Below are 72,089 nucleotides of genomic sequence, written 5' to 3'. Positions count from 1 at the left end.
TTTGCTCACTTCACACATTCTGATTCTTTGGCTCCCACTTCTGTCTGACCAGCCTCTGTTAACCATCTGCTGCCGTGGAATAAATACTGATTTCTGTCTTTACCTGATGAAAGCTTAAAGCTGCAGGTACTTTAGTATTTCACACGTGCTCTCTTTCGCAGGTACCCTTCTTCAACATCCCAAATGATCAGTCATTTCTGATATAGGTAATAAATGTGTCAACGCTCTTTTTAAAGTGTTACATTTTCATTGCACTCACTATGGTCAGAAGTAATACCTCAATATCTGATATTGAAATTGCTGATTTCGAAAGCCTCCATTCCTCTATCCACACATATGGGGGAATGAAGATAATTGCTGCACGTATGCTGATCTTGTCCTTAGAGCTTTTCACACATCAGGAACAAGGCCACTTTTTCCTTATTAGTGCAGAAAGCACCTGTCCACACATTGTGATTTTTAAAGAGTGTGAAAAGATCTTGTTGCTTCTCCAACAATCTCTTCCCATGCCTGTAATTCCTCTAACTGAGCAAAGCCTTTTGTAAGAGAATGAATAAATGGCTGATATGAGATCATTTCCTAAGAAAAGGATTTAAAATTTGAGAAGAACTAGAAAACACAAAGACACTCAGCAACGTGAACCTGAAGAAGAGGGGGGATATAAATGAGATGTTTCATAGAAAGGAAATCTTAATTCGAAAGAAGAAATTTGAGAACAGTAAGAAAATGATATGCTCTTCCATTTGTTATGGCTTTTTTTTTTTTTTTTTTTTTTTTTTACTTACCCAGTGTTGTTTTATGCCTCAACACCCTGGACACTGACTCCACTGCCAAAAGCACTCCTTAAATATAATTTAAATAAAATATCAAAGGAATTATACCCAATGATTGATTTATTGATAGAGTGCTCCTCTTTGGCTATACTTGGAATTTTTTTTTACTTGAGTTGACCTAAAGCATATTTTAGTATTCTTCCAATGCCTAGGATACGTGAACTGTTTCAGAATATGTACATAGGCACTTATAAGGGACAACTGAATAGCATTATTCCAAATGTCCTCAAATTAAAATGATTTATCAAGTTCCATGTTAAATTTCTCATTACATTAAGCTTTTATTTAGCAAAAATGTGTATCAAATCATCAGGTTACTACAAAAATCCACTTAAAATAATTTAGTTTTATGTGATAAAATAAATATAAATCTGTGATTAACGTGTGTATTTACCCAACATTAATTAACTGAAAGTTAATAGATTGTTCTTACTAAACATCAATTGATACAAATAAACATTCCGAATTATATCAATAGCATTGTCAGTTATAAGTTTAGAGAAAGACATAGTAAAATCAATCTCAGGGGAAGCTGGTGAGTCATAAAGGTAGAATAAATTGTTAGAAAGATGGTAAATGAGTTTAGCACCAAATGACTAGAGTACTGAGAGATCTACTTTACCAAATGGACAACAAAATAAACAGTAGAAGTCTGATGAGAGCTAAGGTAAATTTAGAAGACATACTATTTGAAACAAAAAGAGTATTATATCCAGACAGAAAATATAACATTTTAATAATAAATAAGTTATATGTATTTATTGTCTCTTGACAGTAGACAATTTGCCAAATCGTTTACAGGGTTCTAGAGCCAGAACTCTGAGTTGCACTTGAAAATTTTCCTACGCAGGATCATATTTAGGAGCAATCTTAGAGTATTAAAACTGAAATTTTACTGTCCCCTAAAAGGTATATTATATATTCCTTTTACATATACGTATATGTATCTGGCAATATCAGTGACTATTTTTATATTTCAATGATTGTTTCAACTGCCAAATGTGCAAACACACTTTAAACATTATCTAAGGCAATACTTTGCTTTGTACCTCATCAGGATAAAGTAGTAACTTTTAAAAAATCTTTGTAACTATTAAAAAAGTAACATATTAAGTAGAGGCTCAAGTGAGTTACTTTTTAATCAATCCTTCTTGATTTATATGTCTTATTAATCTAGTTCAACTCAAATAACCACTTATTGAGGATAGGATCAATGAGAAACACTATGCAAGGTAAAGTGTTCTTGTATTTATTTTGAAACATGAAGGGCAAGAAAATTGTAAATGTTGACAGTAAAAACTGAATGGAGCTGAGAGTTTGAGAACGACTAATGTAGACACGTTTAGTTCACTGTCCCTTGAGGTCTCCCTGCATTCTGTTCACACCTTTAAAATTAGCCTGGAAATAAACCATCCCTAAATTATCCTAATGTGTTTGTCATCTCTTTCCACTTGGGACTAATACAATTACCCAAACAGAAACGTGTTTAGGTGGCTGTTCTTCAGTGCCTTAAGCATTCTCTATTTCAGTGCCACAATACCATGCCATTTAAAAAAATAAGTCTCCTTAGGTCAAAGAGCCCCCAGTCAGATCAGAAATCTTCCTCATATAGAGAAGAAAAATATAGCATGTATTTAGGAATAAGAATAATAACATATCATACATTATTGTAATAAATTACATATTGCAAAAATGATATTTCAGTAAAGTATCCAAGTAAATGTATAGCAGGTTATACCAGGGCTTTAAAAACTATCAGTGCTTGTTAGTTTGGATATAATTTTACTAAAAGTAAATGAAATAAATTGCATAAGCTCATATCTTGAAGATAGAACAGTCAAAAATGATGAAAATTTACTAATCTGGCTTCATTTTAATAAAATTGAAAATATCAATGACATATACATTGCTACATAATACATTTTTAGTGAGCATTGTACTTTGATGTTGATTTATTTTCACTGTGGAAAAACAAAAAATGTACTTTGTTTCTGAAAGAATCTTTACTTAAATATGTATAGTCAAAAAAAACCTGAATTACTTTATAGATGACATATTTTAAAATAATGAAGATAATTGGCTATATAATGGAAGAAGTTCAACAAGAACTCTATTTTCCTATTAGTTTTGTTCTTCTATGTGATGTAACTCTTCTTATGATAGTGCCATTTCTAAATGCTATCTAATTGAATATGCTGACATTTATGAAAAATGCTTATGTTAGTTTTTACTTGCAATGAACTTTCTTTGCATTAGAGTTTAATGAAAGACAGCAGATTAGTTGGACAAGTGACTAGTGTTAAAATGTAACTCTAATAAACATATTTATTGTCTTTTAAATGGACTGTTGCCAGAAATAGTGTACAAATGTGCCTATCTTTATGAATACTCTTAACAGCTTTTACAAGTACTTCTGTAGTTTACTGAGCTACCTCACTTTACAAGAGAATAGAGTGATCTTTTTTTTTTTTCTCCCTACAATTTGCAGAGACAACCTGTTTATCTTGGCATCTGACTCACTCCTTCCACTACCCAGATCTTGCATTTTCAATGTAATCTTCTACCCCACCACCTAAAAATAAGAGAGACATTTATTCAACATATAATATGATTTTCACCTTTCCATCTTTACTTGTCTTCTTTCTTCTGTCTGAAATACATTTTGCTGACTTCTTTGATACTCAAAGTAAAATCTTCCTTCAAGCACCAATTCAATATTACTTCCACTAAGTATACCTTCTGATCATCTCAGTCGAGTAATTTTTTTCTATTATCTGTTTGTATAGTTCTTTTGTTGTAATATTTACATGCACTGATCTTTTATTTATTTGTACACTTAATAAGTGTGTACCTGACTTAATCTTTACACTGAAGACGTGAAGGAGATCAGAAAGATGAAACGAATTCCATGTACTCAAATGAGAATGGGTAGAGGATTAAGATGAAGGTGTAAATTGGGATAAGTGTTGGCACTCAAGTGTGAAGCTGAAGCACATAACTTCAATTCAGTAAACAAATTTGTCTTTATTTTGAACTATCACAGTATTTTTAAACTAAAGATTAGGAAAGGAGACCATTTCATATGGTGGACCATTTTGTACTACACATGTTGCTCTCCATAATAGTTGGCCCATAGTTGTCATTCAAAACCAGGATGCTAGATTTAACATATGGAAAAACATTGTTTACAAAGCAATTCACTGGAAAGGGCTACTGAATCAATTATTTAAAAATTTAATGAATCTGAATATTTATTACTGAACAATTTAATTGCTATATTTCTCCAACAATAAGAACACATTTCTAAATAAACCAAAACTGAGTTTGAGATTCCTATATGAATATTCTCTCATTCCTTCTATCAGAATCTATTGTAATCACCCCTTCTTTTCACTAGAATAAAATGTTTTCAGGCTATTCATCAAAAATACCACAGCATCACATTAATTACACTTGGCAAACATAAAACATAAGTCACTTATAAGTATTAATTTTTTTCCCAAACATCACTATGAACTAGTATAATATTGTGCAGGTTTTACAGATTGTATTGAAGATCTATTTTTCAAACACTCAATATGTGCATCTGGATCACTGCACCCAATATTGCATCACAAATATTGAAGCACAACTCAGTAGCTATGTTCCAGATATATCCCACCGACATTTTCTATAATGCAAAAAGGGTGACATCTGCTTCCCTTCTTATCCATTTTCATAAGAACATCCCACTTCTCTTTTTTTATATAAACCATCAATACATATTCTAAAATAAGATACAGCCTTCAGATGTAAACTCAAGAGTTCACAGACTGAAAGATCTGCTTCCACACCTGTATGTTTTTGGCAGAAAAATGCTTCATTTGGATAGAGAAAAAAATAGAGTGGGAGCCAGGAACAGTCATATAATGTGCTTTGGCAGCTTTTCTACGCCACCGTATTTTTATTTTTCATCTCTATGGATAATTCACAGAGAAAAAATCTCCTAATGTGTTACTGAAATATGTATTATATTGACAGCCAAAATGAAAACTCACTGTTTTCTTAAATATTTAAAAAGATGAAACTAAGATGTTATGGCATGTTAAAGTATGAAGAAAGAAACATATATTGCAAATTAATATTAAAATATTTTTCACATGCTCTTCAGCTGTAATAAGTACCAGATCTCACAAACATAAACTGTAATGACTAACAAGTTGTGCTGAATAGATTTCAGAGAGAGAGCGAAAGAAAAAAGTATGATTGTATGTATTTCAGGAGATTTCAAACTCTCCTTGATGTTTATTTGTTATTTCCACCTCATTTTTTATATAGTGTTTCAACTAATATTTGTGTTATGTAACCCAGATGTTAAAAAAGGTATTAAAATATGTTGCTTCTACTTTCCTCCCTCTCTCTCTCTCTTCCCTTCCTCCTTCTTCCTTTCCTTTATTTATTTGAGCATTTCATGAGTATTTCCTATATACTATACCCATGCTAAGTGAAGGGTTTCAAGGCAGAATACGACTTATAATTAAGTGTAGGAAATTGACACTATTAAAGTAGATTTTTTAAAAGATGTATTCAAGTAGAAGTAAGATGATTATACTCATCCAGCTTAATGGATTAACACTCATGCTATCCTGGCCACTGTAGCCTCCATATTAAATAGTGTTCCAGGTTCACTAGTGGCATGTCTTTTTTTTTAATCTAAGGATAGATGGATTTGGTCATAATTTCATAGTCTTTTTCTTTCACAATATGTTTCCTTTTTCTTATTTGTTTGTTTTTCCTTTTGTTTTTTTGGAGACAGAGTCTCACCCTGTTGCCATGGCTGGAATGCAGGGGTGCAGTCTAGGCTCACTGCAACCTCCGCCTCCCAGGCTCAAGTGATTCTCCTGCCTCAGCCTCCAGACTAGCTGGAACTACAGTCACATGCCACCAAACCAGGTTAATTTTTAAATTCTCTACCAGACATAGAGACGGGGTTTCATCATGTTGCACAGGCTGATCTCCAACCCCTGAGCTCAGGTAATCTGCCCACCTCAGCCTCCCAAAGTGCTGAGATGAGCCTTCTGTCTGAGCCACAGTGTCTGGCCACAGAATGTTTATTTTAACCTTTTTTTGTTTTACATAATATATGAAAATTATGCATTTTTTTCTAATCACCTAATGTAGGGTACACCTGCCAAAGTCATGCATTTTTGTCAAGATTTTGAGAACGTCCATCTCCATCACAAACTTCTCCAGTGATTTCTGGCAGTCTGTAGCTCACCAGAAACCAAGAGCAAACAAATTATTGAGTTGATTGGTTGGAAATTCCAGAAACAATATTCCATAATTACACTCATTTGCTTTATATGACTAATTGCTGCCAATTCCCCTCTTTCTTTAGATAATCCTTCCCCGTAAGCCACCGCACCTAGCACTTTTCATGTATATGGTTTGAGCTATCATATTGATGGAAAAAACTAATAAAGATATTTCCAATGGGAAGAAAGTTTCAAAAGCATTGGGATTTGAAGGATTGGATACATTGCACCCTCGTTTTATTTTGTTTTGCTTTGCTTTGCTGTGTTTTTATTATTTTTATTATACATTAAGTTTGGGTGTACATTTGCAGAATGTGCAGTTTTGTTACATAGGTATAAAGGTGCCAGGCTGGTTTGCTGCACCCATCAACCCACCATTTACATTAGGTATTTCTCCTAATGCTACCCCTCCCCTAGCCCCCCACCCCCCGACAGGCCCCGGTGTGTGATGTTCCCCTCCCTATGTCCATGTGTTCTCATTGTTCAACTCCCACTTATGAGTGAGAACACGTGGTGTTTGGTTTTCTGTTCTTTTGATAGTTTGCTGAGATTGCTGGTTTCCAGCTTCACCCATGTCCCTGCAAAGGACATGAACTCATCCTTTTTTATGGCTGTATAGTATTCCATGGTGTATATGTGCCACATTTTCTTTATCCAGTCTATCATTGATGGTCATTTGGGTTGATTCCAAATCTTTGCTATTGTGAACAGCATAGAACAACCCTTCTTAATTTTCTTTTCTCTCTCTTTCTTTCTTTCCTTCTTTCTTTCTTTCTTTCTTTCTTTCTTTCTTTCTTTCTTTCTTTCCTTCCTTCCTTCCTTCCTTCCTTCCCTCCCTCCCTCCCTCCTTCCTCCCTTCCTTCCTTCTTTCTCTCTCTCTCTTTCTTTCTTTCTTTCTTTTTCTTTCTTTCTGACAAAGCCTCACACTGTCACCCAGGCTGGAATGCAGTAGTGCAATCTTGGCTCACTGCAACCTCAGCCTCCCAAGTTCAAGCGATTCATTTTTGTATTTTTGGTAGAGGTAAGGTTTCATCATGTTGGCCAGGCTGGTCTCTAACTCCTGACCTCAAATGATCTACCCACCTTAGCCTCCCAGTGTGCTCAGATTACAGGTGTGAGCCACCGTGCCCAGCCCGCATCCTTCTTAAATTCTGCACCAAATAAAAAAACAATGGCATCAACTGAAGAAAAAAGAAAAGTCACCTTCATTCCTGATAGAGCTACTGGAGAACATACATACTTCAATGTGAGAGGCTCCACGTGGAAGCCCATAGGAGTAGAACTTGACCAGTTCTTCAGAGGAAGTGTTGGACTCTTCAGAAAAGATGCATCTATCCAGATGTCCAACTCACACTAATTCAACTGTTAAGTGAAAGTGGATATAAATAGGGATTTTTTTTTCTATAATGGTGAAATTTTCTCTACCCACTTGAGAAATCCAAGCCAATGGCTAGCATTTGTAAATGAATTAACACACTTCACCTCAAATCAGAAGAGTAAGACAGGTTGGCAAAAGACCAAAGGAAATCCCCTCTAATGAAAACCAGAAAAATTGAAAAACATTACCCTACCAAAACCCCCAGAAGAAACAACACACATTTCTTCCAGAAAGCACCCTAGATTCAATACCATGTCTTTTATGGTACTATGTTGGTTACCCCCATAAACTCAATGAACTCTTCTGAACTTCTTGCAGCTGACTTGTTTTCCATCTTCATTTTATTATCACAAGAGACCTGGAGGCCATGATTACAGAGGAAATAATTCAAATATTAAATACCGATTATAGTATATAGTAATGCACAGTATCATACATGTTATATGTCAAATGTGAAGAGAAGGAGAAGTTTTCCACTAGGTAGTAGAACTTACTTTTTGACTGGCTACATAGCAGCAATTGAGACAATATGAACGCATAATGAATAAGTAATATTAAGAAAAATAGAGGGTTTTTTAAAAATCTTTTTAAATGGTGAGGACAGTTTACAAATTAGTGTACTTCAAAGCCAGTATTTTCCCCAAAGCACAGGGCTTTCCCCCACAACTAGATCAATGTTAACCCTATCTTTGACAGAAAGAAGGAGAGAATCACATATACAACAGCTTTATTATTCCCATGATTATGCAGTTGCAAAAAGACTATTAATAGGAGTAACATCAGCTATTGCAGCATGTATTGCTAATTAAAATAGAGATAGCCTTGTATTATAATGATTAAACAAAGATAGGAGTCAGAACCACAAAACCCTCCAAAATATAAAGCTCTCGATATTAATAATTCAGATTTATAAAAGATAATAAAAATCTGAATTTATATTATAAATTAAATAATATATTTTTATATTTATATTATAAAAGATAAAGATAATGGAATATTTTTCCAAATGATTAAGAACCAGAGAAACTAAGATTCTGAACTTCATTGAGCCCTTCATTGTTAACATTTATTAATAAAATATTGATGGTAAAATAAGAACCATGCTTGTATAAAACATATATAATGAACTCTAAATATCAAGGCTGACATTTTGGCATATATTCAAACATAGATACATAGGGTTCTTTTGTTTGTTTTTTTTCCCCAGTTTATACTGAAGGCCTAGTAAACATACAAAGAGTAGAATTGAATCTAGGCAGGCGAATTTGACCATTCAGGGAAGCCTCTTCTTATAGGTTGCATTGTGTTCTCAAAATTTATATGTTGAAGCTTTAACCCCCACTACTTCAGAATGTGACTGTTTTGGAGATACGGCTTCCAAAGAGATAAAAATTAAATTAAAATGAGCCCCCTGAGTGCTCTACTCCATTCTAACTGGTGTCTTATAAGAAGATATTGGGATACATGAAGAGACAGCAGATAAGCTCTTGCAGAAAAGAAAGACCATGTGAGGACACAAGGAAATATCAGTCCTCCACAAGCCAAGGAGAGAGGGCTCAGAAGAAACAAAACCTGCCAACACCTTACTTTTGGACTTCCAGCCTCCAAAACTATGAGAAAAAAATTTCTGCTTTAAACTACCCTGTCTGTGGTATTTTGTTATGGTAGCCATAGCAAACGAATACACTATACTTTATTCTTTAGAAACTACACATTGTTTAAAACTGCCTGAAAAGCTGATTTCATGTTATTAAGAGCTTGGTTTCAAAATTACTAGATGTATAAAGGTTGTCATAAGCAAACAGAAATCACATAGGTGCTAAGGATATTTATCACAAAGAACAGCCTTCCTAGTTACAAATTGTAATGCTTTATAATTCGTTTCTCATTTAAAAATTATAATCTCTAAATTTAGAGTAGCTGACATGCCTTTGTTACCAGTAGAGGGTTTCCAGGTTCCTGGCATCTTGAACAAAGAATTGGACAAAATGCACAAAACAAACCAAGGAAAGCAAAAGCAGGTATTTATTGAAAAACAAAGTACACTCCACAGTGTGGGAACAGGCCCAAGCATGGGGGCTTAAGAGCCCTGGTTACAAACAAATTTTCTGGGGTTTCAATACTCTAGAGGTTTCCCATTGGTTACTTACTGTATGCTCTATGTAAATGAGGAGAATGAAGTGAAGTTATGGAGTCATTTACTAGGAATGCGCCCTATGTAAATGGAGAGGATGTTACTTGGCTTGTGTGGTCTATGTAAATGGAGAGGATGAATGTGAAATTACAAAGTGTAAATGGTGTAAATGGAGAGGATAAAATGAAGTTACAAAGCCATTCACATTCTTGTCATTGCTAAAGTGCTTTCATTTTATTTAGTTCTAGGAAGTCAGCGTGGGTGGGCCTTATGTTCCCTGCCTCCAGGACTATTTCCTCTCTCATCTTGATCATGGGTATCCATAGGTGAAATAGTAACCAAATTTAGGTTTGTCATGGAATTGATGAACTAATTTGAAAGATTTTGTAAAAATTTTGTTCTCACTTAATGACCAATGTGAATAGAACCTCATATTTCTTATTAAAGCAATAATTTTTATTGAGAGGCATCAAAAACTTAATTGATGAACTGATATTTGAAATTACTCCATGAAGTAGGTATTAACCTATTTTTTCTGTGGCTCTGTTTTAATATATGCATTGTATTAGTCTGTTCTCACATTGCTAAAAAGAAAACCTGAGATTGAGTAATTTATAAAGAAAAGAGGTTTAATTGGCTCACAGTTCCACAGGCTGTAAAGGAAGCATGATGCTGACATCTGCTTGGCTTCTGGGGAGGCCTCAGGAAACTTACAATCATGCTGGAAGGCAAAAGGGGAGCAGCACCTCACAAGGCCAGAGAAGGAGCAAGAGAGAGATGGGGTAGTTGTTACCCACTTTTAAACAACCAGATCTCAGGAGAACTCACTCACTATCACAATGACTGTACCAAGTGGGATGATGTTAAACAATTTATGAGAAACCACCGTGATAAATTAATCACCTCCCACCAGGCCCCACCTCCAACATAGAGGATTACAATTCCACATGAGATCTGGGTGGGGACACAGATCCACAGTATGTCATGCATTTAATATTGTAGTATGATATTCACATACTGAACCTTAATATGTTTTCACTGCAGATTCTATGTATTGTATTTGTCAGTGTTTACAATTCACTTAACGTTTTCTTTGGCTACTTAAATTTTCTTAACACAAACCTAACACTATCATCAAGAAGAACCCAGTAACTTCAAGTCTTCTCTCTATTCATTAGAAGATTGAGTATGGTATATTTTCCACTGTAGTCTAAGTTATCATTGTGGAGTCTCATTACTGTGTTACATTCCTATTTATTAAATATACCTAAATTGTGAAAGTGTATGCAATTGAACATAAATTGGCACACACGTACACAAATTTATAATTATTTAAGCTGAAATACAAGTTAAAATTAATTTTTGGATAATATAGAATATTAGAAAGAGAAAAAAATTAACTTCAGGTTCTCACCACAAAGACAATATTATATTGGAATCTTTGTTTAGATCAAGAGTATTTTATTTTACATGATCATACTGCATTGACAATTTTATAAATTGTTTTTTCATCAGGTTTTCCTTATTGGTGTTGTTTTTTCATATACTGTATTTGAGTTAAGTTGAAATTGATATATTTAAGTGCTCACATTAAAAATGAAATCTTTGGCTACAGTTATCGCAAAGATAGTGAACTGAGGAATGTTGAAAAGATATTGGGAGAGGCAACCACATAGACTATAACCCATTCATAGATATACATTTATTCTTTTTCAACAAGGTTTTTGAGCAGTTAAAACTATTAAGCAATGATGTTAATTTCATGATTAAAGAGGAGACATGGGAGGGGGTGTGTAGGGCACATACTATTTTATTGGGATTGAGTCCATTTCTCTTTATTCCCTTTGGAGAACTGTTCACATTCAGCTGGTGAATAGTGGCCTCTGTTTACTGATACCCTCAACCTGCTCTGTCGAAAGAGTCAGAGTTGCTTGAATAAGCAACCAATGTCTTCACTGTAGTTCGAGAAAATTCTCAACATATTCTCAGGAGAGGCAGTGAGAGCGATGTGTGGTTCTCAAATGTTCAATAACATAGAGGGCTTTTTATATTACTTATGACCCCAGGTGTCACAGGCACATCTTACCTTCTGTTGGTTCAAGGTCACTTTGTTTATATCAGGGAATTTATACGCATAGTCTATAAGAATATGTTTTGTTGTTGTTTTTATTTCATTTTTTTTGAGACAGAGTCTCGCTCTGTCACCAGGCTGGAGTGCAGTTGCAGGATCTCAGCTCACTGCAACCTCCACCTCCTGGGTTCAAGTGACTCTCCTGCCTCACCATCCCAAGTAGCTGGGACTACAGGCGCATGCCACCATCTCCAGCTAATTTTTGTATTTTTAGTAGAGACAGGGTTTCACCATGTTGTCCAGGATGATCTCAATCTCCTGACCTCATGATCCAGCCGTCTCGGCCTCCCAAAGTGCTGGGATTTCAGGCATGAGCCACCACACCCGGCCAGAATATGTTTTTTTTTTTTTAAAGAATATTTTTAAACAGTTTGTCAATTGTTCACAAATTATGTTTTATTCAGTTACAACATTGAGGCAGTTTATATCCTGAGCAGGTAACAGGTACTTATTTTTGAGTGAGCTAAACTAACAATGGGGCGATTAGCTTTTCTTACAAACTGACTTTTTTTCCTACTCAATGAATCACAGTAAACAATTCAGGGTAAGATCCTTTAAAATATTTATAACTTACCTATACTGCAGCTGTATTATTAAATAACATCTTTGATCATATGCATACATATATATGTCATTGTGATATATGTATACTTATGAACAGGTATTTAAACACACACACATACTTCATCTTTGTCTATAAAAAGAAAAATAATTTCAGATATTTTAACAAAAAGATATTGAATACAGGGAATTATGTTCTTCCAGAACCCTTAGCAGCACAGGAGGGATAAAAGACATGGAGTCACTTGTGGCCCTGGTGAAGTCAGGAGCATAAGAATCTCATTAGGTAGATACCACGTTTCTGTTGCATGAGCACCAAAGCAGAGTGACAAAATCACAACTATAAACTGCTTTACATCCCAATTGTGAGGTCTTCTCTTTGCTCTATCTGCTACTGCCATAGAAGGATAATACCTCTTCTTCCTTTCTACTTTCAAACTTTCACCCTTATTACTCTCAACTGGTGTATTCTAAACCATAATTCTCCTGGCAAAGGATTCTTGGAAATGTAGGTGCCAGTGTTCTAAAAGAGTTTAAAAGGCTGTCTGTTTGGCCTGTGTTCTGTACATTTTGAATGTACTATGTAACTCAGCTGCAGGTGGTGGCTCACGTCTGTAATTACTTGAGGACAAGAGTTTGAGACCAGCCTAGTCAACATGGTGTAATGCTATCTCTACTAAAAATACAAAAAATTAGCCGGGAGTGGTGGTGTAGTAGTCCCAGCTACTCTAGAGGCTGAGGCATGAGAATTGCTTAAGCCCAGGAGGCAGATGTTGCAGTGAACCAAGATTGCACCACTGCATTCCAGCCTGGGCAACAAAGCAAGACTCTGTCTCAATAAATAAATAAACTGTGTGATATGGTTTGGCTGTGTCCCCTCCCAAATCTCATCTTGAATTGTAACTCCTACAATACCCATGTGTTGTGGGAGGAACCTGGTGAGAGGTAATTTAATCATGGGGGGCAGATCTTTCCCATGCTGTGCTTGTGACAGTGAATAAGTCTCATGAGATCTGATGGTTTTAAAAACGGGAGTTTCCCTGCACAAGCTCTCTCTCTTTGCCCGCCACCATCCACGTAAGATGTAACTCGCTCCTCCTTGCCTTCCACCATGATTGTGTGGCCTCCCCAGCCATGTAGAATTGTATGTTCATTAAACCTATTGCTTTTGTAAATTGCCCAGTCTCAGGTATGTCTTTTTCAGCAGCGTAAAAACAGACTAATACACTATGCAACCCAATATTCAAATAAATAATACAGATATCTACAACAGTAGCAATTTTTATTGTTATTTTCCTGTAAAACATGAACTTGATTTTGGCAGAGATGAGAGAAGAAATGTTGAAGATGCAGCAACTAGAAGCAGTCAGAGAAGGGCATAGTCAAATTTATATATAAAGTTTGGACATGTGTGGAAAGACTAGAGATATCAACCCCACCTGCCTTCTTTTGCTGTTTTGTTTTGTTTTATTACAATAGCTTTAGGGGTACAAATGGTTGTTGTTTACATGGATGAATTATATACTAAAACCAAATTTTAAAATATAGCCAGCTCATTACGTGAATTAAGTTTTATAACAGAATATAGAGAATGAGATATAGGCATATTGAATAAATGAGAAACTGAAATTAACCATGTCTCTAAAACCACCTAGCTCCTAAAATTCATTTTACAAAATCTATCATTAATATGTCCTATCCTGGAAAATAAAGATAGTAATAAAAAGACTTTAATAGATACTTTTTATATCTCAAAAACCCTAATCTTTCCCTGTGGTGGATATATTTCCTATAATCTTAACTAAAATATTTTCATGAGGTCTGAGTGGAAAACTAATCTCTACAATGAGTTTTCTTGCTCTGGTTATAAGAAACTATTTAAAGGAAAAACCAGTAAGTTGTTCATTCTTCTTTTTTGTTTTTTTGTTTTTTTTTTGAGACAGAGTCTCACTCTTTCACCCATGCTGGAGTGCAGTGGCAAGGTCTTGGCTCACTGCAGCCCCTGCCTCCTGGGTGCTAGTGATTGTCCCTCCTCAACCTCCGGGTTAGCTGGGACCACAGGCATGTACCACCACACCTGCCTGATTACATTTTGTGTTTTTAGTAGAGACAGGGTTTTGCCATGTTGCCCAAGCTGGTCTCAGGCTCCTAAGTCCAAGCAATCCACCCTCCTCAACCTCCCAATGTGCTGGGATTGTAGATGTGAGCCACCGCACCCAGCCTGTTCCCTTTTATTTAAACTTAAAAATATGTACTAAATAATTATTATTTGTTCAACACTATTTTATATAGTAGAAGTTTAAATCCAAAAGGATGCTTCAAGGAGACTGGATTGTAATTATTGTCTATATGTTTGTCAAGTAGAAGCTAAAAAGAGGGGTTAATTAAAGAATTAAGGCACTGTTTCAGTCTTAAAATTTGGATGATTCAAATTTCTGTTAGGATCACACTATTCCTTTCTTTAGAAGCCCAGGAAATGATTGATCTTCCAGTTTTCTCCCCAAAACCCCTGAAACAAAAATAGTCTTTTTTTCTAAAATCATCTTGGGAAGCAGTGTAGAGAGAAGAGTCAAATTAGCCCTATTGAGGGAATGATGGAGAGGCTCACCTCTGCCATTAAGCTAAGAAGGAGGGGTCAAAGCTGTGTTCCAAGGCCAGATCTGAAACATCTGCCTTCTCCTGTAGCAGAGTGCAGGACATTTGACATGAACAACTAGCAACAAAAATGTCATAGAAAGAATGACTCCCAAACAGATAAGAAGATTCCATACCAGAAATATTTCTGTGTGGACAAACACAACAGATGTCCCCTATACAGACATGCAGCAACCAGTTATAAGAGAGAAGCATGTTATTAAATTGTTTTAAGGGTTTATTACCAAGGCTTAAGTCTTGTCCAAGTCCTTCATGTTGTGCAAAACAACCAGAAATTTTTAAGGACAGGATTCACATGATCTGATTTGTGTTTTAAAAATAAAACTTTAGAGCTAAGTGTAAAATAAAATGGAGTTGAGGAAAAGGGACCATTTAGTAGGTTGATCCAGTATTTTTGATAGTAGGTGATGGTGACTTGGAGTACAGTAGCAGCAAAAAAAAAAAAAAAAAAAAAGGGAGAGAACTGAACAAGTTTAACGGGAATTTAGTGGGCAGAAATGATAGAACTTGGAGGACAAACAAGATAAAGGAAAAACTAATTCATTCAGGCTGGGCACAGTGGCTCACGCCTGTAATCCCAGCGCTTTGAGTGGCTGGGGCGGGCGGATCACATGGTCAGGAGATCGTGACCATCTTTGCTAACATGGTGAAACCCCGTCTCTACTAAAAATACAAAAAATTAGCCAGGCGTGGTGGCACACGCCTGTAGTCCCAGCTACTCAGGAGTCTGAGGCAGAAGAATCGCTTGAACCCGGGAGGCGGAGGTTGCAGTGAGCCGAGATCACGTCACTGCACTCCAGCCTGGGCGACAGAATGAGACTCTGTCTCAAAAAAAAAAAAAAAAAAAAAAAAACCGAATTCATTCAATTAATACATATTTATTGAATTATTGCAATATTACTGGGCTTGGTGCTGCAACAGTGAATACAACAAAAACCCCTGGAATCATAGATTATGTATTCTATGGAAAGGTTATTCTCATTCTTCAGCTACTGGTCCTTGGATTCAATCTAACATTAATCATAAACTTATATTTCAAGACAACTGACAAATCTCTCACAAGCTTGATTCATCATCAGTGAAAGTTTCTAGTCCCCCGAATATTTAAAAAAAAAAGAGAGAGAGAGATGCAGCTCCTGAAGAAAAATGTCCCAAGTTGTTTTTGTTTGTTTGTTTGTTTGTTTGTTTTTACATGGAGATAGTAGATCAAAGGACACCTACTGAGAACAGAGTTCTAGTCAGTCAAACTGAATGGCTGCTTCAGAACCGTCAAATCTTCCAGGACAAGAATCTTTGCTATCCTTGCCCAGAAAGACCACTGTGATTCTTTCTTCCTGTACCCTAGTCTAAATGGAAGCTTTTATTGCTGTTCTTCTGCGCCATTGTGTTTTGAATGTGTGAAAGTTTGTAAAATTTATCATTTCTCCACAGATTACTGGACTGTGATGAGCTCCATCTGGACTTGAATGAAAGGAATGCTAATCATCCTGGATGTGGATCTGGGCAAGACAGTGTGTTGTCTTCCTCTGGGAACAGGATGAGTGAGGTTTCCAATTGTGTATAGATAGTTGCATTATGTTAGAGGAGAACATATTTTAAATGTTATGTGTAGGAAGAAAGGCTTTGGGCATCCATAGGAATGGTGGAATATAGCTAATATATTATGCTTTTACCAAAAGAGAGTTCCTACTCCTACTAATAGACACTCTTTTTTTTTTTCTTTAGAAATTATCTCTTGCCTATTCTCTGTACATGTGTTTGTGTGGGATTGATGCCAACTCCAGGTTCCAGGCATGAGAAAATGATCTGAACCTGGCCAGTAAGAGCACGTTCTTCCCAGCCACACTGACTGTTTCATGCATAGTCATCAAAAGGAAAGCATAGATAAAAGAGGGAAACGGAAGATTCTTGATTACATTGTTTGAACTCACAGAAATAGTAATGCTAAATCATCTCTAACACTAGCATTTTCAATAAGTATAAGGGCTATGTCTGTCTTGATTACTATATTATTCACATGTAATAAGAAAGTACCTAGAAGATAACAGGAAGATAACTATTTGTTTAATTGAATTAAATCAAATTCAATTTAATATTTTAAGATTTTCCTGGACTGTAAAATATAATTTTGATGAACGGAGAAAAGAGCAAATTGTATCACACAATGAAATGTGTGCTAAATAGCCCTGAATTAATTGGTTTGCCTTTCACTGGACATTTCACCTTAAATCTTACAATTTCTTATCATTTTTATGGTCTCAGCTCGAATTTTGAGCCAAAGTACAAGAGGAAAGGCCTGTATCACACAAGTCCACTAATTTCCTCACAGTATTCAGAAGACTTTATTTTCACCATATTAGAGTTTTTTTCTACATCTTAAGTATATTCTTTTATTCGATATATAGTTTATTAGAGAGATACGCTCCATTGTTCTCTCTTTGTTTATAGGCAAAAACTTGGTGAGTAGCTATTTCACAAAGGGAGAACAGGAAAATTAGAAGTTGGGGGTAGGAAGAGAAGGAGTTAAGTTTTGAATATATTGGAATGAGGCATCATGGGATATCTGGGTGGAGGTATCTCTCACATACAGTCTGCAGTTTAAAAGAAAGCTTTGTGTTGGAAATCACATTTCAGAGTTATCATGTTGTAGATGTTAAGTAGTTGTACACAGATCAGTACAAAAGCCCATTCAAGGTGAACATCTAGACTAAGAAATGGAAAATGCAACTGGGACAAAAGAATATTTAAGGGTTACAGGCCAGGCGCAGTGGCTCACACCTGTTATCCCAGCACTTTGGGGGCCCGCGACAGGCAGATCACGAAGTCAAGAAATCAAGACCATCCTGGCCAACATGGTGAAACCCTGTCTCTACTAAGAATACAAAAATTAGCTGGGCGTGGTGGTGTGCACTTGTAGTCCCAGTTACTTGAGAGGTTAAGGCAGAAGGATTGCTTGAACATGGGAGGCGGAGGTTTCAGTAAGCTGAGATCATGCCACTGCACTCCAGCCTGGTGACAGAGTGACACTCCGTTTAAAAAATAAATAAATAAATAAAAAGAATATTTAAGGGGTACAAAGAAGAGCACACAGAAAGGTAAACATAACAGCGACAGGACAGAAAATATTTCATGAAGCACAATTAATGTGAACTGAACACAAGTTGAGTAAAATTCATTAACTCTTGTGTTCAATGAACATTTATTAAACCACTACTATGTGTCAGGTACTTTTCTCAATGTTGATGAAACAGGACTGTATGAAACTGGGCGGAAAAAGTCTCTCTTCTCCTAGACCTTATAGTTGCTCAGTCCTCTGCCTGCTATGCACTGGCATTACAGAGGAGCATAGACAAGGATCCCATCAATGGAGCAAGAAGTGTTGTCCCATTTATGCAAAGAATATCCATCCCTAATTCGGGATATTGTAAGACTTTCCAGGAAGAACATGCTATCACCACATTGACCAGAGTCAAGAGGAAAGATTGATTGAAAATGCCCATTGGATTGAGTGCAGTAATCTTGGAGGCCTCCCTGACATAAGGTAAAAAACTTGCAGAGGGGGTGGTGTGACTGTACTGGGTACCCATGGTAAGGGGATCCCAGGAAAAATCATACTTGTTACCACACCAACTGACCTCAAATATTGGAGGTAGTTGGAGGTGGCATCATGTTCAGAGCAGTCACAGGTAACAGCTGACAAATGGACCCAAACAGAGCTGAAGCACAAAATTTGGCCCTGAATGTAACTTTTCTTCCATATGAGTAACAGTAGCCCAAGACCAGCATTTCAACACCGGTCTAGTTATTCAGTCTCATGCTATAATGGGAAAGGAACATAATGTTGGCCAGCAAAGTCAGTCTGGTCACCAGACTGTTCTGAAACCAGGAGCCTGAGACAGCCACCTGAGGGAGTTTCAGAGCATCTCAGGACATCTGGTAAATGCCACACAGGGAGTTAGTGGTTGCAAAGCTCTCCAAAAGAAAAAAAAGAAAAAATAGGAACCATAACTTGTAAGATTCACAGTGGAAGTTCAGGACATACCGTTGTGATAGTACTGCCAGTGCCAACAAGATTTAAACCTTCAAGGAAGACATTTTTGGTCCCTGAGCAGTGAGCATATGGAGCTCTGACAAGATGGCACTGCTGGCCCTGGCTGGTCTCAGCCACTGAAAGGTGACTTACAAAAATTGAGAATAGCCATCCAAAACACAGGGTACCCAGAGATACTATCCTGGGACAAAGGCCCTGCTTTCAGGGTCCTAGTGTCATACCGCACCACATTGCCCAAATATACTGCTAGCCCTCAAATCCTTGTCTCAGGGTTAGCATCTAAAACAGGGTCATTTAAAATTAAGAAAGTCAATATTTAAATAACCAACATAAATGATTGCTTATCCTGACTGAATTTGGTGCAAATCTCAGTTCCAGCACATGATCTGAAGAAACAGATAAATGATTTAATTTTAAAAGCCTCAATTTCCTTCTCAAGAAAATGAGAGCAATTCCTCATAGACTATTCTAAGGACTTAAAGAGATCCCTTGTGCTAAGTTCCTCATACTGTTCCTGGAGCAAAAGCGTACTTATTAAAAAGCAAGTTTCAGTAATTAACATATTATTCACTGCAAATTTTCATGGTAAAACAAAGTGGATCTTGTCTATCCTTCAATTCTTTCATCAGAATGAGGGAAATATCTCCACATGAAAATATTAGTGAAACATCTTCACATGAAAATATTAAGATTTATTCATAGGAATGAATCTCTGTGTAGGAAACCAAATAACTTAGATGCTAAGAAGACTATATTTTAGATAAAATTGTCAACCCTCCATCAAATAAATAAATCAAAACCCTAGATGCTTGAAAAAATTTGATTATTTACTAACACACTTTTGTAGTTAAAATAAACTGACATATATTCATGCATATCAGTGCTATTTAAAAAAAAAGTGAGCTCAAATATATCCTGGTGAATCAATACCTATTAACCTACCTGTAAAGGACACCTTTTAGCCAAATTTCTTTCATGATTTGAAACTCCCACTGGTGCCAAAAGAACACCTGTGTTTTCATATCATCTTTTCCAGATGTGGAGCAGAGGAGAGAAAGGAGCTTGAGACTTAAAGTTGTCTGAGGTCAAAGATCAAAATATTGAATCAGAATTTTTATTACAATTAATCCACTAAAGGGATGACATAAATAAAAATGCTTATCACACCAGCAGTCATAATTTTTGTGATATGGTTTATCCACTTACCTTGTTTTTATTTTTCTCCATTGTTCTTACCACTACTTGGCAAAACTTATTGCTGTTTATTGTCTGCCTTTCATGCTAGAATATAAGTTCCATCATATCAGATTCTTGCTCTATTTTATTCACTGCTGTATCCTCAGCATGTAGAATAATATCTGGCATATAGTAGGTGCTTAATAAAAAGTTTTTGGGTGAGTTAATTGGAAAAAGGCACACTCCAATAGCAGATATTTGAAAAGAAATCTTGAAAGAGGCAGGACTCAAGCTTAAGTTTACAGGAAGAATGTGATCTCACTAGGCAAACATAAAAGGTTGTTTAAAGCAGAAAAATTTTGCAACATAATAAGAAGTTTGGCTTAATTTTGTATTTGCACTTTGGTGATTTTTTTTCACTCCACTTTGCCTCCAATTTTCCCACATTAACTTGTCATTTAGTATTTACTTAGGGTTGTCTCACCTGTTTATTGCAGCATAACAGAATTCCACTGAGAATGGCTGACACTGATTGAGTAAATACTCTTTGGTCTTCTTGTTTTGTCTGTAGCATTAGGTATGGCTCACTGGTGGTATGAATGGAGAAGTTGAAAACAACTGCATAATATATGAATCCAACAAACTGCACCTGAAGTATCAGAACAACATTTCAAACGTGTTTATTAAAGTATTAGCACAAAGACTAAAACTCAAAACATAAATTGAATCTGCATTATTATGGACTTACGATACTTATGCAGCTAAACAGAGTCAGCATTACATTAAAAATATGCAGAATGCTTATGGTGATTTCACAGCATCTATCTTAACAGTTGTAATAGCTTCCTGCCTAAGTTCTCTACTTCAAATTTTCCCTACTTCACTCAGATATACACATTGTTAGAAGATTATTTTTTCTGAAGCAAAGCTGATGTTTGATTACTCCTTTCACACATTTGTTCAACAAATATATAGTCCAATTTTAATATGCAAGACAATGCACTAGATACTGGGATACACATAGATATGGCCCTTGTCCTTACAGATTCCAGAAATTTAGTGATTCTCTATTATCTAAACCAGCATTTTGCATTGATGTTTATATGAACTAGAGTAAATATAACCAATGTCAAGCAATGTGGAAAAATTTGGATGCAGTAAATAAGTTTTAAATGTACAATATACCTCTGGATTTTCAAAGGTAAATATAGTATTTAGTATATTCTGAATTTTTGATTCAATTATTTGTGTATATGTGTGCTTATGTGGAGAAGCTTTGGCTAGGGCAAAAAAAAGTCACATTCTGCAGAAATGCTTCTTAATTTTGTATATCATGTAATTTCATAAATGTTCTTCTATATATGTATTTGCACAAAGAAATTTCAATAAACACTTGTTGAAGGGTAAAATACCTTACTGTCCCGTGAAAAATAGTGAAAAATTAGACCTTAGATTTTTAAAGATGGTATTGTGGAGATCGTGATGGAATAATTGCAAAACGCCTTACAAGAAATAATAAAGCACATTCTATTTATCATTCTAGGATTCATTATTGACAAGTTTACCCTTAACCACCAGTATGTGAAACCTACAATATGAATAACAACAAAAACATTTTGAAAATTCTAAGAAAATATGTATTCCTTAGTGTACCAAAGAAAAGACATCTTGTTCATTTACTTCTATACAAGTAGTATTCAGTACTAATGCATGAATATCAATGTATTAAAAAGTACCTGCACTTTTTCTGTCCACAGCAGAGAAAATAATTCAAAGATTAGAGTCTAATTTTGAAATTAAAATGTGGATAAAGAATAGACAATGATGGGCTGGGGGTGGTGGCTCACGCCTGTAACCCAGCACTTTGGGAGGCCGAGGTGGGTGGATCACGAGGTCAGGAGATCGAGACCATCCTGGCTAACACGGTGAAACTTCGTCTCTACTCAAAATACAAAAAAATTAGCCGGGCGTTGTGGCGGGCATCTGTAGTCCCAGATAATCAGGAGGCTGAGGCGGGAGAATGGCGTGAACCCGGGAGGCGGAGGTTTCAGTGAGCCGAGATCGCGCCACTGCACTCCAGGCTGGGCGACAGCACGGGACTCCATCTCAAAAATAAGAAAAAAAAAAAAAAAAGAAAGAAAAAGAATAGACAATGATGGTATAGTGAAATTATTTATTATTTCACTTTCAAGGTAAGATCATTAGAGAAAGGCAATTTGCTATATGTAGGAATTGTGTTTCATTAACAACCTGGAGCAGTGAGGGCTGAAATCACATTCTTAAATACATTAACAAAATTTTTATTGTTTCTTCCAGAGACAGAGTGTTGTGTTTAGTTGTTAGTAGTATTCAGCTTAAGGGCAAATTGCAATGAAAATTTTGTTGAGGTGAACTGAGATCTCAGCTATTTACCATGGCCAAAACTAAATTGATTACACACCTTGAACACTGCCTATACTAAAATAAGTGTTGTTTAACATAAAACAAATGAGAGAAAATAATATATGTTACAACATAAAATCAAACTTTTGATGAGTTAAAAATTACATAACATTTAAATGTGTCTTTAACAATGTTCCTTATTAAGAAAACATTCAAGGCCAATGCTTTACCTCTATAATCCCAGCACTTTGGGAGGCCAAGGCAGGATGTTCACTTGAGGCCAGGAGTCTGAGGCCACGTGGGAAAAACTGCGAGGCCTCATCTCTACAAAAAATGTTTAAAGTTAACAGGATGTAGTGGCACATGCCTGTAGTCCCAGTTACTCAGAAGATTCAGACAAGAAGATGGCTTGAGACCAAGAGGTGGAGGCTGCCGTGAGCCACGATTGTGCCACAATACTCCATTCTGGGAAACAGCATGAGACTCAGACTCTAAAAAAAAAGAAAGAGAGAGAAAAAAAGAAAAAATTCAGTGTGAGACCAAGATAAATTCAATAATTTAAAAAACCTCCTAAATCTACCAGAATTCAAGAAGAAATTATCCTTACTAACTTGAGAAATGTAGATTGTGGAATTTCTCATTTATTATATTGGAAACCTTTTATATCTGAGCAAAAAGTAGCATCTTTAAAAACTGCTATTCAACAAACACATTCATTTAGAAATAAAGTCAAAGATTCATAGAAAGTTAAGACTGATACTACTTGCTTATTAAAGGATTGTTTTCACATATTCAATTTATATCTGTAATGACAAAATCATAAAAAGTTAAAGAACTAATTTTACTAGTTTACATCTAGAAGTGGAATAAAATAATAATAGCAATGATCATTAAAATAATGATAATGATTATAATGATGATGATGATATGATGACAAAAACACGTGACAGAATGACAGTATTTAATATTTGCTTGAAATGGAAAATTGCCCTTTAGCTTTTACTATTGGAAAAAAAGATATACACTGAAATAGCTTTATGAGCATCATAATACCACTTATAATAGGAAGCATAAAAATTAGTACATACAATTTGCAGACTTAACATGTCTTGGTTCAAGTGAATCTCTTACTGGGGGTCCTGGTTACTCCAAAAAGGGAGCTCTTTTCCATCCAGTGTCACAAAGCCAATATGCAAAACACAAAGTGAGTGTCAAGCAGTGCAAATTTTATTCAATGGTCATAGAATGGGAGAAGTGGGAGTGTAGCTCACAAATCAACTTCTCGGCTCTTGAGAAGAGGGAATTTACAAATATAGGGTATATTTATAATGATGGGGCTAGGCATTAAGAGGCAGGGGAGAAATATTCATGTTTTTCTTGAAAAGAGAGAGATTTTCTTAGAATTAAGGAACCACCTCTTTTCTGTCCTTTTGGGTCTCTTCTAGTCATTGTCATGGTAATTTTCAACTGTCATTGTCATTATCATGGAAAGTGAAATGAAGCTAGAGGTTCTTCAGAGGTCAAGATGCCACTGTGGATTCTGCCAACTTCAGTTGATTTAGTCCTAGGAAGAAACTTAACAGTCTCAGACATGCTAATTATCAGAATGAAGCAGAGTTAAAGCTGAGTAGAAATTTGGCTGTCCCTTAGACACTGCCTTGGGCAACATAGGCAGGGTAGGCGTCCAGCTAAGTCACTTAGGCATTATATGGATCCAGTTAAATCATGTAGGCATTGTATTGAGCAACAAAAGTGGGGTAGGGGTTCAGCTAAGCCATGAAAGCACTACCACGGGTAACAAGCCCACAAGCCCGGCCTCAGCATTCCCATCAATATCATAACACAATGTAATTGCACACAGATATAAAGAGAAAGATATACATTTATACATACATTTGAATTAAAGATAACTATTTAAAGACCTTTGCAAGTGCTTCATACTAGGATAGGTCCTTGAAAATTTTTCTTTAGGCCGGGCGCAGTGGCTCACGCCTGTAATCCCAGCAGTTAGGGAGGCCAAGGTGGGCGGATCATGACGTCAGGAGTTTGAGACCAGCCTGACCAACATGGAGAAACCCCTCTCTACCAAAAAATGCAAAAGTTAGCCAGATGTGGCATCAGGTGCCTGTAATTCCAGCTACTCAGGCTGAGGAGGGAGAATCGTTTGAACCCAGGAGGCGGAGGGTTCAGTGAGCCAAGATCATGCCACTGCACTGCAGCCTGGGCGACAGAGTGCTGTCTCAAAAAAAAAAAAAAAAAAAAAAAAAAGAGAGAGAGAGAGAGAAAATATTTCTTTAAGCTTAAGCTTTCTATGTATTAATGTCTTCATTGGATCATGATGATACTTAATATGTACAGAACTTGAAAAATAACACAAACTAATATGCTGAAAATGCCTGGAAGAATTGCTGATATACAAATTTTTTCCCTTCTTTCCTTCTTTTCTCTTGGTTTAATTTTTTTATCTTGTTCTCTTACTACACATAATGTTTTTTAAAAAAGCATGGTTAATATGGATATTTGTCTGATATCATCCATATTGTTTTCTGAGATTTTTCATAGAATTGGTTTCTCTTCCTGTTATTTGGCATTTGCCTCTGTTATTTCAATGTCTTATAAAAGTCTGTACAAAAATAACCTTTTAAAAATCCTTTCCTTAAAAAAAAAATGGGTAAGCTAATTAGCCTGCTATGTTGATTGTTTAAAAACGAAAATGTATACAATGTTATTATAAGGCAATCTCAAAAAGTATCTTGCCTATGACTGAAGTTCTAGAACATGGTAATTCTGTCATCAGTATGCACAGTGACATGGCATGTGCAAATGGCAGATGTAATACAATCAGATTTTGTGAGGAAAATAAATACTTCTTATGGGCTGGGCACAGTGGCTTATGCCTGTAATCCCAGCACTTTGGGAAACAGGAGGATCACTGGAGACCAGCACAAGGCCAGCCTGCATGACATAGTGAGACCCACTCTCTACAGAAAAAAAAAAAAAATTACCTCGGCATGGTGGTGCATGCCTATATTTTCAGCTACTTGGGAGGCTGAGGTGGGAGGATCACTTGAGCACTGGAGTTAGAGGTTGTAGAAAGCCACGATCACAACACACCACTTTATCCCAGGTGACAGACTGAGACCCAGTCTCAATAAATAAATAAATTAATTAATTAATTAAATGTATATCTATATATGTATATATATACACACACAAATACATACATATTTTCTTATTATACATAACTTCATAATTTCTTATGCCACAATGTGATTCATAAAATTCAATTAACAAATTATTTATTGAGTATCTACCGTGTACAAATCACTGTTCTAGGTCCTTGGAATTGAAATCCACTTATTTGATTTGATATATCAATTCAATTTCTATAAGTGTAATAGAGACTCTGAGGAATGAAAATAATTTTAATAAATATTTTCTGCACTTGCAATAAAGCAGATTATATTTCTTGAGAAGCTATTAATATATATTGAGCAAAATAGGTTAAAAGTGAAATCAATTTAAAAGTTAATTTTATTACTAATTTCTCACATTTAATATGCAAAATTGCATTGTTTATTGCTGAGAAAATGAAATAGGCAGTATTTTCAAATCCAATTTACCTATAAAATCTTTATCTCAGAGCAACAATTAACGTCTTTTAAAACTAATGTTCTAGAATAAAAATGGAAAGAGAAAGAAAGTATTAGACCAAGAGGAAGAAGATAAAGATGAAGACTGTTATGATGATCCACTTCCACTAAATGAACAGTAAACATATTTTCTCTTCCTTATGATTTCCTTAATAACATTTTCTTTTATCTACCTTACTTGATTATAAGAATACAATGTATTATGCATCTAGCATACAAAATATGTGTTAATTGTTTATGTTACTCAGTAAGGCTTCCGGTCAACAGTAGGCTATTTGTAGTAAAGGTTTTGAGGAGTCAAAAGTTATACATGGATTTTCAATTGCATGAGTCAGCATCCCTAACCCTCTCATTGTTCAAGGGTAAACTATAAGAGGAGACTTTTCAACCACTATCTATCAACTCCTTCCCCACTCTGGCTTCTTGGCTATAAATCATCACTTACCCTTGTTGTATTTGAAGTTGAGCCTGTGTGTGTGTGTATGTATATATATATATATAGTAAAGATTTGGTATGCTTTGTTTGTTGTTTTATATATTAAATAAAGTCTGACAATTTTTTTGTTATTTTCTAATTGGCTCATTGATCTGTCATTACATTTTTCAATGTAAATGTAAAATGGGGCAGTTTTTTTTTTTTTTAAGCATATTTCAAGTTTGTATCCTGTTTAGGCTAAAGCGTGACAAAAGCAGCAATTAAAGCTCACCTTAACCTTCTGAGTTCTCTTTTTTCTCTTTGATTTTGGCCTTGTAACTCTTTATTAAGTTATCAGAATTTTGATGTTTATATGAAGTTTTGTTTCTTGTGGTTTTTGTTTTAATATTTAAACTGGCATTCTATTTGTTTTTAATGGAATGATTGGTTTGAATAGATGAGCTTGCCCTAACGACACTTCAGAATCCATTATGTATATTGAATAACAAAATAACAACTTTTAATGACATCAGCAGAAATGTCCTTATACTGAAGTTATGAATAATAGTGAAAGAATTGGAGTGATGCAAACATGCATAAATAGTAACAATTTTCAACTTAGGTATTTGATTGTATGAGTGTAAAAGAAAATATTATTCTAGCAGAAAGACTATTTAAGACTATTGCAAATGAGTATGGTAATAAAAGATAAGGCTCGACTCCAAATACAACAAGGGTAAGTGATGATTTATAGCCAAGAAGCCAGAGTTGGGAAGGGGTTGGTAGATAGAAAATTAACAAGAAGAAACATCAAGGTATGAGAATTCTTGCCAAAACAACTTGAATAATTTTTGCTTTAGGCAGGTGAGTGTGATCAGATGTCAAGAGTGGGAAATAAGAAATTCAATTAGATTTTGAGAGTGATCAAGTGTAGAAGATTCTTTCTAAACTAACTTAGCAGGATTCTTGCTAAGACTGGGCTACGAGCCCAGCAGGGATGAGGGCCAAGGTTGAGGCCTAGTCAAAAAGAAGACTCAAAAGAACCTGACTAAGCTTTAGACACGGATTCTTTTTCATTGATATATTATGGAATTGTTAAACTTTCGTTTTCAAGTAATTTTATTATGCATGGTATTTATTCTTTTATCATGAAATATAACTTGAGCACCTATCATGTTCTAGTTATACTTTTAGGAAAAGTGGAATCCAATGGCTGAAAAATGACAGATAGTTTTCTTGGTCTAGTAGAGAAAACATTCAATTAACAAAGAAGCAAAAAATTAATAATTTTAAATAATAATCAGCTTATGAAGAAAATGTATTCATGAAAGAAAAAGTTTAGAAAGGGTGGTCTGGGAAGGATTTTCTTTTTTTTTTTTTAATTATAATTTAAGTTTTAGGGTACATGTGCACAATGTGCAGGTTTGTTACGTATGTATATATGTGCCATGTTGGTGTGCTGCACCCATTAACTGGTCATTTAACATTAGGTGTATCTCCTAGTGCTATCCCTCCCCACTTCCCCCACCCCACAACAGGCCCCAGTGTGTGATGTTCCCCTTCCTGTGTCCATGTGTTCTCACTGTTCAATTCCCACCTATGAGTGAGAACATGTGGTGTTTGGTTTTTTGTCCTTGTGATAGTTTGCTGAGAATGATGGTTTCCAGCTTCATCCATGCCCCTACAAAGGACATGAACTTATCCTTTTTTATGGCCGCATAGTATTCCATGGTGTATATGTGCCACATTTTCTTAATCCAGTCTATCGTTGTTGGACATTTCTAACAAGATAACATTTGAGTCAAAATTTAATGACTGAGAAGTCAGACTTAAAGAATGGGGAGATAGCATCCTGAGTAGAGGTAGCCTACAGAAATCCCCAAAGCAGGAACAAATCTGGATATACCCGCTAAATGAACTCCCAGCTTCTACTCTTACTGCCAGTCTATTTTTTATGAACAGCCCGACTGATCTCCCCAAAACATAGATCACACCTTGTCACTTCTCTGCTCATGACTTTGCAATGACTTCTGGCCTCACTCAGGCTCAAATGTATCATGTGTACTGTGTTCTACATGATCTGTTCATTTCTTCATTCTCTGCTTTTTCATGCCAGCCTTTTGGATCCCAACTACTTCCATTCTCATCATTTTTCATTCAGCTGCAGCCATACTGGCCTGTTTGCTGCTATTTGAAAACACCACACATGCTCCATTCAGGACCATTACACTTACTTCTTCCTCCTTCCTCAAATGCTTTCATAAATGGCTCACTTAATTTTGGTCCCTGCTCAAATGTCACTTTAGCAAAGAGATTTTTGCAAATAATCCTTAATTTAAATAGCATCCTTCCAACTTATTCTCAAGTTGCTTGCCCTGTTCATTCTTCTCCATTGAACTTATAAACTCCCAGTATTATATCTAGTAGTTTCATCTTATCCACACATTTCCTTTCCATGGTTTCAGTTGCCATCGGTCAACTGGGGGTCCAAATATAGGTAAGTACAGTATAATAAGATATTCTGAGAGAGAGAGAGGGAGAGAGACCACATTCACATTACTTTTATTATAGTATATTGCTATATTGCTATTAATGTTCTATTTTATTCTTAGTGTCTGTTTATCTCTTTGGTATAGATTGAATATTTGTCCCCAGCCAAATCTCACATTGAAATGTAATCCCCAATGTTGGAGGTGGGGCCAGGTGAGAGATGTCTGGGTCATGGGTTTGGATCCCTCATAGTTAGGTGCAGTCCTTGCCACAGCAAGTGAGTTTTGCAAGATCTGGTTGTTTAAAAGTGTATGGCACCTCCCCACCCACTCTCTCTCTTGCTCCTGCTCTAGCCATGTGACGTGCCTACTCTTCACTTTATCTTCCACCTTCTGCCATGAATATCAGCTAACTGAGGCCTCCTCAGACACTGAGCAGATGCTGGCTCCATGCTTGTACAGCCTGCAGAAACATGAGCTAATTTTGTTTATAAATTACCAAGTCTCAGATGTTTCTTTACAGCAATGCAAGAATGGCCTAACTCTTACTGTGCCTAACTTATAAATTGAACTTTATTATAGGTGTGTATGTATAGGAAAATACATAACATATGTAGGTTTCAGTACGGTCTGCAGTTTCCGACATCTACTGAGGAATTTGGAACAGATGCCCTTTGGATAGGGGGTCTACTGTATACTTATTTGTTATTTATTTTCACTTACTTTGCTGCCTCCAAGAGTGTAAGCTCCAGGGAATCAGGGATTTCCTAGTTGTATTTAAAAATGGTATCCTCAGCACTCAAAAGAGCTTATAAAAGACAGTGGGTATTGAAAATTTGTTTCTTGACTGAATTATCATTCTGAGCTATGTATTATTGTAATATTCATTGGACTGATGAGAAAACTATGATTCACAGAATTTATGTCTTAGCAAAAGCTGCTTAGCTGGTAAGACATAAACCTGCTTATGTTATTTTACAAATGATTTTTCATTTCTTGGTAAAACACATTTGAGAATTATGGATAACAGTGTAACATTTATTTTTTAAATAAAAATTGTAATAATCACATCTTTAAAATAAAAAAATATACTTTTTAAAAAGAAGTTCTATAATGGATAAAGAATAAACATCTCTTAGTTAAATATAATTGTAGAAAATGTTAGAAAATTTGAGAGAAGAAATTTCCACTGTGCATATCATGTTTCTTAGGTAATGGTTGGCTTGCAAGATGATTCTCCAGGAAAATGTTTTATAATTCAAAGCCCATTCTCCTTGGTGGAAAAACTCAGACACAAGAATTCAAAATTATTGCAAATGCTGCAGTATCAAATGCTAACAATTATAATAAAAGAGGTTTAATTTGTTTGTAATGGTTTTAAAAGATGAGCTATCATATATTGTATCTCCTTTATCTGACTTTCACTAAAAAGTCAGATAAAGGAAAAAGATAAAAAGAAAAAAAGTTTGGTATTCATAGACTGTGTAATCCATATATACAAATCTGGAAATAGGTGGTCCAATTCAAACCAGTAACTGTCAGATAAAGGGTATAGATTTCATTCCTCATCCTCTGATCTAAGGATTTCCATATTTTGATCTTATAAAAGCTTTCATGTGTTTTGGAAGCTGCATATTTGCTAATGGTAGAGGTTAGGACTGAAAGCATTTAGAAATGAACCATCTTAATTGAAAGTAAGACAAATGTAGATGCATTATAAAATAATTATTTTTAAAGCTTTCAGATGAATATGAGAAATTAGAGATAAAAAAGCAGGTAGAATGATTACTTGATGAATTGGCGTATTGTGTTTTGAAAGGAAGGCAAATACTAAGCAACAAGGACAATTGTGAGACTATATAATTAAGCCTTTTCATGAAAGAAAAAAAATTCCTCTTCTTACCCATAGTTTGAGGCTGTCTTTAGCATAAAAGATAAGGTTGCAATTAGAGGGAAGCACAGCGCAAGTACCAAATTATGTTTATTGGAGGATAAAAGATTCACATGTAAGTATATTTTGTGTTGTTAAAATGAAAATTACATCAACTGGCTTTGATAGAACATAATAGAACACTTTTGCTATGATGATATATTTTCTTTTTAAATGGCCTTAACTGAAGAAGCTGTAGAAGTGAGTTATATTTAGCAATTCCTTTAGCCACTGTCAGTTAGGATCTTAAGGAATTATGTGAACTTAAATACAAATGATATGACTTTTAGAAAATGTTATAGCAGAAGATATTTAAATAAAATGTAAAATAGGATTTAAAGTCAGGAATATGTATGCCAGTGAAATGAACAATTAACTTTGTTACATAAATCATAAATCTTATAATGTACTTCTTATATTTATTATAACAAATTATGAAGTAAGCTATTGTATTATATTGTCTGATTAAATTTTGAAGGTAAAGTACTTTCTTTTGCATTCCTCCTGCTTCTTTTGGAAGACAGCAAGAATAGTTCATTTTTAAAAGCGCATTAAATGTTTATGTCAACTGACCTATCATTCAGTGTAATAAAGAAAGAAATTTATCAGGCTTAACTTTGAAATATTTGTATGTAAATTTTCCACAGCAAATATGCAGAGCCAGGCTGACTTCAGGCCCTCAACATACCTTTGTGCTACTTTCCCTAGTTGTGTACGCTTAGATAATTCAATTTAATGTTATTAATAAATTGAATAAAAAGAGAATCAGAAGGATAAATATTTGTGCATATACACTCACATGGAAACAAAAACATGCACATGTACTCAGGTGCGTGTGCACACACACCCACATGGTGAAGAAGTAAAATAACATCCACTTTGTTCTGTGAATTCATAGGTACTTCTATTCAATTCTTTAACTCAAGCCTTGCCAATATATGGCAGGGTATAGAAATATGTGAGGAACTTGAAGCAGGATCTACAATGACGGGACAATAAATTATTTTTTTAAAAATTACTAATATGGAGGAATCAAGTGAGAGTTCGATTTCTAAAAAAAAAGACAAGTGCTGTTCTCTTTAAGGCTTGGAAACATCTGAAATAATATGAAAAGATGAATGCTCCTTACAATTGTCTGGAGAAGTAATCAATTTGTAGAAGAATGATAGCATGAAAAAAATCTGTGAATAGAACCTGGATGAGTTGGAGGAAAATTTGACAAAATTCTTACATTCATTCTGTAGCAAAATATAGCAAGTGAAATAGAAAGGTGAAATTATTGTAAAACAGTATGGGAATATTTAGTGTAACCCAAATTTTGTTTTGTTTTTTGTAAAAATTTTGTCATGCTACTATAAAAAAATACCCAAAACTGAGAGGCTTAATATAACATAAATTTATTGTCTCTCAGTTCTATGAAGCTAAAGTCTGAAATCTAGGTGTTGGCAGGGCCATGCTCCTTCTGAAGCCTATAGAGAAGATCCTCCTTTGCCTCTTCCGAGCTTCTGGTGGTGGCCATGGATCCTTAGTGTTTCTCAGCTTATAGCAGCATAACTCCCATCTCTGCCTCCATCTGCACATGACATTCTCCCTGCATCCCTTATCATCTTCCTCCTGTGTATATCTGTGTCTGTGTCCAAATTTTCTATTTTTAAAAGGAAACTGTCATTATTGGGTTTGGGGCCTACTGTAAAGACCTCATTTTAAATTGATTACACCTTTAAAAACAGTATTTCTATAAAAGGTCACATTCTAAGGTACTGAGGGCTAGGACTTCAATTCATCTTTGGGGTAGAGGGAGATATGACCTATCCCATAACAATGTTACTTCCAGTACATTGCATAAGAAACACACACACTGGACCAGGTTCTAAGATGTGGGGAGAGAATATACATGAAGATAAAGAACTGAGCTTCAATACAAACCTATCCTACCCCTAATTCAGACTGCATTGCATCCTCTGGCACATCACCTAGTCTTTCAATGTCTCTTCATCTGTAAATTGTAGTACTCCCTGAAAAGTTGGAAGGATTAACAGCAAGACCTTGGGAGTCCAGTCTTAAAAATATCCTGTCGATGAATATCACAAGAGTAGCCTTTGCTCAGTTTATGTAGCAAAGTCAGCTGGCCGACATATGAATGAAACCTAAGACAGGTTTTCTAATCAAGGGAAGAAATTAGCCCCCTATCTTGCTCAGGAAAAAAGCCCTCCAGATGAACATAAGCAAGATACTTTATCTCCTCATCTTAAAATCTGGTTCTGGTATTTCAGCAATTGTGTAGAACTCTCTAAATTAAAACTAACTCATACAAATTAAAACGTGTAAATCCTTCAGAAAGATGCTAAACAAGCTTATCCATTTTTTAAGATTCATAGAAGAACAACTGCTGTCAACTTTTCTAAAAAACTTAAAAGCAAATATTGTTAGTGCATGAATTATTTTACATTATTTCTAATAAGATAATGTCACTGTCTCCTATAATTATTTCCATTATTTTGTATTAAAAAAACTCAACGTTACTTTTATTTTCAATTCTGTGTCTATAATACTAGATTAAAATTGAGATACTGAATTACACTTAAAAGAGTAAAGAATTCCTTATTAAATATTTTCTTTCTTTCATTATATTTTAAGTTCTGGGATACATGTGCAGAACGTGCAGATTTGTTACATAGGTATACATGTGCCATGGTGGTTTACTGCACCCATCAACTTACAATCTATATTAGATATTTCTCCTAGAGCTATTCCTCCCATTGCCCTCCACCTCACAACAGGCCCCAGTGTGTGATAGTCCCCTCCCTTTGTCCATGTGTTCTCATTGTTCAACCCAACTTATGAGTGAGAACACGCGATGTTTGGTTTTCAGTTCCAGTATAGTTTGCTGAGAATGATGGATTCCAGTTTCATCCATATCCCTACAAAGGATGTGAACTCATTCTTTTATATGGCTGCATAGTATTCCATGGTGTGTATGTGGCACATATTCGTTATCCAGTTTATCACTGATGAGCATTTGGATTGGTTCCAAGTGCTTACTATTGGAAATAGTGCTGCAATAAACATACATGTGCATGAGTCTTTATAGTAGAATGATTTATAATCCTTTGGGTACATAGACATTAATGAGATTGCTGGGTCAAACGGTATTTCTGGTTCTAGATCCTTGAGGAATCGCCACACTGTCTTCCACAATGGTTGAACTAATTTACACTCCCACCAACAGTGTAAAAGCATTCCCATTTCTCCACATTTTCTCCAGCATCTGTTGTTTCCTGACTTTTTAATGATTGCCATTCTAACTGGCATGAGATGGCATCTCATTTTGGTTTTGATTTGCATTTCTCTAATGACCAGTACTGATGAACTTTTTTTTTATGTTTCTTGGATGCATAAATTTCTCCTTTTGAGAAGTTTCTGTTCATATCCTTCACCCACTTTTTGATGTTTTTTTTTTTCCTATAAACTTCTTAAAGTTTCTTGTAGATTCTGGATATTAGCCCTTTGTCAGATGGATAGATTGCAAAAATTTTGTCTCATTCTGTGGGTTTCCTGTTCACTCTGATGATAGTTTCTTTTGCTGTGCAGAAGCTCTTTAGTTTAATTAGATCCCATTTGTCAATTTTGACTTTTGTTGCCATTGGTTTTGGTGTTTTAGTCATGAAGTCCTTGCCCATGCCTATGTCCTGAATGATATTGCCTAGGTTTACTTCTAGGGTTTTTATGGTTTTATGCCTTACATTAAAGTCTTTAATACATCTTGAGTTAATTTTTGTATAAAATGTAAGGAAGTGGTCCAGTTTCAGTTTTCTGCATATGGCTAGCCAGTTTTCCCAACACCATTTATTAAATAGGGAATCCTTTTCCCATTACTTGTTTTTGTCAGGTTTGTTGAAGATCAGAGGGTTGTAGATGTGTGGTGTTATTTCTGAGGTCTTGGTTCTGTTCCATTGGTCTATATATCTGTTTTGGTACCAGTACCATGCTGTTTTGATTACTGTAGACTTGTAGTATAGTTTGAAGTCAGGTAATGTGATCCTTCCAGCTTTGTTCTTTTTGCTTAGGATTGTCTTAGCTATATGGGCTCATTTTGGTTCCATATCAAATTTAAAGTAGTTTTTTTTTTATAATTCTGTGAAGAAAGTCATTGGTAGCTTGATGGAAATAGCATTGAATATATAAATTACTTTGGGCAGTATGGCCATTTTCATGATATTGATTCTGCCAATCCATGAGCATGGAATGTTTTTCCATTTGTTTGTGTCCTCTCTTATTTCCTTGAGCAGTGTTTTGTAGTTCTCCTTGAAGAAGTCCTTCACATCTCTTGTAAGTTGTATCCCTAGGTATTTTTATTCTCTTTGTAGCAATTCTGAACAAGAGATCACTCGTAATTTGGCTCTCTGTTTGTCTATTATTGTGTATAGGAATGCTTATTATTTTTGCACATTGATTTTGTATCCTGAGACTTTGCTGAAGGTGCTTATAAGCTTAAGGAGCTTTTGGGCTGAGACGATGGAGTTTTCTAAATATACAATTATGTCATCTGCAAACAGAGACAATTTTACTTCCTCTCTTCTTATTTGAATACCCTTTATTTCTTTCTCTTGCCTAGTTTCCCTGGCCAGAACTTCCAATACTATATTGAATACAAGTGGTGAGACAGGGCATCCTTGTCTTATGCTGGTTTTCAAAGGGAATTCTTCCAGCTTTTTCCCATTCAGTATGATATTGGCTGTGGGTTTCTCATAAATAGCTCTTATTACTTTGAGATAAGTTCCATCAATCCCTCATTTATTGTTTTTTTAGCATGAAGGGGTGCTGAATTTTATTGAAGGCCTTTTATACATCTATTGAGCTAATCATATGGTTTTTGTCATTGGTTCTGTTTATGTGATGGATTACGTTTGTTGATTTGCTTATGTTGAACCAGCCTTGCATCCCAGGGATGAAGCCTACTTGATTGTGGTGGATAAGCCTTTTGATGTGCTGCTGGATTCGGTTTGCCAGTATTTGATTGAGGATTTTCGCATCAATGTTCATCAGGGATATTGACGTGAAATTTCCTTTTTTTGTTGTGTCTCTGCCAGGTTTTGCTATCAGGATGATGCTGGCCTCATAAAATGAGTTAGGGAGGAGTCTCTCTTTTTCTATTGTTTGGAATAGTTTCAGAAGGAATGGTACCAGTTCCTCTTTGTACCTCTGTTAGAATTCGGCTGTGAATCTTTCTGTTCCTGGGCATTTTTTGGTAGGTAGGCTTTTAATTACTGCCTCAATTTCCGAACTTGTTATTGGTCTATTCAGGGATTCGACTTCTTCCTAGTTTAGTCTTGGGAGGGTGTATGTGTCCAGGAATTTATTCATTTATTCTAGATTTTCTAGTTTATTTGTATAGAGGTGTTTATAGTATTCTCTGAGGGTAGTTTGTATTTCTGTGAGAACAGTGGTGATATTTCCTTTATCATTTTTTATTGTGTCTATTTGATTTTTCTCTCTTTTCTTCCTTATTAGTCTCGCTAGCTGTCTATCTATTTTGATAATCTTTTTAAAAAACCATCTCCTGGATTCACTGATTTTTTTTGAAGGGATTTTCGTGTCTCTATCTCCTTCAGTTCTGTTCTGACCTTAATTATTTCTTCTCTTCTGCTAGCTTTTGAATTTATTTGCTCTTGCTTCTCTAGTTCTTTTCATTGTGAGGTGAGTGTGTTGATTTTAGATCTTTCCCACTTTCTCGTGTGGGTATTTAGTGCTATAAATTTCCCTTTAACACTGCTTTAGCTGTCTCCCAGAGATTCTGGTACATTGTGTCTTTGTTCTTATTGGTTTCAAAGAACTTAGTTATTTCTGCCTTCATTTCGTTATTTACCCAGGAGTCATTTAGGAGCAGGTTGTTCAGTTTCCATGTAGTTGTGTAGTTTTGAGTGAGTTCCTTAATCCTGAGTTTTAATTTGATTGCACTGTGGTCTAAGAGACTGTTCGTTATGATTTCCATTCTTTTGCATTTGCTGGGGAGTGTTTTACTTCCAATTATGTGGTCAATTTTAGAATAAGTTATATGTGGTGCTGAGAAGTATGTCTATTCTGTTGATTTGGGGTGGAGAGTTCTGTAGATGTCTATTAGGTCTGCTTGGTCCAGAGTTGAGTTCAAGTCCTGAATATCCTTGTTAATTTTCTGTCTTCTTGATCTGTCTAATGTTGACAGTGGGGTGTTAAAGTCTCCCACTATTATTGTGTGGGAGTCTAAGTCTCTTTGTAGGTCTCTAAGAACTTGCTTTATGAATCTGGGTGCTCCTCTATTGGATGCATATATATTTAGGATAGTTAGGTCTTCTTGTTGCATTGATCCCTTTACCATTATGTAATGCCCTTCTTTGTCTTTTTTGAGTCTGTTTTATCAGATACTAGGATTGCAAATCTTTTTTTTTTCTTTCCGTTTGCTTGGTAAATATTCCTCCATCCCTTTATTTTGAGCCTATGTGTGTCTTTGCACGTGACGTGGGTCTCGTGAATACAATGCACTGATGGGTTTTGACTCTTTATCCAATTTGCCAATCTGTGTCTTTTAATTGGGGCACTTAGCCCATTTACGTTTAATGTTAATATTGTATGTGTGAATTTTATCCTGCCATTATGATGCTAGCTGGTTATTTTGCACAATTAGTTGATGCAGTTTCTTCATAGTGTTGATGGTCTTTACGTGTTGGGATTTTTTTGCAGTGGCTGGTATAGTTTTTTCCTTTCCATCTTTATTGTTTCCTTCAGGAGTGCTTGTAAGGCAGGCCTGGTGGTGACAAAATCCCTCAACATTTGCCTATCTGTAAAGGATTTTATTTCTCCTTCGCATATGACGCTTAGTTTGGCTAAATATGAAATTCTGGTTTGAAAATAATTTTCTTTAAGAATGTTGAATATTGGCCCTCACTCTCTACTGACTTGTAGGGTTTCTGCAGAGAGATCTGCTGTTATTCTGATGGGCTTCCCTTTGTTGATAACCTGACCTTTCTCTCTTGTTGCCCTTCAAATTATTTTCTTCATTTAAACCTTGGTGAATATGAGGATTATGTGTCCTGGGGCTGCTCTTCTCAAGAAGTACCTTAGTGGTGTTCTCTGTACTACTTGAATTTTAATGTTGCCCTGTCTTGCTAGGTTGGGGATGTTCTCCTGGATAATATCCTGGAGTGTGTTTTCCAACTTTGTTCCAATCTTCCCGTCACTTTCAGGTACACCAATCAATCATAGATTTCGTCTTTTCACATAGTCCCATATTTTTTGGAGGCTTTGTTTATTCCTTTTTTTCCCCTCTAATCTTGTCTTCACAGTTTATTCAATAAGTTGATATTCAATATCTGATATCCTTTCTTCTGCTTGATCGATTCAGCTATTGATGCTTGTATATGTTTCATGAAGTTCTTGTGCTGTGTTTTTCAGATCCATCAGGTCATTCATGTTTTTGTCTAAACTGGTTATTCTAGTTAGCAGTTCCTGTAACCTTTTATCAAGGTTCTTAGCTTCCTTGCATTGGGTTAGAACATACTCCTTAACTTGGAGGAGTTTGTTATTACTCACCTTCTGAAGCGTACTTCTGTCAATTCATAAAATTCATTCTCTGTTCGGTTTTGTTCCCTTGCTGGCAAGGAGTCGTGATCCTCTGGAGAAGAAGAGGCATTCTGTTTTTTGGAATTTCTGGCATTTTTGCATTGTTTTTTCTCATCTTCGTAGATTTATCTGTTTTTGATCTTTGATTCTGATGACCTTTGGATGGGGTTTTTGCATGGGCATCCTTTTTGTTGATGTTGAGGTTATTCCTTTCTGTTTGTTAGTTCTCCTTCTAACAGTCAAGCCCCTCTTTGCAGGTCTGTTGGAGTTTGCTTGAGGTACACTCCATACCCTGTTTTCCTGTGTATCACCAGTGGAGGCTGCAGAATAGCAAAGACTGATGCCTGCTCTTTCTTCTGGAAGCTTTGTCCCAGAGGGGCACCTGCCAGAGGCCAGTTGGATCTCTCTTGTATGAGTTGTCTGTCAACCCTGCTGGGAGGTGTCTCCCAGTCAGAAGGCATGGGGTTCAGGGACCCACTTCAGAAGGCAGTCTCTCCCTTAGCAAAGCTCGAGTACTGTGCTGGGAGATCTGCTGCTTTCTTCAGAGCCATCAGGCAGGAACATTTAAGCCTGCTGAAGCTTTGTCAACAGCCACCTCTTCCCCTAGGTGCTCTGTCCCAGGGAGATGGGAGTTTTATCTATAAGCCCCTGACTGGGGCTGCTGCCTTTTTATCAGAGATGCCCTGACCAGAGAGGAGGAATCTGGAGAGGCAGTGTGACTACAGTGGCTTTGCAGTGTTCTTGTGGGTTCCACCTAGTTCAAACTTCCCAGCAGCTTTGTTTACACTGTGAGGGGAAAACCACCCACTCTAGCCTCAGTAATGGTTGATGCCCCTCCCCCCTCCAATCAGGAGCATCCCAGATTGACTTCAAACTGCTATGCTGGCAGCGAGAATTTCAAGCCAGTGGATCTTTTCTTGCTGGGTTACATAGGTGTGGGATCCGCTGAAGAACACCACTTGGCTCCCTGACTTCAGCCCCCTTTCCAGGGGAGTGAACAGTTCTGTCTTGCTGGCATTTCAGGTGCCACTGGGGTAAGAAAAAAAAAACTTCTGCATCTAGCTTGGTGTCTGCCCAAATGGCTGCCCAGTTTTCCTCAAACTGTCTGCCAGCTTGAAACTCAGGGCCCTGGTGGTGTGGGCACCCGGAAGAATCTCCTGGTCTGTGGGTTGCAAAAACCATGGGAAAAGTATAGTATCTGGGCTGGATAGCACCATCCCTCACAGCACAGTCCCTGATGGCTTCCCTAGGCTAGGGCAGGGAGTTCCCAGACCCCTTGCACTTCCTGGATGAAGCAACGCCTCGCTCTGCTTCTGCTGGCCCTCCGTGGGCTGCACCCACTGTCTAATCAGTCCCAATGAGATGAGCCAGGTACCTCAGTTGGAAATGCAGAAATCACCCACCTTCTGCATTGGTCTTGCTGGGAGCTGCAGACAGGAGCTATTCCTGTTTGGCTATCTTGCCACTCTCCTTCAAATAATATTCAAGAAAATAGTAACTTTATCCTATCTAGAGTGAGGAATATGAAGCAGCTCCAAATCCAAAAATAATGGTATAAATTTTCACAGCATAATACTTGCAAAGCCACTGGAATTGCTTTTTTGTGTGTGTTTGTTTGCTTTTGCTTTACTTTGTTTAAATAAATGTTTTATTTTGAGAATTGCTTTAGATTTACAGAAAAATACCAAAGATGATGCAGAAATCCCAAATATCCTATACCAACTTTCCCATAATGTGAATATTTTATATTAGAATGATACATACTAATATTTTTATGTTCTAAGAATTCCACCCATGGAATGTGGTATGAATGAAATACTACATTTCATTTAGTAGTTGTATATCCTTTGTCAACATGTTTATCTAGAAAGTTCTAAACTGTGACAGCTTATCAGAATTTCCTTGTTTTGATGACCTTGACAATTTTGAGATACATTTAGTTATTTTATAGAATATTGCCAGTTGGGGTTTATTTACATTTTTCTAATGCTTAGATTGGGTGAATTAGTCAATGGGAGGTAGGTATAGTAGAGATACAGTGCCATTCTCATCACGTTATATCAAAAGTACCTACTACCAAATTTATCAGTGTGGATGAAAACCTTGATTATTTGACAGTGGCAGTGATTGTCAGGGTTCTTTATTGTAAAATAACTATTTTTTCCTGTTTCATACTTTACTCTTCTGAGGGAGAGAGTCACTATGTGCTGCTAACACTTAAGAAGTAGGGTTTCTTGCCCAAATCTTTTATTTTTTCTGTCTGAATAATCTATAACATTTGTTGCAGAATATATCTGCTGGAAGTTAATTGTTAATTCCCTCCATTTTTGTCCATGAGATTATTTACTTTCCCTTCATTTTGAAGGATAATTTACCAAATGTAGAATTCTTGGTTGGTAGTATTTTTCCACCAACACTTCAAAGATGTCTCTCTAATCTCTTCTTGCTTTGGTGGTTTATATGAAAAGTCTACTGTAATTGTTATCCTCATTATCCTCTATCCTCATTAAGTTATTTATATTCATCTCCACTTTGGCTTTCTTCAGTATTTTCTTTTTCTTTGATTTCCTGCAGTTTGAATATGACATGTCTAGGTGTGCTTTTTGGTATTTATCCTGCTGGTGTTCTCTGAGCTTCCCAGATGGATGGTTTGGTGTCTGTCATTAATTTTGGAAAATTCTCTGGCATTATTACTTCAAGTATTTCTTCTACTTTGTTCTACTTCTTTTTAGTATTACACATACACATATATTATATATTCTGATATTATCTCACAAATATTAGATGATTTTTTTCTCTAAACAACTTCAGTTGGCAAAGTTTCTACTCACCTATATTCAAGACCACTGATATTTCATATAGCCTGCTGTGTACGGTCTGCCAATGAACTCATTAAAGACATTTCTTTTGGTTACAGTGTTTTTGATTTTTAGTATTTTATTTTTTATTTTTTTCTTAGCATTTCCATTTCTCTACTAATATTACCATCTGTTCTTGTATATTCTTTACCTTTATCATTAAAATTCTTAACATATATAATTATTTTATAATTTCTGTCAGATAATTTCAATATCTGTGTCGTGTCTTAGTCTAACTCTGATGCTTTGTTATGTCTTGCCCTTAAGAATGTCTTACAATATTTTGCTGGAAGCCAGACATGTTGCATCAGGTAATGGAAGCTGAGATAAATGAGTCTTTAATGTGAGAATTTATGTTAACATAGCTAGAAATTTGGCTTTGTTTAAAGTTTGTTGTGTCTAGAGTTACCAGAATATTCAAATTTCTCTAGTACTTTTTCTTTTCTTTTCTCTTGTTTTCCTATGTTTTCTCCTCATAAATAGGGTGTTTTCCTATGTTCTGCTCCTCATAAAGAATCTGTGTACCCTTTCCCCTACAATACTAGAGTTATCCTAGAGGTTTCTTGGTTATATACTTTCAGATTCCACAGAGCAAAATTCTATGTATATTTCAAACCATAGTTAAAGTGCCACTCTTGTCTTGATTACTCTGGTACATAGAGTGTATTGCTTTTGGCCAAGTACCAGTACTCAATAACCAACTCAAGCCACACATTTAGCCTGTATAGCCCACACATTAGATTTCATCCTTATTGTTGTTTACATTGAAAATAGGACATTTGTAATAATTGCATTAGTTTCTCAAGGCTTCTGGCTAACTTAGCCTTCTATATAGTGACTTCTAAAAGGGCCAGAACTGTACTGCTGGCAGATTTAGTTGCAAGCAAAAGAAAATTAAAACAGGAAGTTATTTTATTCAAAGCATACTGAATATCTCCAAGAACTGTTACAAAATCTTAAGAATCAGTGGTCCTTAAAAGCAAGAGGAGGGAAGAAAGAAGAATAGGAAGGGGACGACAAAAGAGGGGAGGGGAGAGGAGGAAAGGGAGAACATCCGGAAGTACCGCAAACTTACACCACAGAAGCAGTCCAGTTAGACACCTCTGCTATTCATTTGAAACACAGAACACTGAAGGATACCACATCCACCCCTAAACCAGAAAACAGGGAATTGCTGACAACACTGAGTATGAAGTTCCTGGAGCCTTTCTTTCCCTGGCTCCGATTCAAATCCAGGATTTTACAGCTAACTTATCCCTCAAGTTGCTGTTTATGTGAGCATGGAATAATCTGGAAGTGCAAGTAGTTGATTTTTCCAGGTTCCTTTGTGGTAGTTACACCTGTTTCATACCAAGCCTCATCTTATATAGAATGACTCAGAATTCCCTGTGCATAAGAAAGGATTGGGATTCATGAGCTGGGCTGTGCACAGCATGACAAATAGCCTCTGAGATGACTTACCCATAGATTTATCCTCAGCAAAGAAGACCCTGCTTAATGTGTAGTAAGTGTTTGCTGAAAAAAAGGAAGGAAGGAAGTGTTACCATAGGTAGCTAGTCAGACATGAGCAGGGCAGGAGAAGGCTCCCCCTACATGCACCCTGCCCCCTGCCTCCATACACATGCACCAGGAATGTCAGGACACCATCAGGTGATGTTCAAGCAGTTAACTGTCTCTCTAAAATAGTAATTGGCTGCAGCCAGTTGCAGGGAAAGGCAGTTTCCCAATAAACAGAAACACCTGAAGCTGGTGATCAGTGACTTCCTGATAAGATCTCAGGATTTGGGAAAGTGGGCTCACAAATGTGCTTTAAGAGGCAAAATGGCAGAGTTTAACCAGTATATGACCTTCTTGGGACATACTACTGGTAAGGGAAGAATGCCTCAAGTGAGCGTTCATACAACTCCAGTAAATACACAGCACATGCTCACCTCCCAAGGGCTAGCAGGTAACTGTGCATGTGGACAGCCCACCCCAAGAGAAAAATCAGGGGTGAAGGGACACAAGACCCCGGAAGTAAGTCAACATATAAAATCCCAAGTCAAAAGGTCAAATCGTGCACTTGTCTCTCAAGTTGCCCACTTGGGCCTGTTCCATGTGTACTTTCCTGCCTTTTGTTTCTTCTTTAAAAACTTGTAATAAACTTTCACTCCTGCTTTAAAACTTGCCTCAGTCTCTCCTTGTGCCTTATTGCCCTTAGTCAAATTATTTCTTCTGAGGAGACAAGAATTGAGTTTGCTGCAGATCCATATGGATTCACTGCAAGGAAGGAAGGGAGGAAAAAAGGAAGGGAAGAAGGAAGGAAGGAAGGAAGGAAGGAAGGAAGGAAGGAAGGAAGGAAGGAAGGAAGGAAAGAAGGAAGGATGGTTACCTTTTAAGTGCATTTAGTGAAAATTGTCTTAAATTCAACTTTGTCTAAAAACTAGTATTGTAGTTTCTAGTAAATAGGTAAATATATTTTCTTTACACTATCAACATATAATTTAACTGAGAAATATAAAGCATGTAAACATTTTTGTTATGTTTCTAACTCAAGAGCAAATACCATAGGCATTACAACATTCAATTCCAATATTTTTTATTGATTTTAATTTCTTAAAGAAGTACCTCAGATGTTGTCCACATTTCCCTTCGTTGATCATTCATTTGAGTAGCTTAGTCACCATCTCAGGTTAAATGTCACCTCTCCACTTTCCCCAGATCACAACAGAAAGTCGTGATCTAACATGATCATTTCCTTCTAAGTTTGCATGTTGTCTTAATCTGATCCAAATTTTTCCAAGGTTGCATTACTAAATATGGGCTAAGTTTTACTCAGTGTAGAAAGAAATTGCCTGGCAAGTGGGGACTAAGCCCATGAGTATTGATGCTTTATTTATATTGTTTCAAGACCCAAATCTTCTATTACTAAATACATTGAGATATTCAGTCCAAAGGATTAATTATTTTCCACCACATGTTCTCTTGCAGGAAAGGCAGCAATGTTTCTTTTTATAAGAAAATCCCATTTTTACCTTGCAGTAAAATTAAGTGTACTGTGTAACATCATTAGTTAACATGAATTGTGAAAAGGTTTATGCTTTTAATTTATATTATCAGGTAGTAATAACTACATTGTACTTGCACAGGCATCCACTAAAAATGATATTATATTTAATAAAATAATCTAATGGGATTTTACTATAAAGGCATATTAGAGAGAGAAAAATCACCCAAAAGAAAGGCTATGCTGGGAATTATTTTATTCTGAATTTACTTCTCTGTTCCTATATAGGTATTTTGTTTTAACTGAAATTGCTAATCTGCTAATCAAAACACATAAAATGGCCTCAGAAATTGTATTTAACCTACTTTATCAATTAGTTTTCCACTTCATATCTCTTTGGTAGAAAGTATTACAGCTAATTATTTCAGTTCAAAGGCAAACGAAAGTCATATAATATTTGCTTCTTCATAAAGTTAAGGTCTACAGTATTTGGCTGACTCCCGATTTTTCTGAAATAACCAGTGTGTGAAGCTTATATTTCATGATCCACCACAAATACATTTGCACTCTGTATGATTGTCAGCCTCAAACCACATATTTTCCTTATGACAAAATACATTTCATTTTATATTGGGAAAAATGCATTATAGGCAAGCAAATTCCTTCTACATTGAAATTAATGTTATTTAAAGCACATAAGTAATGCATTTAGAAAATTGCAAGTACTTATTAAACAGTGAAAGTATAAATTAGTTTATACACATAAAGTACTAAAAAGTGAAACACAATATCCTTTTTTATGCTTTATTATTGCAGAGTAATAATACATAAATAGACAAAAATTATTTCTCAATTCATAACCAGAAACAACACATCCTCTGAATATGCTTTTATTTAACTTATTTTAAGATTTTATACAAATAAATATTTAGCAAATATTTATTGAGGGCATAATTTATGCCAGACTCTAGTTAAGAAATGGAAAAAAGTTTAGTAATGTAGAGTTTCTTTCATTGATGAATTCATATTTCTTTTGAGGTGTAACTCATGCTTGCAAAAGAAGTGTCAATTGGAAAATATTTTTCAAAATGAAGAGTTTCCTTGTAAGAGAATATCTGTAATAAAAGAAAAGGAATGTCATCACATGAAGACATTAGGGAAAACAACTTGTAGCATTATAGTATCGTAAACATGTTTTCACTCACTCTATGCACATATTTTCTAATATATCTCACTCATTCAATCACAGATACTTGTTGAGCACTTATATCACCATTCTCTGGTATGTTATGGAAGAGAGCTGTATTGAAAACATACACAGAGTACAGCTTCCTGGAACTTACATCGTAGTGGAGAATCTAGGCATGAATACATAATCATAAATGCAATTTCTCCTGCAAAAGAAGTGATAAAATAGCTGTCATCTAACAAAATAGCTTGCCAATTTGACTTTTTATATAGTAAAATGATGGAAGGGGCTATATAATAAAATGATGATAGGTTGGGGACAGGTTGGACCAATATTTCTAATTTCTATTAATTATTTTATTTGATGTATATAGCAATATTCTCTGAAAGCATTTGTCAATATTTTTAAGTTTTTAGCACCTGAAAGCAGAAATTTGCTTCCTGTGGCTTTAGAGAACTAGGTGCAGAAATCTGTCCTGTGGCTAGACCCTTCGTGTTCAGGAAGAATTATTTTAGAGAGCCTTCATAATCATTCAGACCTGAATGTTTTGCTTACTCACATTTCTTATTTAATTTCAGACTTGGTGAGGTTAAATAAATGTAAAGACTTAGCTGTTTATTCTTTCATTTGATAATTTAAAATGCTTGGCATAGGAAAAGAAGTAATCTCAGCTACTCAAGAAGCTGAAGATTGAGGATTCTTTGAGGCCAGGAGTTCAAGGCCATACTATGCCATGATATTGGCTATGAACAGCCATTGCACTCCAGTCTAGGCAATGTAGCAAGACCTCTGAAGAAATAAATAAATAGGAACATAAGTAGATTCTATATCTCAAGAGTCAGTTTTATTTGGTTTGGTTAGAAATGAAGAGACTGGCTAAACAAGGTGTTTGGGCTAAAACACCTTGGAGTTTCCTGGACAAGAAGGAAAAGAAAAAATAAAAGAAAAACCCCTGTGCTAAGATAGGATACTATGCAATCTAGTAATTGGGTTTATTTCCAGAATATCATGGCATTAATTGATAATTTTATGAATGTCACAATAGTACAGTCTGTCTATTCTATTTTACTACATGGTTCAAACTGTTTGAACTTGACTGTTGACATTATTGGATAGTTCATGGTACAGAATGATGTATTGCTATATGAGGGCATCTAACATGGCCTGGAGGTTTAGAGAAGTCCTGCAAGAGGGAGTGGTGTTGAATACAAGACCATAAAAGGTAAACAGGTGTTTCTCAGGCAAAGATTCTTTGGCGTGGAGGTTGAAGAATGGGACGTTGGAGCAAAGGGAAGGAACATCCAGAAGTACATGGATTTGGAGTCTTGATGTAAGTAAGACCATAGATATAATCAGGGGTCAGATAATTTACTACTTCACATTCGATGTTAAGGATACTGGATTGTTCTTAAAGCAATGGGAAATCATTACAGGTATTAAGCAATTCAAATGGAAAAAAAAAACAAGTATTGAAAAATGAAATAAAGAAAAATTAGATCATTTGTCTTGACTCCTAATTTCCATGGCTTGTCTTGACTCTTAATTCTCATGATTTGTCAAGCTAAATAAACAGAAGAGATAATTACTATAAGCTCCTTTCTGTTATATTTAGGAAAGCACCTAAGAGAGATAGTACTCATATTTCTTGGTCCCCTGTTTTTCATTCAGTCTGTTGTAGATAAGAGGAAGGTAATTACTTGTTCCTGTTCTTAGTTTTCTGTACACAAATGGGAACAGCATGATATTACTGGAGACTAGATATTGTTTAACAAATACATCGTTCTTTTTATTTCAAAGGAAAGGCTCCATTCTACAACCATAGTCTATGCATTCAGCCAATCCTCTCACAAATGCAACCTGTGGGTACGACGAGTTACAGAGTAGAGTACAGGTTAATTATCACAGTTTTACAAAATGTTAAATAATTAAAATTAAAAATTCTTCTTCCTAATGCAAAATGTTTACATAAAAACAAATATTCAAAAGCCTACATTGTTTAAAAAATCTGCATTTGTTATACTTAGAATACTTTTTAAATTTTTTAAGCATTTTTTGATATCTTAGAGGAAAAAGAATGTGCGATGCCCAATTATTCCAAAATACAAGCACATCATGAACACATTAGTATAGATAAATATATTCATATTTGAATTACAGCTTTCCTTTGGTAGGTGGTCAAAACCAATGTTTACTTTTAGATTAATATGAGAATTTCTTGATATGACCATTTCCAACTTACTCATCTTAAGAGTCAACTTAAGAGTTGACTCAAATTAATTATATTACAGGCATTAATTTGAATTCCTCATTGTTTCCTCTATTTTCACTTTAACAAAAATTTAAGTGCTTTTTGTATCTTTTTTTAGCAAATTAATTTATTATGTGCTTTTTCAGAATGAAAGTTTACTTCCAGAGTCCTACAAAATTCAAGATGAAAAATCCTAACATTTATTCACTTGCAAGCAATGACAAAATCAAAATAGAAATAAAACCAAAATCATAAACAAACTTTATATTTTTAATGTAAGCTATGTTATAATACATTGTTCAATTCCTAAACGATGTTAATAGTGTCATGTCTATATTAATATGTGGGCTTAATATAGACCTAATCAAAACTTAAACATTCTCCTTGTTTATTAACAAGATGAATTATCCTGAGACTTTTTTGGAAAAAAAAATGCATCCTCAATATCTGTGTTTTCTAAATCCCCACTAATGGTGTGTCTCATTTGATTTGTCTTTGAGGTATAACATATAGAAATATTCTAATGTGACTGTATCAGCTTTCTAAGATGTCCTACGTTTTAGTATTTTTTATATTCTTAAGAAGAAGATTTACTGAAAAATGGAACCAATAGAGTGGGCATTCAGGCTGTTCACCAAACACTTATTGCTCTTACTGATATGGATAGGATTGCATTTCTGGCTTTCTTAGGAGCGATTAGGATATGGAGTAGCCAGAAGAGAAAAATTGTACAGCTTCGAAAGAAGAGCATTTAGTTACAGGACAAACCCCTCTAAAACTTATTTCCTGTTGCCCTGATGACTGGTGGATATTCACTTTTGTATTGATGGCAATTGGTATTTATTTATCTTTTTGTAAATGTAAACTACAAGTCAAAAATTATTTAATTTAAAAAAGTTTTAGTGCCATCAATACAAAAATTAATGTCTGGAATGACAATAAAATTTATTTTGCCTTTTTGTACACTTTATTTTGCACCAGACAGTATTTCTCTTCCATGAAAACTCCTTACACATGCAAGTCTAGAGATAAAATATGAATTTCAACAGGGAGAGAAATAATGAGTCCCCATGGGCAAGTTATGTTTGAGATCTTGAGGGAATAAACATTTTCACACCATGACCTTAAACATGTCTCAAGAGAAAAAAAGTGACTTTCACCATTGCAAAGCAGTTCTGTTACCAAGTCATATCTGTCAGGCAAGAAAACCGGACCTCCATAAAAAGTGACATCAAAGGTAACCAATGAATGCAACAGAAGTAATATTATGTCTAAGTAACATTATAGATTGTACTTGTTGCCATAACTATACTTACCTTTAGAAGGCAATTTATCCAAGGTAATAATTTAAATAATGTTCATTTGAGCTGAAATTTAATGACTTTAAGGCAATATACCAAAATATATTTAACTAATTTAATATACTTTATCAAACATTTAATAAACTCTATTAAGATATTAAGGTAAAAATTACATAATATGTAAAGAAGTTTGTGTGCATCTAGTATATATTATTCTCACTCCACTATTAAATACTGTTGGTTTCCAATTCAATTTTAATTCTTCATATACCAGTTCCAAATTTTACTTTAGCTTAATTTTTTTTTTTTTTTTTTTTTTTGAGACAGAGTCTTTGATGCCCAGGTTGGAGTGCAGTAGCACAATCACGGCTCACTGTAGCCTCTGCCTCTACCTCTCAGGCTCAGTCGATCTTCCCACCACAGCCTCCCGAGTTGCTGGGACTATAGGCATGTGCCACCACACCTAGCTAATTTTCTTACTTTTTGTAGACACCGGGTTTTACCATGCTTTCCATGCTAGTCTCAATCTCCTGGTCTCAAGTGATCACCCGACCTCGGCCTCCCAAAGCGCTAGGATTAGAGATATGAGCCACAACACCTGGCCAGATTTTTTTTTTTTTTTTTTGTCCAATCACATTTTTTTTTGTTTGATGGTATGTGAAGATTTCAATGTATTCCAAATATTAAGTATTTAAAGAGTGCATCATGTCTCCTTCCAATACAAGCTGTTTTTTCTTCCTTTTGATTATGTTCAACCCTCAAACCATTGACAGAGGTAAAGAGGAGAGACACAAAAGTTCAGAGTATGACCTAGATTCCATAGATATCCGAAAGTACATCAACTGGATATTCTAGTCATCCTCTTTTCCTTTTATCATCATTACTGAATGTCTTTAGGCCATCTAAACTAATCCCATTGTATCTTTTATCTCTGTCTAGGTATTGATACCCTGAAAGCTCAAGCTGCCTTCATCTCTCCCATCCAAATCTTCATAAGTCTTTGCACATTCTCTATCTTCTCTCCATCTTCCACTCCTCCCTAACCCATGAAAACCAACCATAGTACCCCTAATTTCCCAATTTATAATTAGCATCATTGTCTACATTCTCAAACACTTCTTCAGATTATCATGACCTTCTTACTCTATTAGAAGCCTTGGCCTGTCCTGAGCACACAGCTTCTCAGGACAGGACACAGCAAATACAAATATATCTGATGCCTGGAAGAAAAGAGGCTCAGAGGAAAGCTTTTGTACCCGCTTTACCATGGTGATTATTGGAAAGGGACTTTGATTCATTTGCTGTTTTGCTTGTTAAATGTGGCATTGAACATGCAAAACTGTGTACAAATAAAATCATACATGGGTAAGGGCAGTGTGCAAGCCCTTAGAGGGCTGCAGCTTTCTAAGGCAGTGACAATTCTTTCTCTCATTTCCTTTATATCACTGCATTGTCCTTCCTTATCATTACTGACTCTTGCAAACACTTTCTCATCCCTCTTCTTTTAAAATACAATACTTGAATTTCATTCTATCCTTACTCTTCATTTCCTTCAAATAATTTTACCTTCCATTCTCCCTAGGTCATTTCTTTCCATCATGATAATCCTAGACCTTGTCATTAACAATTACTGCTGTCTCTTGATCATATTGATGACCTCTCTTCCCTTATTTTCCAGGTTAAATTGTACAGTAAATCCTTATATTCACTTTCTCTCATATATCCTCAACTCCTCAGTCCCTCTCTCATTTTGCCTTATCTGCATGGAAAATTCATAAATCTGTTTGTGCTTAAATACAATGATCTGCCTACCTTGAATCTGCATCTAGACAAATAAATCTGATAGAAGAAAAGCATCACACTAATTGGCTTCCCTTTAACAATCATGACAATGAAACTCAAGGAGTCTTGATGTTGTCTAGAAATTATACTACGTATCTCGAGTCTATTCACTCTCCCACAGTCCTTAAGCAGTATTTCATACTTTCTCCATTCTATTCACTCTCCCACAGTCCTTAAGCAGTATTTCATACTTTCTCCAATCCCTTCAAAAACCTGTGTTTTTCTTTCTCATTCTTATATAAGAGCCTTTCCTCTTACTTTACATGAAAAATTTAAATTCTAAACATTTTAACAGACTCCCATCACCACACGTAGACACATATCAGCATCTGTGCCCAAATACTCAAACTTTCTGTTAACATAAGAGAATTATCAATGCTCTTGTCTCAAGCCAATACCTCCAGAACGTCACTAGATACCATCCCCTTTCATCCACTCCATCAATTTATATGTATATATTTGTTCATTATTGTTAGCATATGGACATATGAGCATATTGCCTCATTCTAAAAAAATTTAATTAAACATAAAAAATCTAATGCAAACAACGAAAATGCTTCTCCTGATACAATTTTCTCTTCCTTCACCAAATTATCTGCTCTATTTTTTGCAAAAAAATACCCTCCAATTCCAATCTTTACATTTTCTCATAAACACGTTCCAAGCCGGTTTCTTCTCCCTAGTATTCATTCAAATTGATCTAATCAAGATTTTCAATGACCTCCAAATTGCTAAATCCAATAGTCTCTTCTCCATTTTCATTTGACTTGACCTATAAAATAGCATTTTTTTCGAAAACACCACATGCTCTTAGTTTCTTTCTATTCTTGGTTCATTTATCTTCTTTGTCCAAACTTACTCTCTTGATAATCTTATACTTTTATTTATTTATTTATTTATTTTAATTATACTTTAAGTTTTAGGGTACATGTGCACATTGTGCAGGTTAGTTACATATGTATACATGTGCCATGCTGGTGCGCTGCACCCACTAACTCGTCATCTAGCATTAGGTATATCTCCCAATGCTATCCCTCCCCCCTCCCCCCACCCCACCACAGTCCCCAGAGTGTGATATTCCCCTTCCTGTGTCCATGTGATCTCATTGTTCAATTCCCACCTATGAGTGAGAATATGCAAATGTCCAACAATGATAATCTTATACTTTTATAAGTCAATGATTTTAGCTTTCAATATTCCATAAAATCTGCTCTTTTTTCAACTCTCTCTCTTTCTTTATTTTAATTGACAAGCAAAAATTATATATATTTATGGTATACAACATGATGTTTTGATATAGGTATACATAGTGGAATGGCTACATCAAGCTATTTATCATATTTATTACCTGGCATACTTATTGTTTTGTGGCGAAAACACTTCAAATCTACTCTTTTAACATTTTTAAATACAAATAAAATCATTATTTACTGTAATCACCCTGATGTACAATAGATATTTTGAAATTATTTCTCCTGTGTAACTAAAATTTTGTGTATTTTGTCTAACACCCTCCCAATTCTCCTAATCAAGAGCTGCTGATAACCACAATTTTAATCTGTTTCTATCAGTTCGATGGTTTTATACTCAACTTATAAGTGAGGTCATGCAGTACTTGTTTTTCTTTGCCTGGCTTTTTTCACTTAACGTAATGTCTTCTAAGTTTTTCTATGTTGTAGCAAACAACAGCATCTCATTCTTTTTTATGGCTAAATAGTGCTCCACAGTGTATATATACCACATTTTCTTTATCCATTCATCTGTTGATGGACACAAGTTGGTTCCATATCTTAGCTATCATGAACAATGCTATCATGAACATGGGAGTGCAGATATCTCTTGATCACACTGATTTTTTTTCCTTAGGATATATACCCAGAAGTGAGACTCCTGGTTCATATGGAAGTTCTACTTTTAATATTTTGAGTAACCTCCATAGTGTTTTCCATAACGGCTGCACCAATTTACACTCCTTCCAACAGTATACAGAGTTTCTTTTTCTCCACATTGTGTCCTACACTTGTTATCTTTTGTCATTTTGATAATAGTCATTCCAACAGGTTTGAGGTTTTAATTTATTTTTCAAATTTTATTTTAGATTCGGGGGCACATGTGCAGGTTTGTTACAAGACTATATTGTGTGATGCTGATGTTTGGGATATAATTGAACCCATCATCCAGGTAGTGAGCATAGTACCCAATAGTTAGTTTTTCAATCTTTATCCCCTTCCTCCCTACCCCCTCTTGTGGTTCTCAGTGTCTATTGTTCCCATCATTAAGTCCATCTGTACCCAATGTTTAGTTCTCACCTACAAATGAGAATGTGGTTGTTGGCGTTCTGTTTCTTTGTTAGTTTGCCTAGGATAATGTCCTGTAGCTGCATATCTATGTTGCTGCAAAGGACATGATTTTATTCCTTTTATGGCTTCTTATAATTTATGTTGTATTTGTACCATATTTTCTTTATCCAGTTCACCATTGATAGGCAGCTAGGTTGATCCCATGTCTCTGCTATTGTGAATAGTCCTGCAATGACATATGAGTGCATGTGTCTTTTGGATAGAATGAAATCTTTTCCTTTGGGAATATACCCAGAAATGGGATTGCAGGGTGGAAAGGTAGTTCTATTTTTAGTTCTTTGAGAAATCTCCAAACTGCTTAACACAGTGGCTGGACTAATGTACATTCCCACCAACAGTGTTTATGCATTCCCTTTTCACTGAAGCTCTGATATCAGCTGTTTTTTTTTCTCTTTAACTTTTTAGTAATAGTCATTCTGACTGGTGTGAGATTGTATCTCATGGTTTTGATTTGCATTCCTCTGATTAGTGATGATGGGCATTTTTTCATATGGTTGTTGGCTGATTATATATCTTCTTTTGAGAAGTGTCTGTGTCCTTTGCCCACTTTTCAATGGGGTAATTTGTTTTCCTTTCTTGATTTAAGTTCCTTATAGATTCTGAATATTAGAACTTTGTTAAATGCAGTTTGTGAATATTTTCTCCCTTTCTGTAGGTTGTCTGTTCACTCTATTGATGTTTTCTTTTGCTGCACAGAAGCTCTTTAGTTTAATTATGTTCCACTTGTCAATTTTTATTTTCATTGCAATTTCTTTTGAGGACTCAGTAACAAATCTTTTGCCAAGGCCAGTGTTGAGAAGAATATTTCCTAGGTTTCGTTCTATGATTTTTTATAGTTTGAGGTCTTATATTTAAGCCGTTAATCCATCTTGAGTTAATGTTTGTATATGGTGATAGGCAACTCCTTGTGTTTTTATTTTACATTTTCCTGATGATTAATGATGTTGGGCATTTTTTTTTCATATACCCATTGGTCATTTGTATTTTTTTTTGTTGAAAAATGTCTATTTAGGTCTTCTGCCCATTATTTAATTGGATTTTTCTCTTACTATTGAGTGGTTTAGTTCCTTGTATATTTTGTATATTAAGCCGTTATCAGATGTATTGTTTGAAAATATATTCTCCCATCTGGTAGGTTGTCTCTTCACTCTGTTGATTATTTCCTTGGCTGTGCAGAAGCTTTTCAATTTGATGTAATTCCATTTGTCTATTTGTGTGTGTGTGTGTGTGTGTGTGTGTGTGTATGTGTTTTTTTCTTGTGCTTTGGTATCACACAAAAAATCTTTCTTTAGACCAATGTCATGGAGCTTTTTCCTGTGATTTCTTCTAGTAGTTTTAATTTCAGATCTTAGGTTTAAGTCTTTAATTCATGTTGGTTAATTTTTGTAGATGGTGTAAGATGTTGGTTTTATTTTATTCTTCTGCATGAGAATATCCAGTTGTCCAATACCATTTATTAAAGAGAATACCCTTTTCACTGTGTACATTCTTGCCATCTTGGTTGAAAAATAAATTGACCATAAATATGTGGATTTATTTCTAGGCTCTCTGTTTTGTTCCATTAACCTGTGTGTCTTTTTTATGCCAGTATCAAGTTGTTTTTATTATTATAACTTTGTATAGATTTTCAAATTAGGTTATGGGATACATCTAGCTTTTTTGTTTGTTTGTTTGTTTGTTTTTCTCAGCATTACTTTGTCTAATCAAGGTCCTTTATGGCTACATAAGAATTTTAGGATAGTTTTTCTATTTCTGTTAAAAATATCATTGAAAGTAAACAATCATATCGTCAGCAAAAAGTTTCAGTTTGAGTTCCTCTTTACCAATTTGGATGCCCTTGATTTCTTTCTCTTGTCTGATTGCTCTGGCTAGGACTTCCTGTACTATGTTGAAGAGGAGTGGTGAGAGTTGGCATCCTTGTTTGTTCCAGTTCTCAGAGGGAATGCTTTCAACTTTCCACCATCCAGTATTGTGTTGGTTGTGGGTGTGTCATAGATGGGTTTTATTACATTAAGGGATGTCACTTGTATGCCTACTTTGCTGAGAGTTTTAATCATTAAGGGATGATGGATTTTGTCAAATGCTTTTTTGCATCTACTGAAATGAACATACGATTTTTGTTTTCAATTCTGTTTACATGGTGTATCACATTTATTGACTTGCATGTGTTAAACCATTCCTGCATCCCTGGTATGAAACCCACTTGATCATGGTGGATTATGTTATTGGTATGTTTTTGGATTCAGCTAGCAAGTATTTTGTTAGGGATTTTGACATCTATGTTCATCAAGGATATCGGTCTGTAGTTTTCTTTTTTAGTTGTGTCCTTTCCTGGTTTTGGTATTAGGGTGATGCTGACTTCACTGAATCAATTAGGGAGGGTTCCTTCTTTCTATATCTTGTAGAATAGTGTCAAAAGGATTGGTACCAATTCTTCTTTGAATGTCTGGTAGAATTCTGCGGTGAATCCATCTGGTCCTGGACTTTTTTTGTTGGTAATTTTTTAATTACCATTTCAATCTCATTGCTTGTTATTGGTCTGTTCAGAGTATCTAATTATTCCTAATGTAAGCTAAGGGAATTGCATTTTTTTCAGGAATGTATCCATCTCTTCTAGATTTTCTAGTTTATGTGCATAAAGGTGTTCATAGGTGGCTAGAATGATCTTTTGTATTTCAGTGCTGTCAGTTGTAACATCTCCTGCTTCATTTCTTAGTGAGTTTATTTGGATTTTCTCTCTTCTTTCCTTGGTTGATCTTGACAATGCTCTATCAATTTTATTTATCTTTTCAAAAAGCCAGCTTTTTGTTTCACTTACCTTTTGTATTTTTTTTTTGTTTCAATTTCATTTAGTCCTGCTCTGATCTTGGTTATTTCCTTTCTTCTGCTGGGTTTGGGCTTGGTTTGTTCTTGTTTCTCTAGTTACTTGAGGTGTGATCTTAAAGTGTTAGTTTGTGCTCTTTCAGTCTTTTTGATGTAGGTGTTTAGGGCTATGAGCTTTCTTCTTAGCACCACCTTTGCTATATCCCAGAGGTTTTGATAGATTGTGTCATTATTGTCATTCAGTTTGAATAATTTTTTTAAATTTCTCGTTTGATTTTGTTTTTGCCCCAGTGCTCATTCAGGAGCAGGTTATTTAATTTCCATGTATTTGCATGGTTTTGAAGGTTCCTTTTGGAGTTGATTTCTAGTTTTATTCAACTGTGGTCTGAGAGAGTGCTTGATATAATATCAATTTTCTTATATTTATTGAGGCTTGTTTTGTGGCCTATCATATGGTCTGTCTTGGAGAAAGTTCCATGCGCTGTTGAATAGAATGTGTATTCTGAGGTTGTTGGATGAAATGTTCTGTATATATCGGTTAAGTCCATTTGTTCCAAAGTATAGTTTACATCCATTGTTTCTTTGTTGACTTTCTGTCTTGATGATCTGGCTAGTGTTATCAATGGACAACACTATTATTGTGTTGCTGTTTATCTCATTTCTTAGGTCTATTAGTAATTGTTTTATAAATTTGGGGACTCTAGTGTCAGGTGCATGTATGTTCAGAATTGTGATATCTTCCTGTTGGACAAGGTATTTTACCAGTAAATAATGTCCCTCTTTGTCCCTTTTAACTGCCGTTGCTTTAAAGTTTGTTTTGTCTGATATAAGAATAGCTATTCTTATATCTCTGCTCGCTTTTGGTGTCCATTTGCATGAAATGTTCATGGATGGGTAGAATCAATATTGTGAAAATGACCATACTGCCAAAAGCAATCTACAAATTCAATGCAATCCCCATCAAAATGCCACCATCATTCTTCACAGAATTAGGAAAAACAATTCTAAAATTTATATGGAACCAAAAAAAGAAACTGCATGGCCAAAGCAAGACTAAGCAAAAAGAACAAATCTGAAGGCACCACACTATTTGATTTCAAACTATACTACAAGGCTATAGTCACCAAAACAGCATGGTACTGGCACAAAAATAGGCACATAGACCAATGGAACAGAATAGACAACCCATAAATAAACCCAAATATTTATAGCCAATTGATCTTTGACAGAGCAAACAAAAACATAAAGTGGGGAAAGGACTCCCTTTTCAACAAATGGTGTTGGGATAATTGGCTAGCCACATATAGAATGAAACTAGTTGCTCATCTGTCACCTTATACAAAAATCAACTCAAGATGGATTAAGGACTTAAACCTAAGACCTGAAACTATAAAATTTCTAGAAGATAACATTGAAAAAATCCTTCCAGACATTGGCTTAGGCAAGGATTTCATGACCAAGAATCCAAAAGCAAATTCAATAAAAACAAAGACAAATAGCTGTGACCTAATTAAACTAACGAGCTTTTGCAAGGCAAAAGGAACAGTTAGCAGAGTAATCAAACAATCCACAGGTGAGAGAAAATCTTCTCAATCTATACATCTGACAAAGGACTAATATCCAAAATCTACAACAAGCTCAAACAAATCAGTAAGAAAAAAACAAACAATCCCATCAAAAGTGGGCTAAGGACGTGAATAGGCAATTCCCAAAAGAATACAAATGGCCAATAAACATATGAAAAAATGCACAACATCACTAATGATCAGGGAAATTCAAATCAAAACCACAATGCAATACCACCTTACTCCTGCAAGAATGTCCACAATCAAAAAATCAAAAAAAAAAAAAAGTAGATGCTGGCATGGATGCAGTGAACAGGGAATACCTCTACACTGCTGGTGGAATGTAAACTAGTACAGCCACTATGGAAAACAGTGTGGAGATTCCTTAAAGAACTAAAAGTAGAATTACCATTTGATCCAGCAATCCCACTACTGGGTATCTACCCAGAGGAAAAGAAGTCGTTATTCAAAATAGATACTTGCACACGCATGTTTATAGCAGCACAATTGCAAAATAATGAGACCAACCCAAATGCCCATCAATCAATGAGTGGATTAAAAAACTGTGTGAGATATATATATATATATATGGAATACTATCCAGCCATAAAAAGGAATGAATTAACAGCATTTGGAGTGATCTGGATGACATTGGAGACTATTATTCTAAGTGAAGTATTCTAAATTAAGTAACTCAGAAATGGAAAACCAAGTATTGTATGTCCTCACTGATATGTGGGAGCTAAGCTATGAGGACACAGGCATAAGAATAATGCAATGGACTTTGGGGACTTGGGGGGAAGAGTGAGAGGGGGGCGAGGGAGAGAAGACTACAAATATGGTGCAGTATATCCTGCTCAGGTGATGAGTGCACCAAAATCTCACAAATCATCACTAAAGAACTTACTTATGTAACCAAATACCACCTGTACCCCAATAACTTTCAAAAAAATTTTTAAAAAGTCATTGAAATTTGATAGAAGTTGCACTGAATCTGTAGATTACTTTGGGTAGTATGAACATTTTAATAATATTAATTCTTCCAATCAATCCATATGAAATATACTTCCATTTATTTGTGTTTTCTTTCATTTCTTTCATCAGTGTTTGATAGTTTTCAGTGTAAAAGTCTTTTACCTCCTTAGTTAATTTTACAAACCAAATATTGAATTTTTAATAATATTGTAAAGTTATTATTTTATTAATTCAATTTTCTAACAATCTATTTTATTCTTTATTGTATTCTATATTCTTCTACTCTATTATATTATTATATATAGAAACTACTCATTTCTGTACATCGATTTTGTACTGAAATTTAACTAAACTCATTTATAATTTCTAACAGGTCCTTTGGTGGAACCTTTGGAATTTTCTATATATAAGATCATGTAATTTGTAAACAATTTTTGTTCCCTTCCTTCCCTATTAGGATGCCATTTATTTCATTCTCTAGCCTAATTGTTATGGCCATGACTTCTAGTATTACATTGAAAATAAGTGGTGAGAGTGAGTATACTTTTCTTGGCCTTGATCTTAGATGAAAAGATTTAAACTGTTCACTCTTTAAAATGGTGTTGGTATAAAAAAAAATTGTGTTGGTTACAATCTTGTTATATATGACCTTTATTGTGTTGAGGTACATGTCTGTTGAGAGTTTTTATCATAAAAGGGATTGAATTTTGTCAATTGACTTTTTATGCAGCTATTGAGATGATCATATGAGTTTTATTTTTCATTTTGTTAATATGGTGTATCACATTTATTGATTCTTATGTGTTAAGCAATCCTTACATTCAAGGAACAAATCCCGCTTAATCATGGTAAATGATTATTTTAATGTGTTCTTCAATTTAGTTTGCTAGTAATTTGTTGTGTATTTTTGCATCTATGAAGATCAGATATGTTTGCCTATAATTTTCTTTTCTTGTAGTGTCCTTGTATGAACTTTGGGTAGTGTTAAGTCTGAAAGTGTTTCCGCCTCTTCAATTTGTTGAAAGTGTTTTAGTATGCTTCTTATTACATCTTTAAATTTTTAGTAGAATTCAACAGTAAAGATATTGGGTCCTGGGCTTTTTTTATGGAAGAATATTTTTTACTGATTGATTCTTGCTCATAATTGGTCTGTTCAAGCTTTCTATTTCTTTGTAGTTTAAAGTTGATGGACTGTACATGTTTAAGAATGTATCAGTTTTTTCTAGGCTGTCCTATTTGTTGATGTATAACTGTTCACAGAAGTCTTCTGATCCTTTGCATTTCTCTGGCAATAGAATTACTCTTTCCTTTCTGATTATATTTATTTGTCTTCTCTTTTTTTCCTATACTGTCCAGGTAAAACTTTGTTTTCTTTCATATTTTCAAAAAATCAATTCAGTGTTGTTAGCCTTTTGTATTGTTTTCTCCAGTCTCATTTCATTTATTCCTACTCTAATCTTTATCATTTTCTTTCTTTTATTAACTTTGGGCTTACTTTGTACTGTTTTATCCAGTTCCCTGAGGTGTAACATTAGATTGTTTATTTGGGATCTTTCTTATGTTCTATGTAGGCATTTATTGCTATAAACTTCCTTCTTAGAACTGCTTTTTGCTGCATCCTATAATTTTGGTATATTATGTTTTCATTTTTTTATCTCACAATATTTTTAAATTTGCCTCTTAATTTCTTCATTGACTCATCAGTTGTGGAAGAGCATGTTAATTAATTTTCATGTATTTGTAAAATTGTCAATCTTCTTCCTATTGATTTCTAGTTTCATAACATTGTGATAAAAATATATTTAATATGATTTCAATTTTCTTAAATTTGTTCCAAGACTTGTTTTGTGGCCTAACATAAGATCTATCATAGAAAATGATGGGCCAGGCGCGGTGGCTTATGCCTGTAATCCCCGCACTTTGGGTGGCCTAGGCGGGTGGATCACTTGAGGTCAGGAGTTCAAGACCAGTCTGGTCAACATGGTGAAACCTTGTCTCTACTAAAAATACAAAAAATTAGCCAGGCACAGTGGCATGTGCCTGTAATCCTAGCTGCTGGGGAGGCTGAGGCAGGAGAATCACTTGAACCTGGGAGGAGGAGGTTGCAGTGAGCCGAGATCGTGCCACTGCACTCCAGCCTGGGGGACGGAGTGAGACTCCATCTCAAAAAAAAAAAGAAAAAAAAGAAAAGAAAATGATTCACTTGCACTTGATAAGAATGTGTATTCTGTTGCTGTTGGATGGAATGTTTTTTATTTGTCTGTTAGATCCATTTGGTCTAAAGCATAGTTCAAGTCTAATGTTTTCTTATTGATTTTCTGTCTGAATGATCTGTCCATTGTAGAATGAATGGGATTAAGTCTTCTACAATTATTATATTGTGATCTGTGTGTCTTTTCAGATCTATTAATATTTGTTTTTTATATTTAAATTCTCTGTTGTTGGGTGCCTATACATTAACAATTGTTATATCTTCTTGATGAATTGATTTATTTGTTATTATATAATGACTATATTTGTCTCCGTTTACAGTTTTTGACACAAAGTCCATGTTATCTGTGTAGATATCTTGCTGTCTTTTACATTTGCACCAAATATTTTTTTTTTCATTATTTCACTTTCAATCTATTTGGATCTTTAAAGGTTAAGTGAGTCTTAGTTTCTACTGAGAAGTCTGTTATTTCTTATTGGAACTCCATTATTTGTGATTTGCTTCTTTTTTCTTACTATGTTCAAGATTCGCTCCTTGACTTTAGTTTTTCAAGTTTGAAGTTGTATTTGTATAGTCTTGTTTGTATTTAACCTGATTGAAGGCATTTGGCTTTCTTGTAGGTGGATATTTATATCTTTTCCCGAGCATATTGTTGGATTTTAGTTTTTTGTTTGTTTGTGTTTACCTATTTAGCAAGTCTGTCTTTTAGTAAGAGAATGTATTTATTTGCATTCAAGATAGTGACTAATAGATAAGGACATAATCCTGCCATTTCGTTAACTGTTTTCTGTTTCTTTTTTTTGTAGACACTTTGCACCTTTATTTCTGTCTTGTTATCTTCCTTTGTGATTGGATAGTTTTCTTTAGAGAATGCTTTGATTTCTTACTTTTCATATTTTGTGTGCCTACTGTAGGGTTTGCTTTGTGGTACCATGAGGCTTACATAAGACATCTTATAGTGATAGACAGTAATTTACACTGATAGCAATGAGCTTTTATTGCATAAAATCACATTGCACTTTTACTATGCCATCCCCCACACATTTTATGTTTTTGATGTCACAATCTGCATCTGATTATATTATGTATTCCTTAACAAATTATCCTAGACATTATTATCTTTAATATTTCTGTCTTTTAACCTGCATACTAAAGATATAGTAATTTACACACCACCATTACAAGGTTAGAATATTCTGAATTTGACTCGTACTTACTTTTACCTGTGAGTCTTACACTTTCATAAGTTTCTGTACTATGAAATATCACCGTTTTCTTTCAGCTTGAAGAATTCCCTTTAGCTTCTCTTGTAAAATAGATCTGGCGTTTCACCTTTTGTTTTAATTATTTATCCCTCCTTCATTTCTAAGGAACAGTTTTGCCAGCTACAATATTCTTGGGTGGTAGGTTTTTTGTTTTTTTTTTTTTTTCCTTCAGTATTTCGAACATGTCATCCTACACTCTCCCAGCCCATAAGGTTTCTATTGAGATTTCTGTTGGTATTTCTTATTGGAACTCTCTATGTGGATGTGATTTGTTTCTTTTTTCTTACTGTGTTCAAGATTATCTCTTTGACTTTGATTTGTAAAGTTTGATTATAACATGTTTTGGTATAGTCTTGTTTAGATTGAGTCCGGTTGAAGGCCTTTGATCTCCTTTTACCTGAATATTTATATCTTTCCCCAGATTTGGAAAGTTTTCTGCTATTTCTTTAACTAAGCTCTAACTTCCTTATCTCTCTCTTATCCTTCTTGCACTTCTGTAACTCTTGCACTTCTGTAAACAGTTGCTGTTTTAATGCTGCTCCATAAATCCCATAAGTGTTCTTCACTCATTTTCATTATTGTTTTCTTTATTTCTTCTAATTCCTATGATCACATATTTTTAAATAATTTGTCTTTGAGTTCACAAATTCTACTGCTTGATCAATTCTTCTGTTGATGTTCTTTATTGCAATTTTTTTCTATTTATTATATTTTACTCCAGAATTTCTGTTTGATTTTTAAAAATAATTTTAATCTTTTTGTTGAATTTTTTTGTTTAGATCATTTATTGTTTTCCTAATTTCATTGAATTTTTTCTCTGTATTTTTTGAAGTTCACTGAGTTTCCTTAATATAATTACTTTGAATTATTTATTGTGTAGTTCATGTATCTCCATTTCTTTAGAGTTTGTTACTGATTCTTTATTTTGTTCTTTTGGTGGTGTCATGTTTTCCTGATTGTTCTTTATCTCATGGCTGTGTGTTGCTGTCCACATATTTGAAGACTTGTGAACTTACTTTAATCTTTGATTGGCTTTGACTGGGAATATCCTTCAACAGTCAGCTCAACAAGATTCTGGGCAGGCCACTTGGCTTGATGCTGGAATTTTAGGGCAGGGTTTCCTAGTGCCTGAGTTAACATGTGGGTGGGGCTGGTGCCTAGATCTGCAGGACTGGACCTGAGTCCTGGAGCCAATGGGATAGACCTCTTGATTGAGCCTTTGTGGTTAGGCCTGGAGCCTGGGTCCATAAGGGCTGCCCTAAAGCCAAGAAGGCTAGGTCCAAAGAAGCTGACCCAGTGTTAGAATTAGCCTTGAATCTGAATCTTCATGGTCATACCAGGCACTGGGATAAGCTAGGCATCTTAGTCCACTGAGATAGGCTTGGAGCCTAAGTCCATATGGGCAGGCCTGGGGCTGGGTACTAGATCTATAGGGGTAGACCTGGAGCCTTGGACTGTGAGGACTGGCCTGGCACAAGAGTCCAGTGGAATGGACCTGGATTCTAGATCTGCTACAGCCAGCCTGGACTCTGGGTCCACTGAAGTCTGAGGTTGCAGGAACTGACCCAGACCTGGGACCAGTCTGGTACTGGGGCAAAGTAAAGGCTGGGCCTGTGGGGGCTATTCTGGAGCCTAGGATTTTGGTTACTTTTCTAATGCATGGAGCCATGGTGGCTGGCCTAGAGGATAGATCTGCAAGGACTGGCCTAGATCCTGGGGCCATGAGGGCCAGCTTGTAACCCATGTACACAATGGTGGTTTTGGAGCCTTGGTCCATGGCTTCCAGTCCAGTGCTAGGATATAGTGGGACAGTCCTGGAACCTGGGTCTACTAGAATAAGCTTGGATCCTAGGTCTGCTGTAACATGGTGCTATAAGGGCCAGTCTGGGGAGTGGGGCCTCAGGGAATAATAGCCTGGCACTGGACAAGCCTGGGTCCTATGCCTACAGGTGCCAGGTTGATGCCTGAAGGCAGGGGTGCTGACTTCATGCCAGGGTGAGCCTGAATTTGGGAGCTGTGTGGGTTGACCTGGCTTAGGGCTGGTTGGAAATCTAGGGCTGGCTTGGAAGCTGGAATCACAAGGTCTTGTCTGGCAGTGAGTAGGTCTGATACTTGTATCTACGGGGACCAGCCAGGAGGCTGAATCTGAAGATGCTGGCCTGATGACTAGGCTTGGAGTGCATGGCATGGCACTAGGGCAGTCCTGAAGCCTGGTGCCTTAGGTATCAGTCTAGTGCTGAAGGTAAAATGGAGGTCAGGGCTGTCAGGTAGCCTTGCCCTGAGGCAAGACTTGTGAATAAGTCTGTCGGGGTTGGCCTGGTACTGGGGCAGGGTGAGTGCTGGGTCAGGTCCAAAGTCTGGAGCTATACAGGCCTGCCCAAAACTGTGTTTTACTATAGTGGGCCTAGTATTGGGGACTGAAACAACGTCTAGTGCTCATTTCTCTCTCTTTTCTCCAAATGGATTGTATCTTTCTCCATTCTGTGCTGCCTGGATTTAGAAAAAGAGCAATGAGAGTAATGTAAAACCATCCTTCTCACTGTCTTCAATCAATCTTTTCTTATTTGTGCTTCACCCAGGTGCTGTTATGTCTCACCTCGTTTCTCTAGCTCTGATGAAGGTATTTTTGTGCATGGATAGTTGTTCAAATTGATGTTTTTGCAGGGAATGAGCACTGGAAAGTCCTATTCCATAATTTTACTGACGCGATGCCCTGGCTTTTCTCCACATCTCTGAAATCTAAATTCTAGGCACACACACTTGGCCTCTTTGGCATCCCTTGTGTTGGCTATTCCCTCTGCAAATGTCTTCTCCAAAATATCTGCATGACTATCTAACTTACTACCATCTAAGCCCAAATGTCATCTTCTTAATGAGCTCTACCCTGATGACTTTATTTAAAATTGCAAACTATCCCTTCTCCCAACCCTCCCAAATCCCCACTTTGCTTTATTTTTGTTGAATTTATCACTTTTTAAATATACTGTGCAGAAAAGAGTTAACATAGCAGGACTAACTGCTGTTCTTTGAAAGTCCTGCTTATAGGTTTGTTCCTTGGCTGGTATCTGGGAACTTGGTTTTTGGAGAGTTTCTAAAACTTAATTAACAGCTAAGAGTGACTTATTGTGCCTAAACTGTGTAAACAATATGGTTTATGTTGAGCATCTGTTTTTTTTCCCTAAGAGTCTGAGATTTGGGTATATGCCAGGCAGAGGATGCCTATGTGATCAGCCCCCAATAAAAGCTGGGTGCCGTCTCTAATGAGCTCCCCTTGTTGGCAACGTTTTACACATTGCCATAATTTGTTCCTGGGGGAATTAAGTGAAAGACTCCATTGGGAGAAGACTCTGGAAGTTTGCATCTGGTTTCCTCCAGATTTTTTTTCCTGCATCTTTTTGCTTTTCTTGTTTACTTTGTATCCTTTCACTGTCATAAATCATAGCTACAAGTCCAATGATATTCTGAGTCCTATGAGACCTCCCAATATTAGAGGTCCATAAATCATCAAATCTGGAAGTGGTCTTAAAGATCTCCCAACACATATAGTATATTAGTTAGGTTTCTCCAGAGAAAGAGTTTCAATAGGCTATAGATAGATGGATACATAGATAAAAAGAGATTTATTGTGGGGGATTGGCTGCTACAGTTATGGAGGTTGGGAAGTCCCACAATCTTCTGTTTATAACTTATTAGCACAGGAAAGCCAGTGGTGTATTTTCATTCCAAACCTGACATCCTGAGAACCAGGAGAGCTGTCTTTGTCTGTTTAGTAACTATACAGGAATACTTGAGTCAGAGTAATTTATAAGGAAAAAGAGGCTTATTTGGCTTATGGTTCTACAGTCTGTACAAGAAGCATGGTGACAACATCTGCTGGTTTCTGGTGAGGTCTTCAGGCTGCTTCCACTCATGGGGGGAAAGCAAAGGGGAACTGGTGTGTGCTGAGAGCCTATGGCAAGTGAGGAAATGAAAGAGAGAGGGGAGGTGCCAGACTATTTTTAACAATCAGGTCTTTTGGGAATTAACAGAGTAAGAATTCACTCATTCCTGCCTCAGGGAGGGTATTAATCTATTCATAAGGAATCTGCCTCCAACACCCAGATACCTAATGCTCCCTAATGGGAGCATTAGGCTCACCTGTCAGATTTGATCTTAATGGAGATCAAATTGCAACATAAAGTTTAGAGGGGTCAAACATCCCTACTATACCAGGAGCCAGTGGTGTAAGTCCTGATCTGAGTCCACAGACCCAAGAACCAAGATTGCTGATGTCTGATGTCACGGAAAACTGGATGTACCACCTTGAGCAGAAAACATCTACTTTTTGTCTGCCCTTTTGTCTTCTTCAAGTGCTCCACAGATTGCATAATGCCCAGCTGCGTTGATAAAGGCCATCTTTGCTCAGTCTACCATTGCAAATTCTACTGTCTTCTGGAAACATTCTTTCAGAGACACAGAAATAATGTTTTATAAGATATTTGGGCATCCCTTAGCCCAGTCAATTTGGTACATAAAATTAACCATCACATATTGTATACAATTTATTTATGTGTCTTTATCCATTTTTTAATTTTTTCAATTATAAGTTCGACAAGATATAAATTCTCATTGGTTTTGTAGCTTAATATATCCCAAATGCCTAAATGCACCCAGCTTATAGTAAATACCGAACATATATTTGTTGAATTAATGATAAATTCAATTATATTTTGGAGGAAAAGATTCTGAGTAAATTTACCAAGAAACATTCATTAAAGAAGGCCTATTAAAATATAAAAGTTATATAATAAAGCTTAAAGAAAATGAAATTATACCACATGATTAAATAGTAAAATTAAATACTATGAAAATGCTAATTTCCCCAAATTAGTATATAGGTTTAAATAATGTCTAATAAAAACCAAAGATTATATTTTTGACAACATTATTTAAAAATTCAACAGAAAAAAATCATTTGTAAATGTTATAGTCCACAGTTTCTTATTTGTCCTTTATCTGTACTCATATTCTAAACCTGTATTCTTACTTAATTGCTTCCTTTAATTTGCCTTCAACTATTATTCAAAAATTTTAATAATATCCAAACTATATTCTGTCTTTATATTCTATTCTGACATGCAGGATCATATCATAAACTTGCTAAGCAAAATACATACATATGTGTATATACATATATACACACACACACACACACACACAAACACAAAGTCGAATTCCTCCTTTCTATTCTCTTCCAACCACCCTCTTAAGAAGTAGAAACACTGTACATACTACAAGAAAATCTACAAATATTTTACCTCTACCAAAGAGGTTAGCAAGACTAACACATTCTCCTTCCTTTGCCTCTCCTGATTTTGTCCATTTTCTTCCACTCCAACTTTAGTTGAAAAATACTTTGATTTAAATTTAAGCATACATGTTTTAAACTTGTTTTTTTAAATACAAGGGAGTTTTTGAAAAATGAAAATGAGTACATGGCTAAGATAGGGTGATAGATAAGAGCATTGAAGAACCCTTGAAGAAAAGAGTAAATAAAAGACAACATATTGGAAGAGCCACTTTCAAGAACAGTAAAGCCAAAGTTACAAGAAATAATAGAAATCATGGGGAGTAAACAAGGAAAATTAGTTTCTGTAATAAGGGACATAATTATTTGTGTAGTTGCAGATCCTAAGCTCCTTGGTGTGAAGTAGGAGTAGTGAAGGGAGGGAAAATGACCTGGCATAAATAATGAGAATAAAGAGAGAAATCTATTACATCATCCATCCCAGAAGTATAAAGGATAATGGGAGAAAAAATACTAACAGTTAAGAGAAATGACGAAGAAGCAGAGTCCAAGGGGAAAGTCAGATTTTAGATAAAGCAATGAAGTGAATATGACTTATGATGTGAATATTTGTGTCCCTTCAAAATTTGTGTGTTAAAATTTTAAGTCCCAAAATAATAGTATTAAGAGATGGAGTATTTTTAGATAATTAGTGTCCTTATAAAACTCTTTCCAGAGGGCTAGCTGCCCGCTTCCAATATATGCAAACACAGCTAGAAAGCACTGTCTATAAGGAACAGGCCCTCAACAGACATCAAGTCCACCAGTGACTTTTCTTATCTTCCCAGACTCCAGAACCGTGAAAAATAATTTGTTTTTTTTAATAAGTCATCTAAAGTCTTTTTGTTATTACAACCCAAACAGACTAAGACAGAAATTGGTACTGGGATTGGGATGTTGTTATAACAAATACCTAATAAGTCACTTTATAGAAAGCCTCAGTTTTTTTAGATAATATCTAGGTGGTTATGAATTGAATGTTGGTAGATATATGAATGATAAAGACCATTTTGATGAGGTCTTAAGGAAAAATTAACATGTCATCAGAAACGGGAAAAAAGGTTACCTTTGTTACAAAGTGGCAAAGAACTAGGGTGAATTGGTTTTGGTTTTGTGTCTTAGTGTTTTGTATTAGGTAGAAGTTGTAAGTAATAAAACTTAGTACTTGGCTAAGGTAATTTCTAAGTAAAGTGTTGAAGTTGCATCATGGTTTCTCTTAAATGCTTATTGTAAAATGCAAGGAGAGAAATTATACTAAGACAATTTTTAATCAAAAGAAAAGCAAAACCTAAAGATCTAGAAAATTCTCATCCTGTACATATTGAAAAGAATGAGAAACAGTATTCAGGAGAGAATACCAAAGATAATGCCAAGTGATGATTAAACAAGCTTAGTATGGATTAACCATTTCTATGAAAGTCAGGTGTTATTCATCAATTTGGGTAACAGGCTGGAAGAGTTTTGAGTTAGATGTTAGAAAAAGTCTACATTGCCATAAACAATTGATTAAGGGCAATTCTGGTGAGGCCTCAGAAGAAGACGAAAACTGCTTCCTGATTATATTTATATATCTAAAATAGTTGAATTAATAAAAACAGTGAGAAGTGTGGTGGTTTCCAGGAACAGGAGGGAAGAAATAGGGAGCCGCTGTTTTACAGGTATCAATTTCAGTTACAGAGATTTGCTGTACAACATTTTGCCTATAGTTGGAAATACTTTATTTCACACTTAAAATTTGTAAGAGGGTACCTGTCATGTTCAGTTTCTTTAACCACAATTTAAAAATGAAGGGAAATTCATAGTATTTTTCAACATTTTTTGGTTAAGAGAGAGCGTTTTTCAAATTTTACACCTTTGGTGGAGATGCAGGGCTCAAACTATTACAATTAGTAAATAGTTCTCAAAATTATTTAACATGAATTGCTCTGGTTTCATGCTCTGAAACAAACAAAAGAAGTCTCATTTGGTTTTCCATACACATTTGTGAAACAGATTATTTTTTAAATAAACTTTATATTTTAAAATAATTTTAGATGTATAGAAAGTTGCAATGACAGTGCAGAGATTTTCCTTATGCTCCTCACCCAGTTTCACCCATTGTTGCCAAAAAATGAAGTTGTGCTTTCATGTCCTTAAGTCTGAGGAGTGGACTAGCCAGACATCTCTCAGGAAAGAGCACCTAGAATCCAGAGAACTCTAGGTAGAATAAACAAATCCATATATATTATATCATTGAGGATTTAGGCAGGAGATAGAGCCCACTCTAGTCTTTTCAATGGAAGAAATTTACTATTAAAAAAATATTAACTATTTAAAGGGCATGATGTACAAAAATGAGAAAAAAAAAACTCTAATGATTACTGGGACAGTTGATGTAAGGATTAGCCATAACCTTTAGAAATAAAGGAAACTATCCAAAGAAAGAATAAACTTGGAATAATCTGCTCTCCCTCAAGGTGGACATTCAGATCCTATTAGGGCAGAAGCTGTTGTGGCCCATTAGATGGCAGAGAAGATCTCTGAGGCTAAGTTTAGTGAACAGGACTTCACTCAATGAGTGCCATTGGTACTTGTAAGGAAGCTGCTGGTATGTCTGCGAAACTAACTAGGAAATTTCCCATTGGGATTCTGGTGAAATTTATTTATTAATCTGTCTACAAAGATGCTAGCAAAACTGCCAGAAATGTACTTAATGAGATACTAGCAAAACTTGCTGGTGTGCCACTGAGTCTCTGGCACACCACTGGAAAGAAACTCATTTGCTGACAAAGAAGTTGCCAGTGCCAGGGAGTCACTGTTGGCAGCCATGCTGTGAGAACAAGGGCAAAGTTCCAGAATCAGAATCCCCTTCTGCTTGTAGTGCCCTCTACTAACAAGGTTACCATTTTGCTGGATGGCAAAGGAAATATGGTAACAGGGCCCAGCCCCAGTATCACCAATCAGGGCAAATGAAGGTAGATTTAGAGATGAGAGGCGATTAATTGATAACTGGTTCACATATTAGGTGTCATCTCAACTAAGAGTACATGTAACAAGGACACAAATATCCTTCCTTCATTCAGATGTGGGAAAAATATATATAGCTTCTTTGTTTCTTTATAACTCTTCCTCATGAGCCAAAAGCATCTGAGTAGCAGAAAAATAAAACTCACTATATTTTACTCCAATCCTTTAGATTTATTACATTGTTATAAGGTAAACATCCGTTTTATACATGTACTCAGTATGGTTATATGAAATGGTCTGCCTCTTAAATTACCTCTCACTCCTACAACTAAATCAAAGATGGCTGGAAAGATGTGAGTGCTTAGGTTAATGCAGCGTCTTAGGAATGAGTGGAAGAATCCTTGGAGCTACACAGTGTCCTCTACATTACCCTATACGTGATGGTTAATATTAGGTGTCAACTTGATCGGATTGAGTGATGCCTAAATGGCTGGGTAAAGTCTTGTTTCTGGGTGTTGTCTGTGAGGGTGTTGCCAGAGGAGATTGACATTTGAGTTGGAAGAGGAGAGGAAGACCCACTCTCAATGTGGGTGGGCACCACCCAATCAGCTGCCAGCTGGCTAGAACACAGCAGGCAGAAGAAGATGGGATAACCTTGCTTGCTGAGTCTCCTGGCTTTCTTCTTGTGATGGACACTTGCTTCCACTCCTCTTGCCCTTGGACATCACACTCTCGGTTCTTCAGGCCTTGGACTCTGGGACTTGCACCAGTGGCTTGCAGGGGTTCTAGGGCCTTTGGCAACAGACTGAAGCCTGCACTGTTGGTTTCCCTGGTTTTGAGGCTTTTGGATTTGGACTGAGCCACTACCAGCTTCTTTCTTCCCCAACTTACAGATGACCTATCATGGGATCTCACCTTATATAATGTAAGCCAATTCTCTCTAATTAACTTCCCTTCATATATACATATATCCTATTTGTCTGTTTCTCTGAAGATTTATGACTAATATACTATATATCTCAATGAGGTGGTAAGTGGTCTTGTCTGTTACTTGTACTAATTAGTTTTAAAAGTTAAGACTGGTCTCATATGCATTTTGGGCAAGGAGCGTCCAAATCTATTCTTAGAGCTAAAACTTCTTGTCATTTTGTCATAGAAGTCACCATATGTAGTAAATTCCTGGTGTCTGGACTTCATTGACTCAATAAATATCAGTTGTTATCTTTGGCATTCTTTTACCATCACATTTAAGAATTTCTGGGATGCTGGATCAGCTATGGGAGGTGACGATCACCGACTCAGTTTCATTTATCTACTTACTATGCTACCATTTTGTACCCTGACCAGTAAATGGTTTAGTGGGCATTTTCTAAAGGCAGGCAGGCTTTTAATAGTGAAACTGGAGATACTTGATACCACCTAGAGCTTCAAAAGCCACACCCAAATAATGGAGTGTTCCTAAAGACTACACACTTTCATGTATACCTACAAGAGTTGGGAATAACAGAGATAAAA

Source organism: Pan troglodytes, chromosome 3 (assembly GCF_028858775.2).
Source record: "Pan troglodytes isolate AG18354 chromosome 3, NHGRI_mPanTro3-v2.0_pri, whole genome shotgun sequence".
In the NCBI taxonomy this organism is placed as follows: Eukaryota; Metazoa; Chordata; class Mammalia; order Primates; family Hominidae; genus Pan; species Pan troglodytes.
This window is presented reverse-complemented; position numbering follows the sequence as displayed.